The following is a 72,089-nucleotide window of genomic DNA, read 5'->3' as shown; positions in this document are numbered from 1 at the left end:
ACCTCTATTTCGGTCCCGCCTCCTTTCTGCTCCTTGTCCATTTGGTAGTACATAACTAACAGATTTTCATGTGGCGCCCGATATTTCACTATTTCGCATCAAAGTTGTGACTCAACGACTTTTGTACAGTACTGTCCACTGTTAAAGGGAGCATAAGGCCTCGTTGCTGCCATGCTTTACAAAGCACTCCCAAGGGAGCCAGCGACAAGCTATTATGCAAGGTGCATGCAGTAAGCACAGCCAACTGCTTTTCCTGAAAATGCGCTTTGTGCTGCCCATTCTTGCCAGTGGTCGGCGGCAGTGCTCTGCAAAGTGTTTAGGCCACGCGATTTTATGTTCTCTTTAACAGTGGACCGCACTGTACCTCGAGTCGATGCGGTGAAATAAGGATGTTTAACACTTTGCCGAACTCTGTGCTAGTCCCTCAATGTTAAACCTTTCAGGCGAGACCGTGATGCGAGGCCTATGTATCGTGATGATGTGTCCGAGCGACAATAAAGACTGAACGGAAAACGTGAGAGGCCGAAGATGGTGCAAGCTGCTGAAGCACCAGAGGAAGGGCCGCGAGGCTCGAGGCTGACCGTAATCGAAAGCATGTTAAACGCGTGGTTCAACCGGAACGTTGTGCCCCTTTCGCACGATCACTAGTTTAACAACGCGTAAACTTGGCTAACGTTTTACAGGACCAAATCTCTTTCCAAAGCTCCATAGAGAGAACCTTCTGCCGCGCCTGCAACACGATTGTTCTGTAAAGTGAAAAAAAAAAAAGAAAAAAAAAACAAATTGCATTGCTCATACTCCGCAGAATGTCGCCTTCGACACGCGAAGAAGTGCACGAAAAGTAAAAGTATTGACGTGTTTATTAACATAGTTGCTTCTTCGTTTTTCGGGCAGTATAAAGCAGAGAAAATGCGACGCTCATGTATCAGAAAAAAAGCCCAGGTCGTTTCTCCCCGGACAGCAAGTGGATAGAAATAAATACATGCTGTGTCTACTCTCGCAAGCAGCTGCCGCTGGGTTTTCTTTAGTGTTGACGTTTCCTATAAATGTCTTTACTCGAAAATCAGACACTGTTTATTAATCATTATTATTGAGCCAAACGCTGCTGTCGCCCCCCCCCCCCTTTTTTTTTTTCTTTTAGTGCAGCTGACGTGCTTCGTTGTTCAGTAGAGCATCCTACGTGTCATTCTATTGAGCCATGAATGGCCAAAAGGGGCACCCGCAACAGCATCCATGCATTTTGTCACAGGTCGATCGTTATCATTTGCGCGTACGAGCAGCTGTATTTGGATTTCCCTCATGCTTGTCACCGCTACGAAAGCCCCACCAATATGCGTAGGCAGCACGGCAACGATATAAACGCGCGAAGCAAAATATAAAAACCGAATGAAACCAATACAAAAACAGAAATAAATAGCGCTTCACAGTCATAGCTTGCAGAGGCCAGTCTCTTGGCAACGTTTCAAAACCGGCACAGGGCACGTACAACGCCTCGTCTCCGCTCACTTCTGCCCTCCATCTATTCGCGCTTGTGCGCGCTCCTCTTTTTCGTCCTATTCCCACTTCGGTGTTTTTATTTTGTTTTAAAACACTACCGGCAGTACCTTAACGTACCGGGAAACAGTAAAGGGCAGCTAAGGGCTGCAGGCTCGGCTGATGGCAAGTGGCACTGCTCCGAGGCGCGAATATTAAGAGGAATGAAAGGCGTCGTGTTGGACAGCATGTCGCTGCGATCACGCAATGGGCTGTGTTTGCGGCCGCTTTCGACGTATAATATGCCATAACATTTATTTATGCAATTTCAGTGTAATACGCCTCCCGTTGTTTTCAAATTTAACGCTCGAACATCGACTACATGATTAGTTTTCTCCTACACTGATAGCACGCGTGAAATGCAAGCGAGACGACATTTAACCCCAAGTTTCTCTGCTGTTGTCCACAAAAAAGAAATGGTCCGTGCCCTTGAGGGAGATTATGCAAGATCCGGCTGGTCAGTTCCTGTGGCTGAAACGTAACCTACAAGAACACTGAAACCGAAAAGGCGAATGATTAGGTTGAGCAAATAATTATTGATGATGGATACATCTGCCCGAAGCGCCTACTGTATTTCCATTCCTCAAGCAAAATCAGTTCAGTTCAGTCGTTCAGTCGTGTCCGACTCTTCGTGACCCTATGCACCATGTTACGCCACGCTTTTCGGTCTCTCACTATCTTCCTAACATCACATAACTTCATCTGCAGCGCCTCGAGGATGCCATCTAACCATCGCGTTCGGTGCCTACCTCTTCTCCGGCGACCCTCAACCTTTCCCAACATCAAATCTCTCTCCAGCGACTCCTCTCTTCTCATCAGATGACCAACGTAGCTGAGCTTTAACTTCAGAATTTGACCCTCCAATGAGCACCCAGGGTTTATGGTCAACAATATCGACTGAATTGATCTTCTGGCAGTCCAAGGAACTCTCAAGAGTCTCCGCCATCAAGCAAACTACTTTTCGGAATAGATGAAACACGACAGGCAGCAGTGGCACTGATATGCTCTACTGCTTTAAAATTTCACGGAAACAAGCAAAGGGAAATGGGAACGCAAAAATGACAAAGATTGCGGTGATCCAGATTAAGCAACGTTGCAAACGCAACAGTCTTGCGAACAGCAGCCAAAAATGGTGCCCATAAGATAAAAAAGAAAGATTGAATACGTGTCATTTACTTGGAATTCGCATCAGTCCTACTTCATTGTCAAGCTGTAGAATGGCGACAGAACGAGGCGACCATATTTATTGCTAGAAACTATAGATACTATGCAAGCACTATATATACCAAACGCAAGTTTGGCTACCCTTGCTGGAAAATAGGACGTTTGCGGCTGGCTTCTTTTTCTCATGCTTATCATAGTCAGCCATTGCAACACCTTAAGCTAAGGTGTATCAAATGGTAGCACATCAAATGATGTCGACTGGAAGCTGAGCACCCACCTCGCAAGCTGCAAGAGCAGAGTTCAATCCTCATTGTCACTGTTCTGCCAAGCGATGATTCCTTTAGTGCAAGCTCTCTCCCGGCGTGGTTCTCGGCTTGTCTCGCTGAACTCCTCAGGAAACGGGCTTTCGATTGAACACTGTGTAAATATATCAAAAGGTCACAATGGCCTAAGTCGCACAAGATGAATACGAAATTCGAGGATAGATTTTCCATCGAAGATGGATGAGGCTATCCAAAGAATACGGGTATCAGTGCTACTGCGTTGAAAGTACTGGATCACTACTAATAGTATCCGTGCATGTGTGACTGAGCGGAGTTATTCTTCGACCTTTGTGATCCCCGGCAGGACAAAAACGTTTTCATTTCCGGTGGATTTCGAGCCCACGCTGAAGCAGACAGACCAGATTCGCTTGCCACTGCTTCAGAACGCTGCGCCGTTTTGGTAGCCTGCTTCACCAAGGGGTAAATTTATCTCCTCTGAAAGTGTTACACTGAGGCCCAAAACTAATGGTAGAAATTTTCAATATGTGGCTGTATTGAAGCGAATGCTTCACTTTCCTAGCTGCGGCGCGTTTCGAAAACGCCAGAGTTTGACCTTCAGCAGCGTGCCTAAGACGCGTTGCCTGCTCGCCGCCCGCTTCTTCTTCGCCCGTGTAGTGCACGGAGCGGGCGGTCCTCCATTCTTCTTCTGCTGCTGCTGCTTCGGTTCTTCTACATCGCAGCATACTTCTTCTTTACACACCTGGCCAACTTAATTCGTACCGGTACATATAGAGCGCAGCACATGACACCCTCACCTGTCTATGCGCCTGACTGCTCGTGCGTGGTGCTCTTCGTTGCTACGCCGCAACGGAGGATATAAGCCATTGAACAGCCGCTGGGTTGCGAATTCGTTTATATACGTTGATAATCACAATGAGTCTGTATGCTACGCCATGGGTAAGGAAACACCGCTTAAAGCGAGTGCTCGTTACGCTGGCCTACATTCCGAACCTACTCATCCTGCTGACATCACTCGCCGTAAGAAGCAGCACGAAGGAAGAAAAAAGCTGAGAGAGCTAAACAAACGATGGAAACTTTCGAAGCCTGAGCGAGAAGAGAGACTTGCAAAGAGACGGCGCAAGGCGGCGGCGAAGAAGGAGTGGCAAGAACAACAACAGAGAAAGGATTCTGTCTCATCCACGAATATTACTGCTTTCGATTTGTGTACCCTTGCTTAGTTGATTTAAACCACTGCCATTGTTTTTACGCCTGGCCTCCTGGTAGCGCATGAAGAGGACGGCGGTCATACCCCATGCTCTAGTTTGCTGTACGAGTGCCGAGTTTTTCTGCCCTATTTGTAGTACTTTTGGCCAAAACTTCGGGCTTCGTCATAGCACAGCCTACACAAGTCTGAAGAGGTTGTGTCCGCTCTCTCAGGTTAGCAGAGAGGCTACCTGGAGCTCGGCCGCATTGTGTGACGCAAAGCATCGCTGTGCTCGACAACTCCACACAACGAGCGCACGAGATCGTGCGAAGCATTCCATAGTTCAAGATGTTTCGTGCTTTTATATACTTGACGGCGTTTATTCTTTTTTCACATTAAACTACCGAAGAGTCAAGGTTTAGTTTGGTTTGTGGGGTTTAACGTCCCAAAGCGACTCAGGCTATGAGAGACGCCGTAGTGGAGGACTCCGAAAATTTCGACCACCTAGGGTTAGTTTGGTTTGTGGGGTTTAACGTCCCAAAGCGACTCAGGCTATGAGAGACGCCGTAGTGGAGGACTCCGGAAATTTCAACCACCTGGGGTTCTTTAGCGTGCACTGACATCGCACAGCACACGGGCACCTTGCTTTTCACCTCCATTAAAAAGAGGCCGCCGATCCCGAGATTTGATCCCGCATCCTTGGGAACAGTAGTCGAGCGCCGTAACCACTGCGCCCCCCCGGCGGGGCAACCGAAGAGTCAAGCACCAGGACGGGGAAAATGTTCTGCCACTGTCCACACGCTCCACACGTCGACATTCAAAGAACACGCAGGAGTAAGGGAATTTACACCACTTCACAGGCTGCGTAAACTATACACAGCTGTTATCAGCCAAGCTAAGCCTACAGGAAAGATGAGTCTTCCACTGATAAAACTGATCATCTCTAGCGTCTGCCGTCATCATGTTATTGGATAGATTGCTGACAAGTTTGTCCCTTGATTCAACTCTTGGCTCTCGTAGATTGCGTCTTCAGATTAGTGTTGCGTTTTCCGCTTAGCTGTCTCATAACATATCGTTGCTTGCCAATTTTTCTTATTATTCGCCCTAACCAAGGCAATGTCTAGTGCGAAAGCCCTTCTAGCCTACCCCAGCAATTTCACCGATGTCTGCTGGGATGAAAATGAAGCCTCAGACAGAATCAGTGAGGGATGGGTGGGTGGGTGTAGTAATAGGCCATGTAAATGTTGGTTTTCGGGATGGTCCTGTAGGATATGAATGGCGATCGGTAGTATGGTACAGTAGGTCGCATTTTTAAATGCATCGCATGGTCGTCGATTTCTCAGCGCCGAGGCGAAGCAGAGCAGAAATCGGGAGAGTGAACCAGCATACGCGCCTATTATGCTGCTGGAGCCAGCGTTGTCTTCTTGGCTATTCTGCTTCCTGCCAAACAAGGTATACACTAAACATATTCGATAGCCGAGTCGTGATAACGCTTGTTTGTTATTCAATTTTCTTCAGAATTGTTACTTTCAATGGTACAGAGGCGCGAGATTCCATGTCAGACGCTAGGCTCCGGTCAGATTTGCGGGTTGCATCTGGAGGGCGTTTCTTCAACTATAAATTAATGCACCGTAGCCGAGCCTCCTCCTCGAATAGCTTTTTGCAACGATTTTAACTTGTTTCTCGTTCGTTCTAGGATGCTTATCTCAAACTCGTACCCTCAAAAAACCATACAAAACATAAGAAATGTATAAAACGTAGTTCGCTGTAGCTTCTTGGGACTCCGATGCAAGCCGACAATGGGCAAGGGTTGACTCGCACTAATCAGCACAGCCTAGCAGACGAGGTCATTTTACAGCACTTGCCCTCGCATGATTTCTCCTCTGCCTTTCCTTTCCGACACAGCAGCACCAAGGAGCCGACACTTGCGCGATAATTTTAAAAAGTGGCCGACTGCACATTGGGCATGTCTGGGACAGGCTTGCAGTCCGATATTTGCACTTCTGTCCGATATTTGGCTTTGAAGAACGTTGCTAGGATTTGGGCGTTGATAAGTCTAGTTGGATTCAGGTGAGAATTGCCTTGGCCCATGCCCATCACTTTGTCGTGGCATTCTCGATGCTGACCTGGCCAACTCCAATAATGGGCTTGGCCTATCACCAAGATTGACTTTGCCCAATTCAAAAACTAAGTAGACCCAATTATAAAATCAGACTTCATCCACGCCCTTTGCCAAAATTCATGGGGCCACACCCAGAACCTAACGTTGCCCAAGTGGAGAAATCATTTTTCTTGCATTTAAAACCGACCTGGCCACTGTCAAGATTTTGATGGCACACGCCCAAAATTGACTGACAGTTTTGAACGTTGAGTAGACCCGCGTTTAAAAGCAATTTAGCCAACATCAAAACTAAATTGGCCACCCAGAAATTTTGGTGGCCCACCCCCAAAGTTAGGACGGGAAGTCCTTAAATGGGGATGGACTGTCAAGATTTGGACGCTTCCACAGATAGTAGAGCTTTATTGTTGAGGCGCTCGGGACCTACCACGAGGTCATCGAGGGTCCCTCATGTTCGCAGAGGCAGTCACCTTGCGCCACCTATAAGCCAAGAACCATATGTCTCCGAGATGGAGATACCTCACGCAAATGGGAAATCCTGAGGACCAATTCTGCAGATTCTGTAAAGATATAGGAACTCTAAGACATAGCCTCTGGGAGTGCAGCCACTCCCCGGACTACAATTTATTCAAGGACGCAGAAGCATGGAAAACCGCGCTTCATAGCGAAGACCTGGCGACACAGGCCAACATTGTCCGTCTGGCAGTCGAAGCGGCAAACCGCTTCGTCTACTAACCCCTGCCCCTTAGGATGACATCGGGATCCCTGGACGCCTGCGATCGGTACCGGAACTACGGTGTCACCGCTTCCGGACAATAAAAGTTTCCACCACCACCATCTAACAGCCTCCTCATTCCTGCGGCATATGAAGCACATTGCCTATATTTTTCTGTTCTCGAAGATATCAGCAGAGCATACTTCGAGAATGGCATATTGAAATGTGCGTCACTTTTCTCTCTTGTTTACGCGCTACTTCCCTTTACCTGATTTGTGTATGAGCAGTTACTTAGTCTTTGGTGCATGCAATTTCTCCACTTTCATAAAACTGTTACAACCTACAGAACCTTCTAAAGCAAAGTCCCTGAGAGCAAGGAATGTTAACTTAATAAGTTTGTAAATGCAGTTTTATTGTGCAATCCATGTAAGTGATGCCGAGGACGTATTTGTTGCAATCCTGATCGAATGTGCACAACAATCGTTTGGTCAAACAATTTCAGCAAGAGGATTGCAGTTGCATATTGCTTTTATCATGTCAATAAAAATAGGTGTCTTGTTAGGTTTAAGTAAAGAATGAATCGCCAAATGCTCTGATGAAAGGTAAATACTTACAGTGTGTTGCTCCTAATTTAAGCTAGTTTAAACACAACGAAAACGCCATGCACCGCACACTGGCAATCAACGCACCGGGGAAAAGCAGAAACCACGACGAATTAGCTCGAGACAGAGCCAACAGATAAGCCTCTATGGACTTCGCCATGGTGCGAAACTAGAATTGCGGAAGCTCCCTTGAGTATTCCTTGAATAGCGTCAAATAGCAGTAGATTAGGCGGGAAAGCAATGTGAATTTATATGCCTTCTTAAAAATACGAGCAACCATACTCCCCCCCCCCCCCCCCCCTTCATCTTTATGCCGTCTTAAGTATTTGCTCCTCTGCTTGTCACCTGACCTCAAGAGAAGCTGGAAATGAACAAAAAAAATATAGTGTGCTTCGGGGCTCAGAACCCACCTGTTGTGACAGGGCACAGGGACACTGTGCCCCCGAAGCTTCCGATTCCAGTGCACAGCGCAAGCAAAATAACACATGTTCGTTTTGTTTCTGCATTTCGACCCGTAATTATACGTTCTTGTGTTCAATGTCAATGTCCGTGTTTCATGCTCGGCTCTACTTCTTACATCACAAAGAACTAGATTGCTATTCTAGCATTACCAAAAACAGTGCAGTGCTAATCGACTTATCAAAATGCTTCCCCTTAGTGAGCATTCAGTCAGATAGCACTCTAAAGGACACGCCTTACAGGCGCAACATCCTTCTCATGCATGAAGAGAGGCGTAGAACTGGATACGCCAGCACAAGTGAAAAATATCTAATGCAAGAAGGCCAGTATGGCTAAGTAAAATTTAGGAACAGATCTCTAATTCTTGACTTACTTAGTTTGCCTTCTGACTATGATAAAGCATGTCTTTATTTGACATAAAGTGCAATTTTCGTGGACGGCAGCCTTGCTGTTGTATTCTGAAGCTTGGTAAAGACCATCCTATGTGTGCAGTTTCAGGCCTTCATCTATTTTGACCTCGTTTATTTATCCCCTTAATAGAGTCAACTGCTGAGCTAGTTGGTTGTCACACATAATTACAGGGAATTCAGCGCAACACAAACACACACAAGAAAGGAGACACCACTGATTGGAGTAAGCGTTCGTGGTGTCACAGATGTGACAGCTGCAAGCTGTCCCATCTGTGAAGAATTGTTGCCCCGAACAGATCATTCGATTTCTACACCAAAGATCGTACCAAGTAACAACGTTATCGAGAAAATTAAAGATGGAGATCGAAATACCTTTGAAACACTGTTGTGGGAAAACTAAGGCCGCGACCCGTGCGTCCACTCACCGGGGGTGTTCATGCGCCAAATTCCCCTGCGGTCATCCACTAAATCCCCACTAGCGCGCGTACTCGCCCATGTGGGTAATTTTAGTGTTCCGGCGAAGGCGGCGTCAAGCGGAGTTTGTTTTGATTTACTTTTCTCCTGTTGAGCAATAGCGTTTCAAGGTATTGTCCGGAAAGCGAGCGCACAACTAAAGCGCAGACGTGCGGGAGTTTGTGTACGCGCGACGCTGAGCCATCCGCGAGTGTGTTTCCCCACCGCTGACCCGTTTGCCGACTACACGCGAGCTACGCTACGCGCGCAGCCCGCCAAGAGGCAACTTTGCCCTCTCCCGCTTCCTTCTGTCCGGTTTTGTCGACGTCACAGACGCTGTGGGCCAATCGCATGCCGCGATCCGCGATTGCCGCGATGTTCGAGAGCGGGAAGGGACCCGCGCCGGTTGCTGCGCCTCCTCCTGACAACTGCATCTCCTCGCCGTTTTAGCGTACTGCGCGACGTAAGGCTTCCTAACACGTTGCACGGCAGTGTGAAGAGCGGCACGCGTCGGTGCTGAACCACACTTCGGAACACCCCGCTGCTAGCACGCGTTAACGATGACGTGCGTGACGTCACTGACCAATCAGCGCGTTCCGCACAGTCCACAGCTGCGCCCCATTGGCTTCGCGGCCCACGACGCTCAGAAGTGTCCACGTGCGCGCGCCAAGGTGCGAATTCGACTGACGTCATTGGTGTCGCCGCGACCGACCACCTAAATGGCGTCGATCTCATTCAGGGCTCCACAGAGCTCGCTGCGCTTCCTACCGAGGCAGTCACACACGGCGCGCAACGCACCGTACAGTATCTATCGAAGTGCACGCTCGGAGTCTACGACAACCACCCACGCACTATGGCTCTTTTAGAAGACGGACTCCGGTACCTGTCGTCCCTCGCGGACCCCAGGGTTCAGGGTTGGCCCCTAGTCGACAACCCCATCACTGTGATCAGCGTCGTGGCCGTGTACGTCTCCTTCGTGACAACGGTGGGGCCTCACTGGATGCGTGACCGGAAGCCCTACAGCTTGAAACCTCTCATCATGGCCTACAACCTTGGAAACGTCCTGGCAAGCGCCTACTTCGCGTTTCAGTTCTTTCGGTACACGTACTTCGGTGGAGGCTACAGCTGGTCCTGCCAGCCCGTAGATTATTCGGACAGCCCCAACGCCCTGGCCCTGACGAGGCTTGCCTGGTGGTACCTCATGCTCAAGATCGCAGACCTGCTCGACACTGCCTTCTTCGTGCTTACTAAGAAGCAGAGCCACGTGACTGTCCTGCACGTCGCTCATCACGCCATGGTCGTCGTCACCGTGTGGTTGGTGCTCAAGTACGCTTGCGGTGGCCAGAATATCCTGACGGCAGCCGTCAACAGCTGCGTCCATGTCATCATGTACAGTTACTACTTCCTCTCGCTCATGGGTCCGTCCGTGCAGAAATACCTGTGGTGGAAGCGCTACATCACCCAGATTCAGCTGATCCAGTTTGTCGGCCTTGTTGTGCACGCTCTCATGCCGCTCTTTGTGCGATGCGGCTTTCCTCTCTTCTTCAGCTATCTCTGCATCGGCGAGTGCATCTTCTTCTTCCTAATGTTCTTCCGGTTCTACCGCAATAGCTACAAGAAACTAGTCAAGGATTACTAGGCCCAGCCAGTAACGACTCCAGTCATCCCATTGGGACCACCTCATACCAGTCAGGGCAGATGCGCTAGTTGTTCGCCCGTTGTGGAACTCCGTCATCAAGGCTGCACTCGGTATCGCCTTTTTAGCTCATGTGTTGGACGGGTGAGCTATCCTCGCAGCCTAAAGTGCTTGGTGCAAACGCCAGACCACAACAGCTTCGTGCCACACCTATAGCAAATGCAGCCAGCCATCTTTCCGAGGACAGATGACTCGCGAACGGCGGCAAATCCTCGCTCGTGCAATCGCACACGCTGCGCGTGCGTCGAGACGGGTCGTCCGTCTTTACTTCGAAGGTTGTCAGGGTGCGTATGCACATACTCCAGCACCTCTGTGTACCATTACAACTCGCAAGATAAACGGGCGGAAAAGAAAAAAAACAAAGAAGAAAAGAAGGCCGTGGCGGACGCGTGTATTGCACATTGACGAGCTGTACGCTAGCAGGGTTGACGAAGTTTTTTCCTCTTTCCGGTTTGGGCTGAGTGTTTTTTTTTTTCTTTCACTTCGGTAGCACTGAGCGTACCGCACGCTTTCCCATTTTGGTCTCGCTTCAAAGGCGGCCTCCCGTTGTTCGCTTTCATTGCCACCACGTCTTCGTTTCACCTTATCGACGCGTCGTGTGCTGCACCCCCCCACCCCCTTTTCTCCCTGGCGTTTGTCTTTTCGAGCAACTCTTTGTAGGCGTCGTCATTGGTAGAAAGGAGGACCTGTCTGTTCTTCTCGTATGTGATGCTCTTCTACGCCCCCCCTCCTACCGATTGCCGTATGGTTAGCCGAAAACAACGAGCTCCGGGAAAGACACGCTCGCTCTACAGTGGAGGACTTATTGAACGCGGTCGTGCGTATCTGTTTCCACTGGCCGACTATGCAGGATATTCGTGTCGGAGCCCAAAGAGGTCGAGAAATGTGTGAGGTCATATCGTCTGCACCACACGCATCAGTTTCTTTTCCTAAAACAATACGAGGTCGAGAAGGAATGACATGCATGTGTAGGCTCAGATTTTGAAGCCGCCTATTTGCTTTCTGCGACAAGTATTGTTCTTAAAAATTGAGCGCGCAAGTCTCAAAGAGCACAAGATAAAATCTTCTTCGGTTTTTAATCGTGCTGTGCTCAAAAAGTAGAGCAATGACAGGGAGCTCAACGTTAGCTATTCAATTCCAAGGCCAATAGAAAGGAGCTAAGGTGCTTTTGTGGCTATTTAAGCCGCATATCCCCAGCTGCTAGGAAGTAAGTGGTCCAAGCAAGAAAAACTAAAAACAACGCCACGTTTATTCCAAGTACATTACAAGCAGATCAGACCTCGTTGCTCAATTTGAAACTGGAACATAAACCTTTGCTGCGGATATACAGGGAGCTCGTGGGAACATCTTGGCATCAATACCATTTCTATCACAACTCCAGCCGAGGCTAGGTTACCCTTGTGCCGTCCATATTGTGCACACGCGTTCAGCCGTGCCTAAAGAACCGCCAACACACCATGTGATATTTTTTCCAGGGTTGTTGAGTGACACGTGTATGGACAAACCTCTGTACATATAACATATGTTTTATATTGTTATTTTTGTTATGCACTACACGATGTCCAATGAAGGTCAATTTTAAACATATGTCGCAACCTGCAAACTCGATGACTCCACTGTGCAAGCCTCTATGCTTTCATCTTTTAAAGTGCACAGACCCGCCGTTCACAAGGCGGCGGTTGAATTCAACGATTTCTGTTTCCTTGTGAAGAAAAAATTCTTTGCTGTATAAATCACTAGATTACCTTCTTAAATTTGACCTAGGATGCAAATCGTATTTTGCTTTTTTAATCATTTAGATTACTGTAATATTACAAAGACTGCATTCTGATTTTGCAATTCTGCATTTACGCCCCCCTATGCTTGTGCGGGCATAAATATTCGATGATTCTTGAGTTCTCAGTTTCCGCTGTTATTAGACGCATAAGATGTTGGTCTATGCAAAGAATTCATGCGCACGTTACAAAACTTGTGACTGGAACGTTTGCGAGATAACTTTCGTCTTCCTTCGGGTACTCGTCATTACTGAATATTTTTGTCCTCACATATTTATATTAGTCGTTGTGTTTTTACTCTGTCACCTGTACATACACACCGTCATAATTATGGAGTGCGTTGAACTATGGAAGAATGAAATCCTTGTTTGTATTCGTTCTTGTTAGTTGAATGTTTTTATGTTTCCGAATTAAAACAATGCTCAATACATAAAACTATATGTCTCGTAGTTCATTGATTTTATTGAACCCAGCTGAAAAAAAAAAGAAAACAACTACAGGACGTTTCTATAACCCACCAGATTTTCTGTCCGGTTTCTGTTGTTGTTGTTGTGGCTGTAGGAAGAAGGAAAAGAAAATGCACGGGTCTGCTACTGGTTTTGTAGCTGAGCGGTTTCTGACCGTGAACATTTTGTGGCAACGCAAATTTTTGTAGCAACATCAGAATTTTATGCAATTAAGACAGGTCATGCTACAGACTAGAGAACATTAGTACAGAAAAAAATTGCAGAACTACAAGAAATACTACAGAAAAAACTGGTGTTAAGACAGAACTACAGTATTACTTTGTCTAATACTGTCTTTGAAATTTTTCTTCGATTAAAAATTGACAAAAAGAAACATATTTACAGAGTCGTTTCATAGCCAAGCCGAGATCTGTCCTGAGATTTGACCGCTTTACCTTCCGGAGCGTTGTATGCTCGGTTGATCGGCACCTTTTGTCAGTGAGAGACTCATACTAACTTCAATTTTCAAACTGTCGTGTGCCAAAGCAAGTTATTTCAGAACTGGATTAAGAAAATGCCGCATGTACAATTTTCATGAACATTGCTTCCAACTCTATGACATTCGCTTAAATGTCTTTGTTTACGGCTACTCGCAGATGTTATCTGCAGAAAAAAAATTGTCATCAACGCGGCGTAAAAATGTTTGTGCCTTCCTGTCCGAACCGTTTCTCTCATCTCTAAAGCGTAGCCTTGGCTGGGCAAAAATGTAGGATCAGATAATAACCTTAAGCATAGCAATCATCATACAATCCTTACTTACGATTAATGAACGTCGACCTACTTTACTAAATATGTATTTCGCCCAAGAACGAGTTTAAGCGCTTACTCATGCCTTGCGGGCTAAAGGTGGGTTATATTTATTATAAGTGTTCATTGTCTCTCCAGATATGACTAGGTTAGGCCGAGCTTGTAATTATTTTTCGGAAAAAGCGGCAAACCCAACAACGTTGCTCTCGTATTCGATGGCACGATGCTTGTTTTGCGTGGTTTTCGTGTCAGTTTCTGCATGTTGCCCTGTTTTTTACACCTTACCTGATGAGTCATATTTTCATACGTACTAATTCTAGTGTATCATTTCTATTAAAAGGTCTACAATATGCAAGTATATTAAACGTAAATGTAGTTATTATCTTGGGCGCATTGTTCTTAATGTTATTATTATTACTTTAACGTGATAAAAAACGCTGCCTTTGCCGTGTCCCGGCGCCGCGAAGAAAAAAGAATTCAGATGAAATTTCCTTGCAATTTCCTTGTGTAAGGAGTAATGCATCGTTCAGGTTCCAGAAATGATTTTGTACTCACCGACTGAAATGTTTGTTATCCACCCTAAGTTCACTGAACGCTTTGGGGCCACATATGCTCATTGTCCCTGTAGACTGTCATGAGAAAGGTCCATGATTAAATCTGAAAAATATATGAAACGGCTGGAGCGCGCTTATTTTTTCAGACACCCTTTGCCGAGGTAATACAAAAAAAAAGGCGCCCATATATAGATGAAGAAGAACAAACTGCCACTTCGCTGATTAACTGTTCCGGCTGCGAGCAGTTGCACTACGCAACACAGGACAGTGGTAGGACACATTCTGACCTGAATTAAGGCTTTCTATCTTCGAATACGGAAAGAACGCTGTGCCACTAATATCTGGAATGCACTGCTGTGTTAAGACAGATATGGTGTAGCCACCTTAGAGAAACTGCAGATATGTAAAATGAAATCAGGGCAGCGGGGCAGGTGGGTAGGGGTTTTTGTTTAGACGAAAACGGCATGATTAATTGGTAGGGCACTCTTTAGAGTTGGACTTCCGGGTTAGATAAATACTTTTGTATAACACAAGAAGCTCCTGATTATTGATTAATTCGCACTACACGAACAATCGCGGATTCTTTAGCGTGTTTAGGCCAGATGCGAATTATACCCGTTAGCAGACCGGATTTGGTGAAGGCCACGCAAAATTCATCGCGAGTGACTGGCAATTAAACGCTTGGTAGATTGATTTGCAACCGCAATTATGGTTGTACTTTCTGTGAACTTTAAGCACTTTGTATTATATATACTGTGAGCCTTCTGTGGACCTTCTTTCACTTGTACATGCCATCATCATCTTCTTTCATTTGTACATACCATCATCATCGTCCCGCGGCGCCGGCTCTGGCGCGTGCCTGGGTTGGTGACCGGATTAAAACGCTGGACAAGGCTTCGCTGTCCTTGCCGCCACGATCTCGCCGTCTTGACCTAGCCTTCTTCCACAAGTGGTGGAGGTGAGAATTGATCCCCTTGCTGTTTTGTGCCCTGCCTCTCGCTGGAGCTACGTTCCGGTCGCTGTTTACCGCCTGCCACCATCGTTATGTCTACCGAGAGCACCCAAGAATCGGCAGGACCCTCTACCTCGGCTGCACCACCCCCTCCGACTATGCCCGCACGACAACGCGACCCGCCGCTGTTCGCTGGTCGTCGCGACGAAGACGTCGATGACTGGCTGGACACCTATGAACGCTGCAGTAACTACAACCGGTGGGACGACGCTCTATTTCTGAACGTTTCTTTCTACCTCATTGAGGTCGCCAGAACCTGGTTTATTAACCGCGAACCCCACACCACTAACTGGACAACATTCAAGCAGCAGTTCCGCCAATATTTCGCCGACCCAGCAGTTCGCACTGAGGTCGCGAAGAACAAGCTCGCCTCTCGCCTCCAAGGTCCCGATGAGTCGTACGCGTCTTACATAGAGGCCATACTTGCACTCTGCCGGCGTGTTAGTCCCACCATGCCGGAACCTGAACGCGTACACCACATCTTAAAAGGAATTAATTCTGTGGCTTATAATACCCTGATTGCCCAGAATCCTTCTACTGTTGACGCCATTATTGCGACCTGCCAACGCATCGACCAGCTGCAGTCCTCCCGATTGCAGCCCAGCATTGCTACAGGCCCGACCTATGCTGACCTGGATCTACGGGCACTGATTCGAGCCATCATCCGGGAGGAGCTCCAAGCCCTCAAGCCTGTCTGTCGACACGGGTGCGATCATTCTTCCGTACCTTCTAATGACGCCGGTCTACGCAACATCATTAAAGATGAGCTGGCAACAATCACGCAACCTATGCCGTCCGACCCTCCTGCACCCCGCCAAGCATCGACTTACGCGCACGTCGCAGCATCACCCCCTCCTTTTGTTCCGCCGCCCCAACTGGCATCGCCCTACAACCACATCAACGCCGTGACGACGGCTCAGCCTACGCCACACTATTACGCACCCTGGCGCCCCTCTCGCCCAGTGTGCTACTACTGTGGAATACGAGGACATATATCCCGCTTCTGCCGTCGCCGTATTCAGAACGAGCGGCGTGGTTATGACGCATTCGAAAGTGACGTACCCTCATATTATCAGCGACGACCTCCTATGTCCAGCCCACCTCGAAGATCATCTCCACCTCCAGAATCCTCGTCTGAGCCTCGTGGAACCCATGCGTCCCGACGTCGGTCCCTATCCCCATACCGCCGCTCAGTTTCCCCTCTCCGACCCGCAACAACTCTCCCTGTCCGCCATCCGGAAAACTAAGCGTTGCAGTTTCCGGAGGTCAAACTGCAGTCTGCGAACTTACCAAAAGTCCTCCAGATCGCCCGTATAATGTGATTTCTGTTTTCGCTGAAGGATTACCGGTAGAAGCATTAATTGATACAGGGGCTGCAATTTCTGTCATTCACGCTGATTTGTGCTACCGTTTGCGAAAAGTTACGACACCATATGATGGGCCTGAACTCCGTGGAGCCAATGACGTCCCTTTGCGCCCTTTAGCAAAGTGCACCGTACGAGTTGTTATTGACGGCGTCCGCCATCATGTGCAGTTTGCTGTGCTCTCTCCATGTGCGCATCTGATAATTTTTGGATGGGATTTTTTGTCAACCGCTTCGGCATTAATTTCTTGTGGCGACCGTGTTATCCATATGACAGAAAGCGATTTTTCATCTGAAGTTTCTGAACGACATCATCCCCTCGTTGCCGCCGCTGATACTGTTCTGCCTCCTCAGTGCGAAAAACTGCTTACCGTTGTTTCTGACCACATCGCTGACGGGGACGTACTCATCGCACCATCTTATCGTCATCTTGAACGCGGTATCGCCTTCCCGTCTAGTCTTGTGAGGTTCTGCAACGGCTCAGCGACAGTAGCGGCCACTAACACTTCACGTGAATCCCTCGTGCTCCGAAAAGGAACTTCTCTCCCCTGCAAGGTGGATGTTCAACCTTTGTCCTTGATGGTGCTCACCGCCCCTCAGCCTCAGCACCGTGTTTCGACAGACGTCTCTTTTTCTGTTCTCACAAAGACTATTAATCCTAACCTCACGCCGAACCAACGCCAAGAACTGCTGACATTGCTTCGACAACACCAAGCCATTTTTGATGCCACTTCCCCACCACTGGGACGGACTAGTGTTGCGCACCATCGCATCATTACTGAAGGTAACTCTATCGTTCGCCGGCGGCCTTATCGGGTTTCCCTCTCTGAACGAAAGGTAATTGAAGAAAATGTAAATGACATGCTCCATCGCAATATTATTCGTCCCTCGACAAGTCCATGGTCCTCCCCAGTAGTGTTAGTTAAAAAAAAGGACGGCTCGGTACGCTTTTGTGTTGATTACCGCGCACTGAAAAAAATTACCCGCAAAGATGTATACCCAATGCCAAGAATTGATGACGCCCTTGGCTCTCTCCAAGGCGCCCAATATTTCTCGACTTTGGACCTCCGCTCGGGTCATTGGCAAATACCTATGCACGAGGACGATAAAGAAAAAACCGCTTTCGCAACTCCCGATGGCCTTTACGAATTTAATGTTATGCCTTTCGGACTTTGTAACGCACCAGCGACATTTGAAAGGATGATCGATACTGTGCTTCGTGGCCTAAAATGGAGAACCTGTTTATGCTACTTGGATGACATTGTCATCTTTTCGTCAACTTTTAACGACCATCTCACGCGCCTGAATGAGGTCCTCACGTGTCTCGCTTCAGCGGGCCTTCAGCTCAACACCAAGAAGTGCCACTTTGCACAAAAGGAAATTAAAATATTGGGACATCTAGTCAGCCATGACGGCATTCGTCCAGACCCTGAAAAAATTATCGCGGTCTTGAAATTTGCTCGTCCACAACGGACTACAGAATTGCGCAGTTTTCTCGACCTGGCGTCTTATTTCCGGCGTTTTATAAAGCATTTTGCAAGTATTGCTGCTCCCCTCCATCAACTACTTAACGCACGCAGCCCTTTCGTGTGGACTGAACAGTGCGAAGCTGCTTTTAATAACCTGAAGCACGCCCTCACATCAGACCCTGTTCTTGGCCACTTCAGTGACAGCGCTCCAACCATCCTGCACACTGATGCCAGTGGTATCGGTCTTGGCGCTGTACTTCTGCAGCGCGATGCAACTTCGCGTGAGAAAGTGATTGCCTTCGCCAGTCGGACTATGACTCCAGCTGAGAAAAACTACACTATTACAGAACAGGAGTGCCTCGCCGTCGTCTGGGCTGTCCAAAAGTTTCGCCCTTACCTATACGGTCGGCACTTCACAGTTGTGACCGATCACCATGCTCTTTGCTGGTTGTCTTCGCTCAAAAATTTGACAGGCCGACTTGGCCGTTGGATTCTACGCCTGCAAGAATACGATTTTGACGTCATTTATAAATCGGGTCGCCAACACCAAGACGCCGACGCTCTTTCTCGCTGTCCACTTTCGGAATCGGCTTGCTGTTTTTCTTCCCAATGCATTTCCACCTATGACCACAGCCGACCATCTCTTTCCCCGACGTATATCACAACAGTTTCATTTGACGACGCAGAGAACAAACACACTCTCCGCTCACAGCAATTAGCCGATGCCTACTGCCGTCCCATCATCGATCGCCTTATTGGCGCTTCGGACCCACCCAATGCTCGGCTTCGCCGACAACTTCGCAATTTCAAGCTCGAAGATGGCATCCTACTCCGCTTCGTGTATTGCACTGATGGAACTCGCTGGATACCAGTCGTGCCGCATGTGCTTCGTCAACGAATACTGGCGGCTCTCCACGATGACGCTACTGCAGGTCACCTTGGTATTGACAAAACCTACGACCGCGTGAAAAAACGATTCTTTTGGCCTGGCCTATCTTCCAGCGTTGCCAAATACGTCGCATCCTGCCCTCTATGCCAACGTCGCAAACGGCCGACTTCTTCACCCGCTGGCCTTCTACAACCCGTTCCCTGTCCCGCCACGCCATTCGACGTAGTCGGCATCGATTTATATGGTCCCCTACCTCTCTCCGGGGGGGGTAACCATTGGATTATAACAGCTGTCGACCACCTTACACGCTATGCTGAGACAGCACCTGTACCGACCGGTTCCGCTCAAGAAGTAGCAAATTTCTTTTTGCAATCAATTGTATTGCGTCATGGCGCTCCTCGGGTGCTCCTAAGTGACCGCGGGACGGCCTTCTTATCGACAGTCGTTGCCGAAGTTCTTTACGCGTCATCCACCCTTCACAAGACAACCTCGAGCTACCATCCCCAGACTAACGGGCTGACTGAGCGATTTCACCGCACCTTATCGGATATGATCTCCATGTATATCACACCGGATCATCGAAATTGGGACACTATTCTACCATTCGTCACTTTCGCCTATAACACAGCAGTACAACGGACTACCGGTTATTCTCCATTTTTCCTCGTTTATGGCCGTCCTCCCACTACAATTCTCGACGCTTCCTTCTTCTCTACGCCCGACTACTCCACATCGGTACCTACCCAGTTCTTATCTCGTGTGGCCAGATGCCGTCATCTTGCCCGCCTCAACACAGCAGCGTGCCAGGAAGACCGCAAGAGCCGCTACGATTCTACGCATCGCGTGGTCTCTTATCGTTCCGGTGACGAAGTACTGCTTTATACTCCACTGCGCACCCCTGGCCTTAGTGACAAATTCCACCACCGCTACCTTGGTCCCTACAAGATCATCAGCCAAACTTCTCCAGTTAACTACAAAGTCGCGCCTGTTGATCCCCCAGCCGATCGACGCCACCGTGGAACTGAAATTGTCCATGTCTCTCGCTTGAAACCGTTTGTGCGCCGCGGTACATCGGTTAGTTAAGAGCGGCCAGGCTGGCCGCTTCCGACCCCCCGGGCAGATTGTGTGAGCATTCTGTGGACCTTCTTTCATTTGTACATGCCATCATCATCTTCTTTCATTTGTACATACCATCATCATCGTCCCGCGGCGCCGGCTCTGGCGCGTGCCTGGGTTGGTGACCGGATTAAAACGCTGGACAAGGCTTCGCTGTCCTTGCCGCCACGACCTCGCCGTCTTGACCTAGCCTTCTTCCACAATACATATATATGAGAAATAGCTTCATACTGTTTTCAATTTTATTTGGAGTCGACGTTATGGCAGAAAGGCAGGGCTCTTGCCAAAACATCGACTCCATATACAATTGGAAACAGTATGAAGCTACTTTTCACTTGTGTATAACCTCTAGCAACCAAGTACGTCTATATATATATATATATATATATATATATATATATATATATATATATATATATATATATATATATATGTGTATGTATGTGCGTGTGTGTGTGTGTGTGTGTGTGTGTGTGTGTGTGTGTGTGTGTGTGTGTGTGTGTGTGTGTGTGTGTGTGTGTGTGTGTGTGTGTGTGTGTGTGTGTGTGTGTGTGTGTGTGTGTGTGTGTGTGTGTGTGTGTGTGTGTGTGTGTGTGTGTGTGTGTGTGTTTCGAATGAAAGAAGCCAGACAATACAGCACTGTGTCGTCCTGCCTTTCATTCCCTATACATCTCAAGAGTGTACAGTTTTTTTTCCCAACGTAAACTACCGACTCGCCCATTCCTCCACCCTTATTTGTAATAATACGGCCCGGATGCCATTTTTAGACCTCGAAGAGTATGTTCATTTTTTTATAATATTGACAAAAAAAAAAAGACAAGTAGGAAATGCTTTCATTTTCACCTTCATATACCATGGATTCCTCGGCTTCACACAATATGAAAGCAAAAATTGAATGATAAAAAGCGTGAAGCGACGAAGGGAGCAGACTGCAAATGATTGACATTCCAGGATTTCCATCGATGACCCCGGGTGTGTGTCTTCCTCGGTAAGTTGCTACTTTACGACAAAATACGCCCTCGTGCAGTAAGCGAAAACAAAATAAGGTGTATTTTGGCGTGCATATCCGACGCGCTTTTGTTTTTTATAAAAAAAAATTATGGCAGGGAGAAAAATGACACACTGCTTGAAAAGAAAGCCAAAAAACGTATAAAAACTTTTGGATCATCACATCTGATTTCAAGGTCGTAGATTTACTAGCCGTGGGACAGCAGCAATAGTAAGCGGAAATGGACAGAAAAAAAAAAGAAAATAAAATGACATTAGGCGCTAAATGAGATGTTTGTTGTCTCGGTGCTACTTTTCCCACCATGAACAGTCGATAGCCCAATACACGGAGGTATTAAAGTTGCAACCGTGTCTACCTCAACTTCCTGATATTTTTTACTCTGTTATGTTATTTGTTAGTGGCCAACACCTTTCGGGGCAAGAATGTTGTGTTCGCCTGAGGATCGTATACCGACTTGGTGCCAACAAACTCCCAGCTCTGTGAGCTCACGCTGCAAAGCCTTGACGCGTTCATTCAATACCACATTGCTCCTGGCAGCGTACAAACGCTGAGCGATCACTGACATTGGACAATCGCGTTTCGGAATCATCGTTCCTGGGGTCTCTGTCTGCATGGGCCTCCTAGTTGCGCAGATCGCGGGGTAAAGATAACTATCGACTCAAGGCTGATTCGACGCCATCGATGGTGACGACGAACTTGACGCTCTGCCAGAGAGCAGTCGCTCTGTGTACCTGATTTCTTGCCATTTTCTATCTTTTTTGCATCCTTTCACGGTATCTTTGTGTCATTTTCGTGATTAGACGTAACGCGCTAACCTGAGCAACCATCGAGTGAGAAAGACAGGGATGGGGAGGGGGGAGGTTGCTCGTCCTCATGTGGGTGCCCGAAAAGATGCTGCGGGTGCACGTACCTTGGATTCAAGGCCGACCTCGTGCGCGCCTGTATGTGTATAATTTAGAACAGAGAAGAACGGCCTGCAAGCTGATGGAAACGCCTTTACCAGACGGCGCGTGCTGCCAAGACTCGAAGCGATGTGCGTGATATGAAGAAAAATAATCCGCAAGGATACCAGGCGTCGAAATGACGGTTACGTGTGCCTGCGTCCCGATCCGTGAGATGGGCATTGGGCCAGGCGACAGCTTACTGGCAGGAATTGACCGACCGGATATGCTGCAAGTATAGCATGCGCAGGGAGAAGTGATGGACCAATACTATGCGGAGTGCAGTGCTGCTTTTAACTAGAATGTGACTTCTTATACTCGCCTTAATGTATGCTACGCCAAAGCAGTCAACTATTGTGAACTCAGAGCCCGTGCTTGAAATACGCACTCTCGTAACTCAGCACAAACGTGTTTATAAAGGGGACGTCGGGTTCACATTTTCGTATACCCGTGAAACAGCGTTTAGACCGTAAGAAGATGCGCTCAAACAGGGGTGAAGAATTAGCGGTTTCCGTCAACTATTGTTTCTGTGACGAAGTCCCAGAACCAGGAAACCTACGTGGAAAATTTTGTATTTATGATCCCGCAGCATTTGCTTATTGGCGATAGTGCTTGGCTGTGAGTCTAATGTCGCCGGTTTGAAGGCCCATCGCAGTCGCCTCATTTTCTTCGATGCGAAGCTCAAAACCGTCTGTATGCTGCGCAATGTCAATGTAAGTTGAATAACTCTAAATGATCGAAATTATTTCTAGGTGTCCACTGCAGTGTTTTTTGCGGTCCATACGGAGAGTTGCGACGCTAAACATTACATACCATACCACAGTAAAAGATGCCAATAGCGATGATTATATTTTAAGAATAATTGGGCCTGATTCTGCCTGAAAAAAGAACGCTATCATGTATTTAATGTGATGTTCTGATTATTTTTCGAACCGCAGATAAAGCACACATTCTATACTTAGGTGTGCTCACTTCAAAATTCTTTCGTAGGTCCACCGAGCGACTGGAGACGGCAATGTGACAGGCTCCGTGGACGCTGCACAGGACTGGTAAAGCGAAAACCCTGCAAAAATGGCGTCTTTTATCTTGGAGTTTGTTGTTTGATGCTAATGTATACAAGCAGATGGAGCGCGTTCCGCACATAGCCTCGTATGAAAGGTATTCTCACTGCATTCGCCAAGGATATTTGACGAGGTGTGCTAAACACTCGAAGACTTTGGAGTAGAGGAACTAACAAATAGTGAATACTGTCTAAACGGCGTGCTGGGACCCCTATGTGACAAGTTCTCTCGGAGCAAAAGCGCTTTTGTCGAAGGCATTAAATAAAGTCGCATGAGTAAGGGCGCCCTTTTACTCACGAGGAAAGATGCAGAACAGAAAGAACGCGACTTATCTTTTCAGTTTAACAACTCCTCTTAATTTTCGAATCTCCACAACCGATGTCAAGACAGGACGTGAAACGCCATGCATAATACCATAACACCCCAATTATTTTCAATGGTGGGAAACAAGATAAAATAATTTAGAGGCAATGAATTGAATGGATACGGTGGAAACGCGATTCCATATTTCTTTACTCACCAACAAATTTTAATGCTGACCCCATTGCTGTTCTGATTTTCTCTTTATTTACCTTGTAATCGCAGTCGCGTCTTTTCTAGACATGTCAGACTACTTTCAATCGAAGCTTCCCACATACGCCAAGACAGGGTCGTTTACGGCTTCATAGAACTACTAATGCTAACACTGCACTGAACGTTGGAGCTTAGTCAAGATTTTCTTCAGCGAGAAACATTCTACCATAGGGCTTAATCAACTATACAGAAGTACTTGCGTCACTGCAGAATAGAATGACAAATCCCGAATTTTTCATTTCTTTGTGGCAGAAATACGGCGTTTTCTCTCGTTTGTATGCCACTCAGCAGAATACCACTTCATCGAATGTCATTTAAACGAAGTATTCAGTTGTACGAACGTTCCTTACATCCCCCGACAAAGCTCCATTTGAACGCTATACAAACGCCCATCATTTCACCGGAGTTCAATTATTGCTAATTTCAGTTCTACGCACATTTTCCGCGGCGTCATCATCTGTCTGCAACGTCACATAGAGCACGTCAAGAAGCACAGTCCACACTTTTTGTTACATATTTTTACGTTGTAAACCACTCTTCATTATAGCATGACGAAAAGTGGCCATCATTTAGTTTTAAACTGAATTGGATATCTAATCAACCTTGCAGCCGGCCAAATCCATAGCTGTTTTTGCCAGCTCCGTAGCCATTGCCAGAACTTCAGCCCTACTAGGCGTTTTGTTCCAAGAAAGGCGTACGTATGCACGCTAGTTAACCATGATCTGCTGAAGCAATGATCTTCATGGAGAAAGTGAGGGCCTTTGCTGCCTATGAAACTGTTGTGCCGGACAAAATTCACGAGAGCTTGGACACAGTGACTGAATTCAAGACCACTGCAATCATAAGTTCAAATGTGTTGCAGAAGTTTACTGCATTTTTTCATTTTCAAATGAGCGCAGTGACAAATAAATGGTGTGAGACATCACTTGAACACCCAGCGTTTTTTGGAGCTAATGGAAACAAACTTCCACGCACTGAATTCAGATCAGCTTTCACTTTAACCTACTTTTCCCTATGACGTTCTTTGAAGCGAAGTTTCATTGCATGCGGCAAATGCGAAATTATATTGAGAAATGGCACGTTGTAGAGTGGACCTTAGGGCTCTGCAAAACGCAAAGAACGCAGCAATGCTGGAGATGGGGAGAGAAGCCACACTCTGGGAATACATCAAGTAGGAGCAGTACGCCTGTCCTCGGCTTTGGCTACGAACAGCATTTCTCAAGAAAGAAGGGAAGCGGGGTACTGTGTGATCGCCAGCATCCATCTTTCGGGATGTAGCAGCAGTGGACATTTGAAGCACACTCGGAAGAAACCCGACTGCCAACACCTTGGCAGCCTGACGACACCTGAACTCGCTCTCTGTGACCCGTAACGCAGATTCCTCTCAGTCAGCCCGGCGTTGGCTTAGTGCTCATTTTCTTGCATCCAAAATATTTATGCATGGGCAGAAGAAAAACCACGAGTTATCGAACTCGCCTTGAATGCTTTGGGCCATATGCTGCGCTGCCAAATACGGACCGAACGGGTTCTCGGAAAAATACGATCCTTATCGATTTCTTATATGATCCTTACTCTGGCCAATCTGGCGCCCCAACCTAGGGCAGTATCTAAGCTTGCGATCTCCTCAGCGTCCCTGTACCGACGTTTGGCAACGACTATCCTGCGCAAGAGGTGATCTTGAAGGCTGCAGAGCTGAGAGTAACTGCGTAACTGTCTCGGAAATTACGTCTCAAATGCAATGTCCTCAGCTTTGGTTCCGGTAACTAGCGCTTAGGCAGAAGGGCTGAGAGGGAGAAAGTAGAAGTGTTATGCAAATTATGCAACCACCATGTAGCGGTGGTATTTCATGCCACTGAAACCCAGAGACGAGTGCTTCTTTTCACGTTCAGTTTGACGTCATAAATGCTGCGAAAACATTTGCCCTTGTTCATGCACTAATTTTGTTATTTTTTTAAGAAGGACAGAAGACAGATCCAGTTATAACAGCAATAGTTATAAAGGAGCTACTGTCATCATACTGCTCAGATATATTTTGAACGTTCTATCTATTTGCTGCTAAAGGTGAATAGAAAGAAATATTTCGCACGACCTCTGTGAATTGCAAGTGACGACTAACTAGAGAGAATATTACCTTAACGGAAACAATTGAAACAGAGCATCATAACTTAAAAGGAAAAAAAAAGAACCTTCTTGGTGAAATATGAGCGTCTGAAATGGAAAATATTTGGTAAGGATAGCTAAAACAGTATAAATATTAGGTCGGTATATACTAAATATTGTTTAAGTATTAACAACTTTAGTGAGTCAGATGGATGTACTATTTTTTTTTCAGTCTTAGCGAATCATGACATGATATTATATTTGCATTTACTAGCGAACCTCTAACTCCAAAATAATTGCTCATCCGAAGCATAGCCAAACCGTCGCAGTGCAAAAAGAAACGGGCGAAGGGTAATGGTAAGGAAGATCAATAGTGCCTTTCAAATGCCTTTTGCTACGGACTCAGCAGAAGTGCTACTGGCTATGCAGCAGCAGCTGTGGCAAATGGGAATGAATCTTAGTTTTGCCGTTTTCAGTTAGAGGCTGCGGTTTCCGACATGGAAACAAGTAGAGCTCATCGGTGATCCTTGATGATCCGGTGTCAGTACAACAGCGAGACGCCTGCTGCGGCGTATATTAGACAGTACCAGCTCCGTTCTCACCCAGAAGTAACAGTTTCAACAAAAGGCTATAATTCTAAACTATATGCTTTCCTCTGTTATAGGTTAACACAGCATTCTTTTCTTCGGTTTTTGCAAGCCTTCCGTACAGTCATAACTGCTATTGCGAGAGGTTTGGCTGAGTTTTCAGCATTGAAGGAACGAGTTATTTCTGTTTATTTCATCACCATGCATCCAAACACAAAGTTGGCGAAGAAAATAAAACAACTTGAAGCATCGATCACAGGCAGGCTAGATAAATTGGCTAAAAAGCTAGTGAAAATGTTCCGACTTAAAGCGCGGCTATCCGACGTTGATGCTGCAATAAAATATGATCTGAATAAAGTCGGTGTCTGGCAGCGGAAGATTTGGCACCACCTGTCGAAATATCTAAAAAGAAAATGGAATCGTTGCAGCAAACATGAAAACCTGGAAACTCAAATACAAACACATTCCCTAATCTTCAAATTTTAAATAAGATAAGCCCAACAAAATACACGAGTTACTGTCCTTGATGCGGTGCAAGCCCCACACTCTATCACATCTCTTGGGAATGCCAGGACAAACCTGACCCAACGTTAATAGTGCCATGCCCGACACACGAGCAGTGGGAGGCGGCCCTGACCAGCGACAACCTGGACCAGCAAGCCTGGATTATCCAGCTAGTCCGCAAGTCAGCTGCTGCCAGCGGAGCCCTGGACTAGGGGCACCGACCACCCAGCTCCTGCGAATTTTTACTGATTGTTATGCTCATTAAAAGTTTTCTCTCTCTCTCTCTCTCAAAAACAAAACTGTGAGGAAAAAGAAGTTTCTGAGCCTGAATAGTATTCGCGGAGAAATTAATCATCTCAAGGAGACCTAACAAGGGTTAAGGTTTCTTTAGCAGTCACTGTTTATCAGGAATATAGTTTCATAAAAGGAATTTCTAAAAATACTGGGATGAAATTAGCGCAATAACAGCTGCCAACTAAAAAATTAGAGACGTTCTTGGCTTTATCTATCGCCAACTACTGCCACTAATAACAAAACTTTTTTTTTTCACTTAATTTTCATGTAAACAATGGACATATCAACAAAACAACGAAAAGAAAACTGTTGCTTACATAAGGAATAACCACACCATTAGATATAAAATTATAAGCACAGTTTTACTGAAGCCTCCTATTCAAATTTTGTTTTCTTGGTTGCTGTTTCAAATTACTAATCAATGTCCCTACTAGATTAACACCTAAAGCTACGATCACAATTATAAGCCATATTCCTTCAAACTTTATTTCATCTGAGGACTCTTGTGTTCTGGGGTCTTCACTAACAGATCATTCCCAGTTCTTTTTCCTGTCAAAGAGGATAAATGTATCACGCGTATAGTTAGACTCGTCAATAATAAATCTTAAATGTGATCTGTGAGATGCTTTTCCCGTGCTTTGAAGAATCTTCAAGAAAAGCTACACACTATCCACACAACCTGGTTGCACTGCTGCTTCTCCTTTTTGACGACCCCATGCTTGTACAAGACGCTGCTTTGAGCCATCGGGCATAAACAACGAATCTTTCCGTGATTGTAGATTTGGCTCTGTAGAACAGTACAAGCGCAAAACAACTTTCGCATACATTCCCTCTCCAAACATTTGTCTATCTTATCTTGTCATGGCAAGCATGACGCTTGATGTTATATAAAAAACATGACTGTCGCTTGTTTCGCTGAATACCGTGTGGTTCGATGTCGGCGCGGCTAGGTCCTCTCTGAGGGCTTCGGAATGTGGTTTTTATTTCGAAAGCAATTCTACGACAGCCAAAGCGAGACCTCGGGAAGCCGCACCTACGCCGTGAAGAGGCGTAGCTACGGTCTCCTCATACACAAAAATCAGCCTGCCATGACATTCGAATTCACGTTACCCCTATGCCACGAGCAGGAGCTGCCAACTCGGGTCACTCCTATCATATGGGAGGGTGATATATAAGAATCAGCCTGCCAGAACCGTTTGCATTCTCGTTACCCCTACGACATGCAGGCACGTCCATACGGCTTGGTTGAAGCGTGACTTTATATGTGGGCTGGTAGCTTACGCTCTCGCGTCGTACCGTTAAATGATGAGCTTAAGTGTCCCCAACAATGTAGCACATTACACTGATAGGGCGGGGAATATTGTAGCAGGCAAAACAAGCTTCTGCCGTTGCTTTCGCAATTCAACTAGGGTTAACAACAGCTAAACCACAACTAATGTTTTGACTCTCAGAGTCGAAGCTTGACATAGGAAAATGCGGATTACCCGAACCTAGAAAATGAAGCGCGATAAGAAGCGAAAGAGCAGCCATGGACTCGGATAGGGTTTGCCATCTTTTTGTCGGCTAGGTTTGCCAGGCACCTAACATTTCTCGAGTTGGGAAAAAGCCCCGTGACTAACAGTATATTCCTAATGAGAATTTAAGTAAAGAGGGGCCATGCTGTATGTGCCGAGGCCGTATCTTCCAGCTTTACATTCACTAACAACGGAATAGCGCTTGATTCAATCTTCACCCGTTCTTAGCTTATATTAATATCAGTGGCCTGCATAACTGTATTATAACTCCGTTCGTTGTTTTATGCTGACAATACTAATGTAACGTATTGAGAAATAAATGTATCATCTTTGCAGATAGTTCTCTTCTGGATAAATAACTGTCGTGTGCAGGTGTATCCGCAATGCTTTGGAATTTACACATAATAAACAATTTTGTTTATATTTTATTCGCATCCTAAACTTCTAATACAATCCAGTTATTAGTTTAGAACGGGAGAGCAGCATATCGATCATGATATTAACAAGTTCACAATTCTTGCTGTCATTCTTGACTTAGGTTGATATGTTAACAGTGAAATGTATTTACATGGATCATACATTTCGCATTCAAATCAAAGTGCGCAGAACAAGAACACCCCTTCGAGCCCATGCTTTTACCCATAATTACACTACTCGTAAATGATAATGGTTTTTTTTTTTTGAAAGTCAATTGATCTACTGTACTGTATGAAGGGGTAATACTTACCACATTCATTATTCCGAACTGCCGCATATCCAAAACAAAGCCACGGACCATATGATCTTTATCCAGTGAGCTATTACCGTATGATTCTCTTTAACACATTCGTGAAAATCATAATCCCGATAGTTGTAGAGGTGTTCTTGTAGATGTGAGGTTAGCAGGAATCGGTAGACATACTTTTCTGCTACTATCAGCTGCGCGTCTTAATAATGCCAAGTGCACCCCTATTTTCAGTGCATGACTATAAAGCGTCTAACCTGCTTCCATATATCCTTCTTTTTGCTTTATGTCCTGGACAGGAACCCTCAATAACATGTCACAATTTTGTAGTGTCTCAAGAAAGATTTGGTGGAGCAGTGCAATTCTTAACAACAACAGCACGTGTGTTACTTGACAGACGTCATATGGGGTGAGTTTCAGAATGAGAATGCTATGGCGCCATGAAAGAAATATTTTCGAAAGCTTTGCGTAGATCTTCCGAAGCCAAGGTTTAACTGCTCTGTTTTTTTTTTTTTCGCTCTGTTAACCTTTTCGCAGGTATCTGGACGTAACCCTGTTATCACTAAAATCATGATGTTTTGAAATATTATTTCTTTCTTTATGCCAAACTTTCAAGCATTGTTCTTGGCGTTGTTGCGTAGCATTTATAAAACATATGTGCAAGTTACTTGCGCATCTACCACGAAGCCCTTGATTGCACAGAGAGTTGAACCAGGAACGAATAAGAGAAAGAATACATGAAACATGTTTCAGTTTCATTTTCATGTACCATGTACCATGGCACATGGTACATTGTTTCATGTACCATGCTGGGGTACAGCCACAGGTCTGTTTTTAACGCCATTCAAAACTTCTTAATAGAAACAAAACGTCTGCCTTGCTAATATACTTTGAATTTTTAATCTCTACATATAAATCTTAGTATTCTCCTACTGCGTGCGTTAGTATTTACTCTTTTTTATTTTGGTTTTTCATATTTACTTTTCCTTCTCTATTCCCTAGCAATTATTTCTATTTATTTCTGCGATGTAGTCATACATCTCAAAATCTAATATCTCCGCACCCCAATTCTTGGCGGATCCCCCTGTATGAGTATGTGCCATCAAATTAGAGGAGTACAACAACAACAACAACAACAACAACAACAACATAATGTGCAACCGAATGCTAATGATTTAAAAATCATAGGAAACAGTTACTTTTTAATATTAAGCTAAGTGCTGCTATTATATGAGGAATAAAATTTGGTCTAAGGTACAAACGAGTACCGTGAGTTTTATTACGAGCACTGACCATGAAAAAAAGCGTCCTGTGCCTGCCAGGGATCGAACCTGGGACCTTCCGCGTGTTAGGCGGATGTGATAACCACTACACCACAAGCACATCCGAGAACGCTCTTCCCGATGAAAACTGTTGCAGACGGTACCCCTGGTGACGACCTACTTCTGCGACCGGTTGCTATAGGTAAGGTGGGCCCGTGTAGCGAGACAGCATTCGCAAGAACCTTTTCAACAACGCTGGAGGGCTAGCGCCTTCTGAGGGCGAAAATGCACACCAGTGTGGCGCAACAAACCCTGGTAGCTGGATTATGCGGTCAAATTTAAAATGACTTCAGGAGCTGCAATCAAGTGGTATTTTTTCGGAGCATACTACAAGTCACTTAAACATTAGGTTTTGAGGAGAATGTGAGGTGGAAAGACTTAGTGTTGTCACTGTAGTAAAATAAGTGATTGGAGAAAAAGAAAATAGAACGGAAAGCTACAATCGACATAACTGACTTGAGTAGCATTACTCAAATACAAAAGGCAGACGTCGATTAATGTGTGCTTCGGTGACATGTGTATCACGTCACAACCTCTATTTAGACTTTGCGTGGACGTACAGGAGTGCTGTAGGGTTACGTTGGCCATCTTTACACAATTATAACGTGCTACGCACTTTGTTCGCCCTGGCATGAAAATTATAACCTCGAGAAAATGCCTGCCAGAAAACGGGCTTGCCCGCATTCGTGAGCGTACTACAAAGTTCAGGAAAGAATTGTTCATAGGGCCTCTCTCTTCGGCTTGAGCTTCATGATCTGAGAGTTTAATAACATTTTCGAATAACCGTCAAAGGTAGAGATTCTAGCAGCAAGGGCGCAATTACTCATTAAAGTCCACCGAGCGTAGCCATACGGCTCCATAGAAACTATTTAAGATATCACGCCAACTTCTTAGCTGAAGAAACATTCGTATGTAGGTATAAATGGCACCTAGGTTGATAAAATATGAGTAACCTAAAAGCGCTTAGAGCAGAGGGCTAGGACGTATTTTTCATGGTACGTGACTTTGGTATTTTGTAATTTTCTATTTCTTCAGCGTGAATGCCGCCTGCCTGTAGAGTGCAGTAGCGTACAAATTATACCATGTCATCATGGAAAGAACATAACTTGCAGTGTTATTGATCATCTACAGCCCAGTACGATGCGCTCTCCAGCAACAATGTACAGAAAAGTTGAAACTTTCTCTTACATCATGCTTTATTCAATCGTATACTCAGCATTTAAATCCTTTCTCTGCCCACTGAACAAACTGAAATGATGCAGTGCCCTGGTGAAGCGTTATTAAGTGTGGTGTGGTATAGCCCAACTGGTTTGAATGTCGAGTCAGGTAGCATGATCTTATGAAACCCTTGGGGATACGCATTTCTCGATTGCGAGCCGACCTATCTTCCTCACAAGTTTGAAACTCTAGTACGTAAGGCAATATTCGTTGGGCGGCTGCGTAATTCATGTATAACACTTTCGCGCAGGATTATTACAACAAGGTCCGTGTTTTACTACTTCACGACATTTGAAAATGTCCTGCAAGTAGGCTCTTATATACATTTCCCTCTCGCAATTAATCTAACATAACATTAATCTAGCACTTTGTTTATACGTTTTGCGCCATTCACTCAGGGAGGGCACCGTTATAAAGCAGTGCACTCGTTGTATCTGCTAAGGCGCTGAATGAACAGGTAACTTTGAAATATGTGACAAGAAATAACTGAATATGTTACTTTTTTAGGCTTTCGGTGTCGATGTAGCCGTGTTGTAATCGTGCCAAATGCATTGTTCACAGTTTCTTCGCTATTGTGTGTGTTGTCTTTTATTTTTTCCTTTATTTTGCAAAACGACGCTTATTGTATTTACAGAAATAATCTCGAATCTATTGCTTATGGGCTAAGAACTGCTCGAGATGCAGACCTGTTCTAGCAGTTGGAGATACCGCACTTTAAAGGCTCTGAGGTGCTTTCTTTTCTTCGACTTTCTGGTCAATCATTTTTCAACGATAAAAGGACTGCCCTGTTAGTTTTCTATTGATAAACACCAAAAACTGAAAAGAAAGTGGAGTCATTCCCGTATGCTTATTTTGGCTTCAGTTACTTTTGAATGTATTCATATGATACTTTTAGTTAGCCTTTCCATAATGCAGTGTAATAAAATATGTGTGGCAAAGAGAATGCGTCACTGATTACGCTCTTGGCCATCACACCCGGCTACACCAGCAGTTTTCAGTGGACATGTTTAATGTACAGACAATACAACATTTCTCTATATAGGCTTCTATGCAGCGCTTTACGTTTCCTTCTGTAAAGGAGTATTAATTTATTTTGGAATATTTGCATGTGTTTAAAAAGCTTGCGTATTCCGTCGGCAGGGTTCTGGACTTGCTCTTCGCTTAACTTTAACAAGAGCCTGTGACAACAGATGTACTGCGCCATGATAAATACGAATGTCTATAATAAAGTTTGTCCTTAAAATTCTATTTTGTTTTTGTTGATGTCCCAGAGCTGGCATATAAGAAACTTCTGGGGTGTGTTTTTCTTTCTAGTTTTTCTTTATTTGTGCAGTTTAGCCAACATGAGCCCTTGCCACATATTTCGCTCTGCCTCAAGGATAGTTTGATGACAAAACGCATGTCTGATATGGTGTACACAGTATCATGCAATTACAGCAGTATGTGTGCCACTTAATAAAGATTCTATATGTTAATTTTCGCACAGAAAAGTACTGGCCTGTCAAATGAAATATTTTCAAAAATTCTGCCTATGTTTCACGAAACCAAATGGAAGTGATTATCGTTTCGGGGTTAGGTCAAGGTTCAAAATTTCGAGGTGTATTTGTGGAAGTGAAATAATATTGTATTATCTACGTCGTATTTGTAACGTTTACGAAACGCTACAGGCTAATGTAAACGTTTCCAAGCTATTAACCAAGGAATAATATAAACCAAGATATGCAACAGGCATACTTCAATTTCGTTTGATTTCAAAATGAGCCATGGTTAATTTGAGACACTTGCACTGAGCGGAGTCAATATAATGCATAACATTCAGTCAGATTGCAACGTCATAACATTGCATGTCAAGAAGCAAAACGTACAGTGTGCCTGCCAGGGATCGAACCTGGGACCTTCCGCGTGTTAGGCGGATGTGATAACCACTACACCACAAGCACAGCTGCGGCGCCCTCGCTGAAGAAAGTTGTTGCAGACAGTATCTCCGGTGGTAACCTGCTTCTGCGACAGGTCGCTACCGGGAAGGCGGGTACGGGTTGCGGCACCATAAGCAAGGACCGTTTGGACAGCGCTTGGAGAGCTAGCGCCTTCTGACGGCGCAAACGCACACCAGCGAAGTGTAACATAGCCTGCAGCTGGATTATGCGGTAAAATTTAAAAGCACCTCAGGACCTGCAGTTAGGTGGTCTTTTCCCAAAGGATGCTACATGTTACTTAAAGGATTAGGTTTTCTGAGGGATATGTGAAGTGGAAAAACTTTTGTTGTCAGTGTAGTGAAACAGTGCGACTGGACAAAAAACAAAACAGAAGGCTACAATTGACCTAACTGCTGCGTGTTGCACCACTCAAATAACTAAGGCAGACGTGGGCCAGTGGATGCCTCAGGACACTCGTACCACGAAAGAACCTCAATTTTGACTACGCGAGGAAATATGGAGGGCTGTAGGGTAATTTTGACCGTCTTTACACAGTTATAACCAACTCCACACTCTGTTCGCCCCGGCTTGAAAGTTATGACCACGAGAAAATACCTGCCAGAAAACGTTCTTGTCCGTATTCGAGAACGGACTGCAAAGTTTAAGAAGTGGGTCGCTCCTCTTTATTCCACTTGAGCTTCATAATATGAGTGTTTCATAACGTTCGTAAGTAGACCTCAAAGGTGAAAGAGCTATAATTCATTAACGTCCACCGAGCGTATACCCACGCCTCTACAAAGGAAAACGTTCACACAAACTTTTTAGCTGAACAAAAATTCGTCCATAATGATGAATGTTACCTAGGTTAATATTTGTGATTTACTGGGACCCGACTGGAGCGGAGTGCCAGGACCTATGTTTCGTGGCGACGTTGATATCTTGTAGTCCTCTATTTCTTCAGCAATGTAAATACTACATTGGCGCATAAATCATGTCATGTCATGAGAAGAGCATGGCTTACAGCGTTACTGACCATCTACTACATAGTATGGAGCGCTGTGTAGTAGCAGTGTACCGAAAAGTTGATAATTTCTCTGAAATTTGCTGTATTAAATTATATTTTTCATTTTTAACCCTGTCGCTGATTATTGAATTTAGAGAGATGGTGCAGTACACTGGTACATCTTTGTTAAAAGTGTTATAACCCTCAGGGTTCAATACCGAGCCAGATAGCGTGGCCTTATGGAACCCTATGATGTACCGTCTTTGCCAAAAGTAACCAGGCTGAAAGGTTTGTTTCTCAGCCGTGTTTGGAATCCTTGATCTACCGCAAAAGTAAAAAAGTGGCCTTCACAGATAAAGGCGAGTGGCTTTCTTTTCGTACAAGTGATTAAAATTTTAAGATGTCCCATAAACGCTGCACTACAGTGCGAAGGAGTACACTGCGCAGCCTGGTTACTTTTGGCAAAGACGGTACATATCCCAGCACTGAGAGCAGATCTTTATTTCTTACTACATTGCACCTCTGGTTCGTAAGATAGTCTATCAATGTGCACATTTGTGATTCGTCAATCTACCTCCGTGCAGGGTAATTATAACGAGGGTCGTGTTTCGCTGCATCATGATATTTGAAAGTTTGCTGCAAGAGTCATTTTTATACATTTCTCTCTCGCAATTCATCTAGCATAATCAGCATTTTGTTTTACTTTTTACACTATGCAGTTAGGAAGGGCACATCCATAGCGCAGTGTACTTGTACTTTGTGTCAAGCCAATACCGAACTGCTAACTTTCAAATCTGTGCCAAGAATTGATTAATAGGTTACTTTTCTAGGCTTCATTGTCAATGCGTGTTAGCGCCACTAACGCATTTATCACAGTGTGTGTGTTATTGTATATGTGGTCTTTTATTTTGCAGTTTAGAAAAACGAATTTTATTTCATTTCAGGAAATAATCTCAGATGTTTTGCTTACAGGTTATGAATTGCTGAAGGTGCGAACCGGTCCTTCCACCGAACTTTAGACGCTGTGAGTTTGTATCGGATTAGCAATAGATAATTGTTCCTCTTCTACATTCTAGTCAATCATGTTTCAGCCATAAAATGACTACGCTGTTAATTTCATATTGACAACACCATAAATTAAAAACAAAATGAAAACATTCCCATATGCTTATTTTGGTTTCAATGACTTTTGGCTGCATTCATATCGAAGTTTGAAGTTTTTGAACTAGCGTTTCCTTAAACTGTTTTAATAAAATCTGTATGGTCCAAAGAATACAGCACTCACGACGCCCTTGCCCGTCACACCTGGCAACATCAACAGTTTCTAGCTAAAACCGTTGGTATAAAGACAGTGCAGCAGCATATTTCTATATAGGCTTGGATATGGCGATTCACGTTTCGTTCTGATGAAGAAGTTTTACTTTATTTTGGAATGTTTGGATGTACTGCAAAAGCTTGCGTATTTTGTCGGCGGGATTCTAGACGAGCTCCGCTCAACTTTAAGAAGAGCCTGTGACAACTGAGGTGTCGGCGCCATGATAAGTACCCATATCTATAATAAATTTCGCTCTTAAATTTCTGTATTTTGGTTTCCCAAGTGTGGAATGTTTTTTTTAGTATTTCTTTTTGTTTGTTTTTTGCTATGTATAGCCAGCCTGAGACGTTTTCAGCATGCCATACTTTTTTTCTGCCTAAAAGGTAGTTAGTTGGATGGCGAGCATGTCTGCGAATGTACACATTTCGGTGCAATTGTGCAATTACAACAGTACGTGTGCTGCTCAACGAAACTTCTGTGTTAATTTTCACACAGAAATGTATATGCCTGATTAATGAAATATCCTCAAAGCTCTGCTTATGTTTCACAAAATTAAAATGGAAGTGATTATATTTTCGAGGTTCGATTAAGGTTAAACATATCGAGACTTATTTGTTTGAGGGAAATGTTAATGCATCATTGTCTACATCGTATTTTTGTCGTATACGCAACGTTACAGGTTAATGTAAGCGTTTTCAAGCCATTAACGAAGGAATAATAAAAGCCATGCTATGCGTAAGGCATCCTTCAGTTTCATTTGATTGCACCACACGCCATGATTAATTTGAGAAACGCACAGTGCGCGAGGTCAGCATAACGCTTAAAATGCAGCCAGCGATTGCTAATTCATGCCACAGTTGTAAACGGTGAAAAGGAAGTTTATCGATGTAGGTTACTGCATCATGTCCAATGAACCTCGAGAAAAGAAACAGACTATCCATTAGCCGTTACAATTTGATCAAAACATTTTTATTCCTGAGTACTTTATGAATAAAGCCGCGTAGTCGGCGTGAACAGGGGCACAAAAAGAACCATGTGCCTGCCAGGGATTGAACCTGGGACCTTCCGCGTGTTAGGCGGATGTGATAGCCACTACACCACAAGCACAGCTGTGAGCCACTATTTTAAAGGAAAGTATTGTGGACGGTATCAGCGGCAGTGACCTACTTCTGCGACCGGTTGCAGTCGCGAAGTCGGGCGCGCGTTGCGACTCGACAAGGACTGCCGGCGGGGCGGGGGTTGAACTGCGCCGGACAGCCTGCAGACGGAATACGCGGCAAGCAAATTTGCTGCCAGTATTATTAGTACAGGAACGCTCCGCGCATTTAGAGGTCGCCTAACTGCGGTTTAAAGAAAGATGTCTTCACAGCAAGGGATCCGCATACAGCATAGAACAGATTTCTACGAAAGTTTTTTTTTTTTTTTTTTTTTTTTTTACATATGCTATGCGTGTTTTCCGCAAAGACCAGTTATACAGAGCATTTATACGCAGCAAGGCTCTAGAAGCCCACAAAATGTGCAAGATATGCCCAAATTTTATCACTAAACTCATTCGTGCTGTAAAAACCCTGCCTTGTATTAACCTATTCAACTAACCGGACCGCGCACTAGAATTGTTTGGAAGGCACTCGACACCGGAATTAGAACTCAGTCAGACACAATAACTAAAATTATAAAGGCCGGGACAGAATTATAAGGGGTTGAACTAGCTAATGCCTTCAACAGCTGTCTTATGTCGCTTGGTGATTTTAACTGTCATGAATGTTCATAATGACAAAACATTTTTTTTTAGATCTGGTATCACGAAGTGAGCCCGTTTTATTATTTTTTGTGATTAATAACGGCGAAGCACCCGATGCAGGAGGCATTCAGATAGCATCTGTAAAATACGTAACTAAATTTACGTAACGTAAATACGTAACGTAACGTAAGGCACTTTGCCTTAGCCATATTTTCGACCTGGCCTTCTCAGCCGACATTTTCCCGAGTAGTATAAAATGGTGAACGTACAGTTGGATTCGAAAACGATGATAGCAATGAAATGTCGCATTATCGACCTATATAGCCTGCATTTTTTAATATTTTTTTTTATTTCATAAGGTGAGGAGAAAATAGTTCTAAAGTGTCTGTCTTCATTTACTTACCGTCATAACCTCCTATGGTCAGCCCGATATGGCTTTGTCAAGAATGGGTCGACAGGACTGTCGTCTTCACACAAAAATAATTCATTATTGAGAATTTTGAACGGAAAAATATGCTTGTCGGACCTTTTTCGGACTACTCAAAAGTATTTTGATCTTACTACCCACACGATACTAATAAATAGAGTTATTAAGAAAACATCAATGGGATGACAAAAACTATTGGGATTATATTTGCGACGTATATCTCAGGGTGTATTGATTGGAGCAGTAACTTCTGCAGTGACGTCAGTAAAAACAGGTCGGCCACATGGTAGCCTTCTGTATCCGTTTTTATTATGCTATACCTAAATGAGAAAATCTGTCTTCATGAAACGTTTTTTGCAACGACTCATCTGAAGATTTAGCTAATAAGGCCAACATCACATTGTAAAAATAAATGCATGTAACTGTCTAAAACTTCACCCACATAAAACCGAAGCTGTCCTATTTAACCCCCGTCACATAAATTTACGTTACCGCAAATTGTGTTAAATAACACCAACGCTGAAACAGTAAATTAAATCCTTGGACAAATATTTTATTTGCAGTATGGCGTGGTATGAACACGGGAAGTACGTGGTTCATAAGTTGTCCAGGACTACTGGCATCACACGCAGCCACTGTTATCTCTCAAGGTACCCCATGAGGTACATTCACGGTAAAAGAGAGAAGTGTTTTTGGCAGTTTTACGTTTCAGGTCAGTTTATTTAAGAATAAAAATTATAAAAAATTAAAAAGAATTAGTTTATTTTAGCAAATTTGAAGGAGTACACAACTTCAACAGCTTTCTATTATTTGTTGGGGTGTCGAACAGTCGTATAACTGCGATGAGAAAGCCAACAGCAACGTTCCACTCTCTAATAGAAGAATTATTACTGGATGACATATTTACTACTTAGAAATTCTTTTCATCAGAAGAAAGTCTGTCAGACATTTTACTCCTAAAGCACGCGAAGAATCAGAAAAATGGGCCTAACAGGTAGTTATGATTTCAAACCGAGGAAATGAGATAATCACAAGTTTTAACACAACATCTGGATACTACTTCCAGCATGAGCTCTGGAGCCAAAAGCAGCTCGTGTGCCTATCAGAGATCGAACATGGACCTTCCGCGTGTTAGGCGGATGTGAAAGCCATTATACCGCAAGAGCAGCTTTCTTTTTTGCATTATGGTATTTATTACACGCGTTTAAACCCAGGAAAATATTCATTATTTACAAAGCAATCGGATTGTTGCCGAACAAGTTCAATTGAAATATACAACACAACATCACACAACTAAAATACGCCTTAGCACAACTCCACTAAAATGGTGGCAAGAAAAAAGACAACACATTAATATTGGGAGCCAGTCCGGTTGATATTCACTGTCTTAAGTGGCTCGCAGCTTGTGCACCATATAGCCGAAATGAATACTGGAGGAAACGAGAGGCTCAGCATTTTAGTCCAACATGCGCGTTTTCCACAGGCTGTGCAGTCCAAGAAGGAAAATCGTGACAATGACCCAACGTGACCATGAACCCTTTGACACCACAAGCACAGCTGAGAACAGTTAATTAACAAACCGGAGGCCGTTTGCAGAGCTCGCAGCTGTGTCCAGTTTATGTAACCGGCTATGCATCTCAGTTATGCATTACGTCCTACCGGCTCCAACTGCCCTGATACCTTCCTTTTTCACACAACTCAAATTGTTTAGAGAGCGAGCCTGGCGTAACAGCTCCGCATCATGGAGTGAATGAAAACGGACAGAAGCATCCAAAGCGCCATACTTACCGCACTATACTTTTGTAAAAAAAAGACGCCTGCAAACGAAAAAGTGAGGAAAAGCAGGAGTGATCGGAATGGCAATTATAAAGATACCCGGTAAAGAAATTTGAAGAGTAAATAAAAGTTTCGGGTTTGTATCTTTCTCTCATTTCATATGTAGCAAGCAGTGAACGTCTTATTTTACTTTTTAGCGGTATAGGAAGCATACTTGTAGCGTATAGCTGCATGCCTAGTTTCGCGTGGGAAACATTTATTGAACTGGGGTCGCTCCTGGCATTTATGTATCATGAACTCATTGAACATTTAATGAGTAGCCAACTTGAAAACCATAACGTATGTCAGGGGAGTTAAGATGTAACCTGAGGTGGCCGATAAATAGACGGGAAGATGCACTGAAAATTTTGCTGAAATATCCATGCCGTGGGTGGTACGGGAGAGGGCTGATTAGAGGTTATTGGGAGAGCCTTTGCACTTCATCAAACCATATTTCTTTCGAACGCCGCTTCTGCAGGGCCAATGAAGCCTGTGATAACAAGGTATGGGATGTAATATATTTATTTTAGGCACTCGCTGATTGATAACTCAGGTGTGCAAAGCTGATCTCAAGTTAAGCATTGAGCCCGCCGCAGTGGTGCAGTGATTAAGCCGCTCGGCTGCTTTGCCAAAGGATGCGGGATCGAATCTGTCCGCGGCGGCCGCTTTTCGATAAAGGGGGACGGCACTCGTATCCTGTAAGCTGTCAGTGCCCGTGAAATAACTTTGTGGACGAAATTTCCGAAGCCCTCCACCACGGCGTCTTTCATAGCTTGAGTCGCTTTAGGAAATTAAACATAAAATAAACCGAACCGAGTTAAGTCTTGCATTGCATATATCGCGGCTAAACTAGATATGACAATGTGTGGGGCCGATGTATTTTGCACCTTCAGGAATTGCCTACCGCAGGGTTCCGAAAACAAAGCTAAGTTAACGTGAATGAAAAGATGTAATGCATTTATTTAACACTGTAGCCCTTCTAATAAGAGGTGTAAATTTAGGTCAAGCAGGGCAAATTCGCCTAAACTTGGCATGTGAAAATTGTATCGCTTTGCGGTAGGAATTTCTCAGCTTGAAGTTGCCTGCATCATTCATTGTTCTTATCACTCACTTAATATCCAAGCAGTACCTTAGTAACTTCCAACTAGTTCCAACATGCCTTACTTTCTCAGACGTAAACCAAAGATACTCGTTAGTAATGTATGCATGTGATGTTTCGCGGTTAGTATTGAATTCGCATCTGGTCGGTTCCAAAAAACATTTGACATAAGGGCACATAACACTCAGACTTTCATTCACGGTAAATAAGCGAGCGCGAAAAAGGCGAACACGGCAGGAAAAACAACACGACATAAGTCGACTTTTCTGCCCTGTTCGTCTTTTTCGCGCTCGTTTGCAATGAATGCCTACAGACTATACCTAACTTTCCACGTTGACACTGAATGTTTACTGGTTCATTGCATGAAGTGCGGAGGGATTGGTAGCGCATACTAAACGTCTAGAGTCGTTATTTTTTTTTAATTATGTTTAGTAACCACCGTGAACGTAAAATTGTCAAACGTACTCATAATATTTTAAAGTTTTGATCATTGGGATGGTTATGATAAGAGAAAACAACAGTTCATCGAACCTAGATAACCAGCAGTGTGCCCCGCCATGGTGGTGCAGTGAAGGGCTCTGACTGTTGTGCCCAAGGAGGCGGGATCGAATCCCGGCCGCGGCGGCCGTAGTTCAATGGAGGCTGAAGTCAAGACGCCCGTGTGCTGTGTAATGTTTGTGCATGTTAAAAGAACCCCAGGCGATCAAAATTGCCGTAGCCCACTCTTTTTCACAGCCAGAGTAGCTTTGGGAAGGTAATCCCCATAAGCCAAACCATACCAACATCCTATTATACTTCTATAGGTTTTCTTTATTCCCGGTAGACTTACACTTTTCTGGTGCGCTATTTATTTATACGGGAAAACAGCATTGCAAGGTTCCTAGCCTCGCAAGTTTCGTTCAGTCTTGCTGGAAAATGCTGTCGTCGCCAATTACTCATTCCGATAACTGATTAATTTGTCCATCTTTTGTGACTATCACATAATTTCGCCGTTGATAACGATTTACTTGCCAAATCCTCGGTATGCAATATTCACCTTCGCCCCGAATTGCTATTAATTTTTCTGTCTTTGATGTTTCTCCTAAACATTTAGTCGATTGTACAGTCATTCTTTAAAAATTATCTGTGATTTGCAGCCTGTGCATGCTTGTTCCAAAAGGTATTTCTTCCTTCTGTCATTGGTCCACTTAAGACATGAAGGCGCTATACAGAGATAAACAAATCAGGGGTAAAGTGGCCACATTGGTTTCCACGTAAAAATAAATGGCATGTGTATATTTTTTTTATTTCACTGAATTCTTGTTATAATATTTTACGTGTTTCGTTTTATTCATGCCTTTGTGTGCTGCCCATGGGGTGATGTAGCGTGCACACCGAATCGTAATGAGTGCTAAGCGTAATTCTTTGCATCTAAGTTCTCACGCTTTTAAAGGCTTCTCAAGAAATTTCGACGATGTTCTTGCAATGAGTTACATGTAACTCCAGTGGGGATGTATCTGGATAGTGCGCTTCTTCTTTGTGTAGCCCGAATGCACGGCAAGCATTCTGGGATTTTCCGCCGAATGGACTTAAACATGTTGCGTACCGTTTGCATCAAGATGTTTATTGCGCGCCTCTAACATTGTGCGTAATTAGTCAATTTCTTAAGAAGCCACGACAAACGTGTGCTTCGTACTTTCCCAACGCGTTCCGAGAATTAATATTATTTAGTGAAAGAACGTATTTAGCAGCGCCCAGAACCCATTTGTGCGGTCGTGTGAGTTACTTAGAGCTAATGCAAGAGACTCACGGACTCATCCCTGAAATTGATCCCTGCTCGATTGATTCCTGCCTGTTCCACCCCTCCCCTTGATACCATCAGAATGGGAACAATTAAGGGGAACAATTAGCACACATACACACGCGCGGTTTACGTATACTTGCCGCCCCATGTAGGATTTAAAATCAACCTGTAAATGTATATTTTAAACGCAGTCCTGGTCTTTCCCTTGGTGACTAACCTTAAGGAACGGTGTCAGCAAATGGCAAAATTAAAGGGATACTTGAGGACAAGTCCGCATACTTTTTTGTTGCGAAGAAAAATCGTTTCCCTTTCTGGGTACATTGACGCCTGTGCGACGAAAACAAATATATACATTTATTGCTGGGAAATATTTACTTCGTCATATCCCCATATCTGGATCATAGCTTGTGACATGCACAATCTTAAGGACTCCGCGATTACCATACACAAGTGAATGGTGGTGTAGCCTAGCCTTGGAGATGAGCGTTCCTCTCGAAAAAGAGTGCCAATGAAGCGCAGCGCACTTCCGTGATCAGCCGATGCCACCGACACTTGCACTTTATTTTTAGGCTCATCTTGTTTTAAAACCAGCTTTTAAAGGGAAGGAGAGCCTTCTTCTCGTTCCTGACAAAAGCTGATATTGCCACACTGGTGTCACCCTTCTGCCTCTACCATGTGGCCGAATTATATCTTGGCGCGGGAAGAACATCGTTTTCGTATCTAGTAGAGCTCTGCTTGTAGCCAGATTTGTCGGTGACGTTAGATGGATGTGCGGGGTAAAGAGGTACGCTGATCACAACGACATCACTGACGCTGCTCACCGACGCGCGGACGACACACCTGTCCATAAAGCAAGCCGTCGCCTCTGAGGCCTGCAACTAGAGTTTCAGCCACTGACGATATCGGTTCGAGCCATGACGTCCACTACCTGCAGCCAGACAAGTCAGAAGTACGGCAATCACCCCCCCCCCCCCCCCCCCCCCCCCCCCCCCCCCCCCCCCCCCCCCGTTCGTTCTTCTCGCCCTTCGATCACCGTCATCATTTCACGGTGACTGATTCAAGTATGTGGAAGACTGGCTGGTCAATTTTGACCGTGTGGCCGCGTTCAATCAATGGAACTACGAACGGGATCTAATAAACATGTATTTCGCGCTGTAAAACTCGGCGGAGATGTAGTTTGAGAACCAGGAGGCTTCCTTTGCAAACTAGGAAGCTTTTCGCCATGAGTTGCTCGCCGCAATCAGCTCGTGCGCGCGAAAAAAAAACTCACAAATCTTAATACGGTCCAAATCACGGCAGTAAAACGACAGAGTGGCTATGTTTGTGAAGAACATGACACTAATTTTCAGTTGGCCCGACATTGCTATGATTGAGGCAATGAAGATACGGCACTTCATGCGGCACTTAATGAGGCCAGCTGTATGCTGGCCTCATTAGTGACTTTCCAGGAACCCTCGCCGATTTCGCCTAAGAAGCCACGAGCATGGAATGTTCAGTGCAGGAGCGATGCGCGCAATACAGCCGTCAGGCATGTGTAACGGCCGCACACCACTGCGGGTCCATGCCAGACGCCGGGGACGAGGCGCTGCGAGAGCTTGTGCGGAGCATTGTCTATCAAGATGTCACTATTTGGCACCACCATTTAGACGAACCCTATCTTGGCGCGTGGCCAAACACCGCCTTGGTCTCTCGAGCTTTGCCTCATTAAAAGATCAGCTGTACTGTTCTACGTCCAGCCGCGTTTGTCAGTGACAATAGTGACTTCTGCCGAAAACTTGTGGCTTTCGAAATGAACATCTGAACAGTAAAAACAAAGGGGGGACCTAAGTCCTGCTGTCAACGACCTCGTTAATTACCTTGCTTCCTGGGCCATTTTTACATCTGAAGAGTTAAAAAGGAGGGGGGGGGGGGGGGGGGTTCAAATCCTGGTGCCAATAACCTCTGTAATTACCTTCCTTCCCGGCCCATTATGTTTTTAGATTTTTCTGCTGTCTCCTGACGATTCACAGAGTAATTGAGTGGCTACAAAATGTGACATAGCAGCCGGTCCGTGCTAAAAATTGAACACTATATTTCTGCTATCATTTCTCATTATCCTTATTAGCTCCTTCTTTGAGAGAAGCGAGAGCTCTTTTGTTCTGTGAAACCCTTGTCTTGACCGGGAATAAGCGTGGCTGCCAGCCCTCTTAGGGCGGAGGTGAGAATGTTTACGCTGAACCCACTCAGTTACAGCAAGCACCTTCGCACTCACGATAATTCCACCAGACCGAGCGAGCGCAGAGCTTATTGTTCTTTCCCTAGCCAAGAATGAAGCATGCACAAGCGGAGAAAATGCCAAGCTGTATTTCACGAACACGCGTACGCACGCACACATACCTACACACAATCAAGCTCATGCACACGAACCTCCCAAACGGCGGTACGCTCTCGGAAAAGCCGTTATGTATCCCTCAATTTTTTCTCCGTAGCCAGTGTTATTGCACGCTGCATTCTCAGAACTACTATTACCCCCGTTTAGTGGAGCGACTTATTATTTTATTTTTGTCATCATCAGGCGCGAAGTTTCTAGCCTTGGATCTTCACAAAAGCGATTTTCATTTCCGCACTCACTTGCCAGAAATGCATTGAACAATGGGAGATTTGTTTTTTAGTAGCTGCCTTCCCAGTATGAAACGTAGAGGAGTAAAGCATTTTGTATTTTGTCTGTGCACGAAGAACAGCGCAAGATGTTAAAGGTACATCGAGAGAATAAGTTAAAAACCCATAAGAGCATTTCCTTTTAAGCCAACCGCATACATCTCGTTCAGTCGAAAAGCCATCGCCATGGAGAAAAACGGTGTCGGAGAAAACACGCAATTGATTTCGTATAAAAAATGTGACGCAGCCGTAGTTTCTGCAGCGTTTTAGGTGGTGCCATGCGATTTCGCTTCCAATTTAGCACCCATCTTCAAATCTGGTTGGAGGCTAGATTGCGATAGGCTTTCGATGGCATATACACCTCTGACAAGTGTAGGTGTCCATTGAGAAGTGAGATATTGCGTCTACCTTTCTGCCATAATGAAGTTAGAAAAATATATTTGTGGTTGGACACTTGCGCGCGAGTGACACGAATTCGTTCATCTTTTGTATTGTGAAAGTAATGTACAAAGCTCCTCCGGTACTTCCTTGAGCACGGCACATATCACCGGCCCAATATTGGTGCTATATTGGCAATGCACTGGTCCTATGATGGGCAGGTTATTGTGAAGACAGTACCAATATAGGGCCAACAATTTGTGCTGCATAGGTATCGCTCTCCTGTGTACTAATTCTCCTTGCTATCTTCGTTTGCCTCTTAAGGCGGAAGCCTCCCTTGACTCATGAGTGCTGCAAACGGGAACTGTCAAAGATGTGTCCCTGTAAAATGTGTCCGCGGGAACTTTGTGATCGGATGTGTGCAGATTAAATGATTGAACGAATTATTAAATAGTTGATTAGGTAATTATAATTAATAAACATCATAGTATCTAATGATACTAGTGATTGTACATATACTAAATATGCTAGTGATGATGATAGCTACTGATATAGTTACTGCTAGAGATTGACGGTGATAGTGCCGGTATTGATGGTAGTGATAATAGTGAAGTTATGATAGTGATGCCGGGGATAGAGATAGTGGTAGTTAAAGTAATAATGATAATAATAGTGCTAATGATTAGGATAATTAGTGATGATATTTTCAACAAAATAGAGAGCGAAAACAAGAAAAATAACAAGGAAGAACGAAAGAAAGAGGAAACAAGTGAGAGAAAGGAGACAGGTTACTTCAGCTGGTAATTTAGCGCAGTCCTGTAACTTTTTTTCCCCGCCGTCCGCAGCTCGGGGGCTTAAATTGTTAGATAGCAACTGCCGCGGCCGACAACATTATTTTCCTTCCTTTTGGATTATTAGTTTTTATAAAACCATTATCATAAAAAAAATATAGATGCATTCGCGGAATGGAAAGGGGGTGTTAAAGACGCTTCGCGTGTATATTTGAGGCGAAGCATGACCGTCCCTTTACTTTCTTAAGACTGACATGTTACACGCAGTCCTGCTCATAGGATTCACAGCGTATACCCAGTAGTGGCTCACGTGACCAGACATGGCTGATCACATGACTCGCTGATTTTGAGTCACGCAACCAGCTGCGTGACGGCTTTATCACGCGAAGATCGCCGTCCACGTGTGAGGCACCTGCCCCTGCGGTCGCTGTAGTAGGTCACGTTGTCGCAAGAAGTGTAGCCCTAAGACCTCAGTGTGTACAGCCCATCCTCGTTCTGCCCTGTCAATGCCTAATGCAATCGCATTAGAACACCCGTTATCGCAAAACGACTGGCACCCCGAGGGCACGGAAGGTGTATCTCCCAACTACGGCATCACGAACCACCAACACATATCAACCACCGCTCTCTAATGGCATCCTCCCATCTCCAATCTGTGCCCCAGTGTGACGGTACTATAGTTTTAAAACTGTTCAAAGCGTAGTGCAGAGAGCTTATCCTGTTTCTTTCTGCGTGCACCAATTAATCTCACGAACCGCACTTTCTACTAGCTTTTGGAAGGAGGGGGAATGGCACTGGCGCAGACGCAAGCTGAGGTATACAATACCAGCACGCTCGGAGGCCCAGGTCTGAAAAAAAAAAAAAAAAACTCGTCGCCTGCTCAGAAAAGAGCCATGAAGTTGCAATGCTTGAGCAAGAAAAGGCATGCAAAAATAATTGGAGATAAGCTAGTAGTGTACGTAAATGAATAGCGTTAAATGTCCCACTACAAATAAGAACCGCCGCCGCCGTTAGTGTTGTGAGAGACGAATCACGGGCATCGCTCTAGCTCATGTTGGCTAGCATGTGATATTGCCGGACAGTGATTCTTCGTGCAACGTAATGCGACCACGAGACAAGAGTGATTTCATAGGAACTGTCAACCTGGGCTTCTCAGTTCAGATGGAGGGTGACGGGAATGAACCCTCCAACATCCTTGCATTCCGTGTTGGATATGCCCCACCAGCAGGCCACGTACACGTTCGCACGGTTTGGTTGGGCGGGTTTTATATCTATGTGGAGTAGTGGCGTAAGCATATATCTTACGATCGTACACGCTAAATGGTATATGTGAGGTATGAGAGGCGGGGGTTGAAAGATTGTTGAATAAGCAAGTGGAAAAATGCATGTATACAAATAAGGATCCCCAAATGTATCCTTAAGGATATACATGTATACATTTTGTACACATGTAAATGCTGTACCGTCATACCCCCAAAACCGTAGCTTAAGCATTCTAGTAGAATTTTATCAAAAAATGTCTAATAATTGAGGATGTCCGCCTCGAAGAGTAATGGCAGACATATTTCGAGTTGTACAGCGAACTCTGAAAATAATGAAAATAAAATATTTATGGCACTCAACATTGACTAAAATTTCTTTTGCTTGCGTATCTCTTTCAGATCCATTCAGAACCGCTGCTTGCAACTTTCCACTTGCATGGTTTGGCCGGTTGCTTAGTGACATCTATGAGGCCGCGATGACAACAGGCACCAGTAGAGAATTGAATAGTGCTGACGCGGCAAACCAGCATCTCTGATTACTTTCAGTAGTAATTCAAAATATGCCCAATAAAGGTAACACGTTCCTGCAACGAATTTTTTTGCCTAAGTCTTATTTCTTGGTGTGTTCGGTTAATTCGAAAACCCGCTTAATTCGAAGATTTCTCGCGGTCCCGATGACTTCGAATTAACGAGTGGTTCATTACAAATCAGGCATTTGCAGCAACGCTTCCATTCTCGGAAGCCACTCAAACACTTCGTCCTGTGTCTTGAAAACTTCCATCACGCAGCCCAAATCGCCTGGTTTTAACCCTGCCAGGAATGCATAGCCTCACTTTCTTAACAACTGATCAGCTTAAATTTAGAATACCCGCCCTCTATGCCGATGTTACCTCGACGAAAAGAATCGAAACGCAAAAAATAACCACTCGAAAGCGCTAAAATAGTGGACGCTGGGGTGACATGTCAAAAATCAGCGGAGGCTGCGGCTGCCCTTTTCTAAGCAGCTGAAAAAATAAAATCTCTCGACGAAATTTCTTCGTCTTAAGTAATTGGCAAATACTTTCATTCACAAAAAAAAAGTTGTATTATGTGAAAATATATTTGTGCTCATATTTGCTTCATTTCCTCATGTCTGCCGCTTGATTGCTCGTGTTTTCAGTGTCACTGAAACATCGGCCTGCCTATCGAGTATATAAACATCGGCCTGCATCGCCAATATCGCCTCCGTCCTTTCTTAATCACCGAGTGATCGAACGGCGTGCTTTATCCGCACGCGCCGAGATAGCTACGTTCTCAACAAAATTGTCCAGGCCCTCCGCTACGCAGCACGCTACGCCCAGTAAATATTGTCACTGCGTTGTTGTCGGTCTTGTACTAAGTACTACAGCAGTCCCTAAAGAACAGAAAAGCCACTGGAATCATAACACATGCTCTCACTAGATTTAAGTGTCTATCCCACTGGCTTCACCTACTTGAACTGTTTGTGTCGTTGTGTCGCTTTGTTAGCCCGCAAGCCCTTCAGGATTCATCACTGCAGCTGTGCGAAAGTCGCTTTCTCGAAACTGAATTGCGCAGATATAGGTTAGCATTTCTACTAAATATATGAGCAGTGCAGTCAAAAACCGAATTCAACAAGAATCTAATGACCATAAAAGTCAATCGAAAACGGCCCCGCCGGGGTGGCGCTGTGATTAAGGCGCTCGACTACTGTTCCCAAGGAAGCGGGCTCTAATCGCGGCCTCGGCGGCTGCGTTTCGATGGAGGCGAAACGGAGTGGCGTCCGTGTGCTGTGCGATGTTATTGCACGTTAAAGAATCCAGGGTGGTCGAAGTTTCCGGAGTCCTCCACTACGGCGTCTCTCATAGCCTGAGTCGCTTTGGGACGTTAAACCCCACAAACCAAACCAAATCAAACCTAATCGAAAACGAGTAGATTACTTTTCTATGAGTGTTCTCTAATTATGATAAAATCCTGGTGAAGTGAGCGCTCAGATACGTAAAGTGAAGCGGAAGCGCCGGCGATAGAAATCATGGAATTGCAGCTCCAACTGCAGAAAATGCAGAACTGATATTCGCTAGGTGGCGCGCAATAGGAAGCTGGTGTATTCAGCTTGGTAACGTTATGCCATACACGCAAGAAAATTACCTTCATCGACTAATGATGACTGCGAACGAACGAGTAAACGAGTGCCAAATATCAGCTGCCGAGAGGAGAGGGGGCGACTTTAGAAAGCTAGGGCTTGCTGAACGTAGCTGAACGCGGTCGTGTTGTCGTGTACTGAAGGCGATACTTCCTCCATGAGGCGATATGATGAGCATTATAAAAACTACCATGTCAATACATCGCATCGCTGTGCTGAACCCTCCTCCCCATACATACAGATCGCAGTAGTATGCTTGGCGGTGTGGGAGCGAATCCGGTTTTAGAAACAGCCGTTTAAAAGAAGAAAAAAAATACGGTAAGGAAAAATGGAGAGAGTTCAACATTGCAAGTGAGCCCACGTTCAGAACAGTAGTTTGCGTTAACAGCCATATGTATCAAACCCCAATACTCGGCTGTAAACACTGCTGCATCAAAGGTGACGCCATCTCGTGTACTTAAGGCATACTCCATCGGAGAGCCATTTCGAGAACAATTACCAGTGGGCCTTCAGATCCCTTTAGCAACGCTTCGCCGTTCCTGCTGACTTCAGTGATTCTTTCTTTGAAACGTCGGTGGCGGCATCTAGGCTTCCAATGAGGAAGCAGCTTGGCAACATTTTCCCTACCATAAACAGGTTCTCTTTCTCCGCCACATTCTCCTCGACATCTTGGCCGGAGCGGTTGATGGCAGTTTCGCTTTGCTAATGACACACGCTGAGCCCACGAGAATTCCGGTTTCTCTTTTGCGGTTTCCTCCGGGATTCCGTTACTGCTGCTAGCATCTACACAGCTCCAACGCATGCCTGCTAAACTATGACAATAGCAAGTATAACCTGGTAGTTAATTATTAAGCGACAATAGTTAGTGCAACTAATTAACATTCAAATATTGCACATAGTGCTGCAGGTCGTTGGACAGCTTCTGAGAAGCGTTTTATGCTTACGCCATTGCTTAGTAAATGGCAAAACATGCAAAGCATTGCTTAGGCTTGATAAGCTAGCTTTTACTGTATTGAATACCTGTTTTTTATCAAGGCACATTACGTTACTTTGCACAATGAAACTTTGAATAAATGAAGAAACAATAACGTTCCCTAGTCGTTATAATTGAAGGAGAGCAATTTTTTTTTTTTGCTCATTAGTATTTTATCAATACATCCGCGTCACTGTTGGCATGAGCCACGGCGCTGACAATGATCATGTGGCTGCAGTGAAACCGAAACTTGGCCCCGCCGCTTGTAAGGCGGACGTGATAACTACGCCGCAAGCGAAGATGATGAAGCGTTTTTGCAGAGTAACGGTCATTTTATGACTTCGCAATGATGCCAGCTACCTGCAAGTGATTTGGTTATCTGATACCATGTTGTACTGTAGCTGCATTCGAGAGTAAATGTTCTGCCCGATACAGGATGTTAAATTTCAGAACGAGGCGATCAATCCTCAGAGCAGCAGTTTTTAAAACAGTTGCTGACTGCACGTAGCACGATTAACAAATAGATAACATAGCAAAAAAAAGCACACACACACACAAGCAGAACTAGCTGTTTTGTTATCATGAGCGCTCTATCATTTGCACGAGAGAAGTGGTGAAAATGATGAAACAAAAATGAACTTGTTCTTACTAAAGATCTAATCTGAGACCATTCGTTTGTTAGGGCGATGTGATAAATGTTGCGCCACAATAACTTTTGTTCTTTCTTTGTCTTACTTGGCATAATTACAGCGGGCTCTTACAATAACCCCTTGTGGTTGCCGTGTGTCTTGACAGAAAATAATCTCTAATTGACCAAAATTTGAACCTAATGGACCAAAATTTGAACCATTTGTAAAACACACTCAGAACATCTCTACTGTTCTCTGCTGTCGTACTCTCTACTAAGCCCGTTTTATTTCATCAGACCAAGGCACCCACTCCAGCGTTAGTAGCATAAAATTATCTCTCGACATCAAGCCTCTGGTACACAGGCCCGTTTGTTTCTTTTCTATAAACGTTACTACTATTTTTCTTCACTTCAGGACGCCCTGCTGCTTCCACCCCTCCGAACCTCTCGCCGTTTTTTCAACTCCTTGAGCATTCTCCGTTTGCCTGGCTCCACTACCGCATTCAACAAGTTATTTCTACCTGTCGCCATTGAAGAATGGAATTCATTACCAGAATGCATTGTTACAGAACATGATTCATGCAAGTTTCGGTAGTTGGGGACAGCCTACCTAAAAACCTGAAGTGAATTACTTTTATGTTCGCGCATTACCCTTTTTCTGTCATTTTGTGAATTTCTGCGCCCATCTGAAGAGTTCCTGCACATTTTTTTCTCTTGTATCCTCATTCCGATGCCCCCCACCCCACCGCTTATGTAATGCCCCCATTCAGAGGTTTTAAGGGTCAATAAATGAAATGATAATAAAAGAAGCGCAGCTGCAGTAGGCTTCACAGCACGACAGGGAAGAAAGGAGTTCTGGGGTGTGCGCTATAAGTGGGACCACCAATTAGCTGGCTTAACAGCGTGTACACCGAAGCGAAGAATTGAATGGCACACTTCTGCATCCACTGGGCACAAATTATCTTCTAAATAAGAGGTGGTTAACTAAGCAGCCCTTTAGAAAAAATAAAATTTCTGTCTTTCGGTTTACAATAAAATAGATCAAATAGCGAAGAAAGGTGCGCGGTGCATATTATTAGTGATTAGCATTTATCCGTGCTAATCCCGTTACGAAGTTATAGCGGTCTTTACCGTATTTTTACATCTTGCGTTAGACTGTTACGCCATGCAATGTCAAATTTTAAGGCTCTCACGCTCAAACCGAGCACACTCTCAAGTGCTCAATTTGAATAGTTTCAATTAACTATGCAGTCCTAAAAATACAAACGGTAAAAATATGTAAATATCGATTCAGTAATGTAATGAACAAGTTCGCGCGAATACTAAGATGAGGGACGAAAAACGCAAACACATAAATCACGACTTGCCAGTGCTATATGTCTCTGTTCTTCATCTCTGACCTCAGCATTCGCCGTTCTTCATAACATGCAGCCTCAAATAGCTCGGTAATACCCCCTCCCGAAATAAAAGCGCACAAGGAGGACTGTACTCAAACGAATATAAATTCACGTTAAAGGGCACCAGATGTTAAACAGTAATCCAACTTCTCCGCCATGGTGGTCCTTATAGCCCTCCGGCTGGTTCACATATCTTTCGATATTCCTGGGCGCATACCACAATAAATTTAGAATGAGGTTAAGAAGATGGTTATCTCACGTGAAAGGAAACACAGCACGGTTGATCGGAGCCTCAGTCTTCTAACCAACGTTTCGACCAATGGACCACGACACTGCATGTTGAAGCCATATTTCAGGATGCACGGCACTTAAAAGCGTACCATTCCGATGCTGCTCGCTAAGAAAGGCAGTGTCGTAATCTGAGAAATCCTCCTGCTAGTATTGGTAAAAGCTAACACACCTTACTTTTTTTTTACAACTTGAGCTTGTTTCTTCCATTTGTCTCCCTGTCATAACAACATGATCCCTAAATTAGAACACATCCAAAATTGGGCACCAAGATTCATTTTTTAAGCCATAACTACCGTTCAAGCAACACCACATACATACATTAAAGATCTTCCGTGATAATCATTATGCACACACCGTGATGTCGAGTTCCCACCTCATAAGTGTGTAGAATAAAAAATACCAGCTTTATTTCGTCCCGATATTCCATCCAGCATATCCAAAAGATTGTCACTTCAATATTGCAAAAATTCAAGCTGATACATGAGGTTTCAATACCTAGTCACTGCAGAAAAACATTCAGAAAAATCAAGATGCAGTTTGATACTTTAACAGAGTCGAACTTTGGGCTGGTTGGTGCATGATATGCGGCTAAACAGTGCTAACACGAGATGAAGCAGAAAGAGGGGACACGACGCTGTCCCCGCTCTCTTCATCGTCTCGTGGTAGCGCTGTTTTTAGCCACAGATCATGCAGTCTGACACCAGCTCACCAAGTTCTGAATCCGTCGTTCAGCATCACTTTTGTTCGCAGACACACACACAAACACACACACAGGCACACAGACACACACACACACACACAGAACACGCAGACACACAGACACACACACGTACGCACGTACTCACTTACGCCCCGTAGGGGTGGCGCAGTGGTTATGGCACTCGACTACTGTTGCCAAGAATGCGGGATCGACTCCCGACCTTGGGGGCCGTTTTTCAATGGAGGCGAAAAGCAAGGCGCCCGTGTGGTGTGCGATGTCAGTGCACGTTAAAGAACCCCAGGTGGTTGAAATTTCCGGAGTCCTCCACTACGGCGTCTCTCATAGCCTGAGTCGATTTGGGACGTTAACCCCGCAAACCACTAAACAACGCATGCATGCACGCACGCACGCACGCACGCACAAACACAGCTGTTGCATGCCACTTCACTGTTTTTGTTCTCACTCTGTATTTTAATATCTTCCTTTTTGCGTTCAGCTGCTTGTGTATTCCGTATCACGCACAGATTACACGTGCCACGTCCACTTTATTTTTATGCTTGTGCATAATTCCATGTGGCGTGTTTCTTTTTGCTTTTATTACTATTGCTGTGCTGTTTCATTTGCTCTTCTGTACTTTGGTCATGTGTTCGTAAATCTTTACCATGCCTAAGATTTTTGAGTTTTATTTACTTCTTTTGATTACCAACGCACTGATAAGTTCTTACGCCATGTTTACACGATGGGCATGTAAGGCTTTTAAGATAATAAGGAAAATATTAAAATAAAAGTATATAACGAAACCTCGACCTTAGAGCACGAAATATGACTGGGCTTCATAACTCGACGGTAAACTCGAAGACCGAAAATTAATCGGATTACTGTAGTTTTTTAAAAAGAAATTATGTGCCTGCCAGGGACCGAACCTGGGACCTTCCGCGTGTTAGGCGGATGTGATAACCACTACACCACAAGCACAGATGCCGGAGCGGCGGAGCGGCGGAGCCCATTCTTGACACCTTGAGACTGCTCCAAGGACCTCCTTATAACCGGTTGCGGCGACGTCGTCGACAGCATCAATTGCGACACAATACACAATAAAACGCCCTGCTGGCTGGACTGCTGGAGCCGACTGTCGGATAACGGCCACAACAGCGCTAGAGACCAGACCACACCTTCTCCATATTTTGTCTCTTTAGGCAACGCTTATGCAAGGATGAAAGAAGCGGCACTTGGAAACCGTTATTTCTAAGCCCTGATTAAGAAGGTAAGGAAAGATCAGAAAGCGAAGTGATGCAACGAAAAGCCTTTTTGTCTTGGCGGGTCGACCAAGGGTCAACTTGCCATTCGAACTTTTTAGAGGCTGAAATTTGATACTATTTGGGGTTTCTACAACGAAGTGTTGCCTTTCAGGATATCACTTTTAAATACTTTCGTGAGACATTGAAGGTGCTACATGCAACATCGAAGGCATATATCACCTGAATGACGGATGAGGAACACCTGCTACTTTAGAAGCAGTATTGAAGCGATTGACTTCAAGATAGGATCAGACTGGAAAATAGGACAATTTATTTTAATTATTGAATTATTTTTACATACTGCAGCTCTTCCCGGAGTTATAGCAGGAGTGGGAGGCGAACATGATAAAATAAAATAAATTATACAATACAGTCAGTAGAGCAGTAACAAGAAATGATTTAAACAGAGCAACAACACTAATAACGGCTAGAGGTTACTTAACTGTGTGAAATAGCCAGTGTGCGATGGCGTCAGTAAAATCTTGTAAAGGAAGGGAGCGAAGTGAGCCAGGAAGCTTACTCCAAGCTGCGATGGTACGAGGAAAAAGCCATTTTTAAATGGATTATATCGAGCAAAGTAGGGGACAATATTAAGCTCATGGTAGTATCTAGAGGTAGTAGGCCAGGCTGGAGTTATGTAACCTATAGATTAAAGTAAATAATGAGCATGAATGATACAATACAAGAATATTAACGACTCTAGATGTCGGCGACTTGATAGTGTAGTAAGCTGTAACGAAAGGAGGGCAGAAGTAGGCGAAAAATCACGGTGGTACTGGTGACAAATGAAACGAATGGCTTTCTTTTGAACTGTTTCGATCTTGGTAATATCAGTTAGTTTGTGAGGGTTCCATACAACGCATGCATAGTCTAGTATGGGATGGATTAATGATTTATACATTAGTAACTTAACATCACTTGCAGCTTGAGCTAGAGTACGTCTTAAATATCCTATCCTAATTTCATAAGGGCTTTGCTACAAATGTAATCAATATGCTTGGACCAAGATAAATTGGCACTGAAAATAACTCCCAAATATTTATAATCAAAGACCCTTTCTAATGACATGCTATTAGATGAGTAGACGGCAAAAGAAGGGGAGGAACTGTTAGAAAATGTCATGACTACAGATTTACGAAAATTAATACTCATTTGCAGTTATTGCACCATTCAGAAAATGCAGTTAATGAACTGTTAAGTTGATAATGAGCCTCAGGGCAATTAATGCTTTCATAAATAACACAATCACCGGCATACATGCGAAAATTAGACGTGATATTACTCGGGATGTCGTTAATATAGAGTAAAAAAAGTACTGGTCCTAATACGGAGTCTTGCGGCACACCACAAGAAACCGGGGCCACATAGGGTTCACCTGAATTGTGTGTTACGGACTGGAAGCGGGCTGAAAGAAAATTAGATATCCAATTAACCAAACACGGATTCTTCAAAGTAAGGTTATACTTGAACAGGAGTTTAGAATGAATAACGGCGTCAAAAGGCTTAGAGATGTCATTAAATATTGCATCAATTTGATTACCACAATCAAAGGTAGAAGAAATATCATGTACAAATTCGAACAGTTGTGTTATTGTGCTAAAGCCCCATCTAAAACCATGTTAAACATTACACAAGATATTATTAGTTTCTAAATCCTCTTAAATATGTTTGTGAATGATATGTTCTAACGTTTTACATGATGTAGATGTGAGCGAAATGGGCCTATAATTGCATAGAAGCTGTTTATCACCAGGTTTGAAAAGAGGAAGAACTTGCGCTAGCTTCCAAGAAGTAGGAACAGTGCTCGAGGTGAGTGATTTTTTGAATATTATGGGAAGATAGCGAGCTGCCAATAATGAATACCGCACTAAAAGTGCTTTAGTAATTCCGTCAGGGCCTCCACAATTCTTAGTGTGTAGGGCAAGTATTAGGTTCAGAATACCCTCTTGGGAAACTACAATGTTGGAAGCAAACAAGATAATGTTTGGTTTGGTTTGGTTTTTTGGTTTATGGGGTCTAACGTTCCACAGCAACTCAGGCAGACTGAAGAAGGAAAAGTGCGAATTTATCAAACACAGATTTCATAACTTGGGAGATGTCATTAGCGCGCAAGGATTTGAACTGCAGGCTAATGACAAAATAGAAGCTATTGCACCGCTCCCTACGGAGAAGTAGCAGTTGCATTCACTGCTGCAGACTTAATACACTGCTATGAGAAGCCAGTTCCTAGCGTGTCAAGCGTTTTTCCGCCCCTCAACAGGTTGTTAGAGCTCAATGGTTCCCGGCCCTGCCGTTATGAGTGCGGAACAGCTTTTTCGAACACCAAACAGCTACTGTTACAGCCAGCGAATCTTGATCATTATGACCCCAGTGCGCCACTGCAGATGTCAGATAAAGTTAGTGTCATCCGTTGGCCTACGTATCTCGTACCTCATCTAAGAGGAAGTCAATCATAGTCGGCTAGATAAAGAGAAACTGGATTTATTTTTTTTTTCATTAAACGTTTTTAGCATGCTGCCTTTTGGGCGTCCTTTCGTTCTATATAGTTACGACCAGAAGCCCTTGAACACAATTTTTTGTCCCCAGACACGGACACCAACTATATAGTTCTGTCTGCTGAAAACTTAACATTGACGCTTAAGGCTTCATGCTTAGATTGCTCATGTCCATTGTACCTGCCGAGCGAAAGCGAGCAATTCTCCTTTGATCAATTTTCTATTCTACGCATATAGTCCTTGCCAGTAAACTATCACGAAGTCAAACGCTGAAGTTTCCCCAGACCCGATTGGACGTTTCACCCATCACGTAATGGACCGCTGGCCTGAGCGGGTCGACAGTGAATCAGCGAAGACTCTTCTTTTTTTTTCACGGATGTTGCGAACTTTTTTTGTTTAATTATCTGCAGCAATAAACTTCAAGTTTCTGCATCGCTAGGATGTCGCATTCCTGGAAGGCGTGTAGTTAATTCTGAATTCATCAGGTATACGTGTTATGTGATAACGAAACAGGACCGTGAAGACACCTGCCGCAGTTGCTCGATGAACTGCATAAGGAATACCCTGGAATTGTAAACATGAAAGAGGTAACACGCAATTGCATCTGACGGCCATGAATCGATAGTGAAATTGAGAAGATGTCCATTTGTTCAATGCTTGTTTAAAGCAATGCACAGTGCCTTGCCCTCCTCCTTGGCACCGGTGGTCATATCCATGCAACTAGACGATGGCAACACCTGTACATCGATTTTGCAGGAAAGTTCAAGAGGACTGCGTTCTTGGTTGTCGACGCTCACTCCAAGTGGCTTGAGGTGTGCCAGACGCGTGACATATCCTCGGAAAACACAGTAAACCGACTTCATGAACTCTTCTGCAGTCATTTTAGTGCGAACGTGCTCTGCTTTGCACAGACTTGGAATTAAAAATGGTCTAACTTTGGTACCTTCTTCTAGCCACGACACAACTTTAGTATCATAAATGGCAGCAGTGCTTTCTAGATTGTTATGTGTCATAAACTAGCTTGTTTTGATTGCCTTCATGCAGCCGATTCAAATAAGATGGAAGGAATGCGGTAGCTGTGCGCCCGCTTGTCTTACGCTCTGCTGACCTCCCCATTTCAAGAACATAACGTCTAACGGCTGTATGTGCTGCAGCACCAGGGCCTGCTGGGGCACCTCACCGTGGTTTACCTGGACGGCTACATGCTGTGCTGACTCTCGCCAGTAACTTTACACGGGCGAACAAATCGCTCCGCGGGATTCGCTGCTGCTGCTGCTAAAAACACACACACACACACACACACACACACACACACACACACACACACACACACACACACACACACACACACACACACACACACACACACACACACACACACACACACACACACACACACACACACACACACACACACACACACACACACACACACACACACACACACACACACACACACACACACACACACACGCACGCACACACACACACACACGCACGCACGCACACACACACACACACACACACACACACACGCACACGCACACGCACACACACACACACACACGCACGCACGCACGCACGCATGCACAAAGTTAAGTGCCACTTTGCAGTTTTTGTTGGGTTCCTGTATCTTTATTCCTTTTCTTTTTCATCTCAGTTGCTTGCTTTAACACCGCTGTATCATCCACTGATAACATATGTCACGTCCATTATATATTTATGGTTGTGCATTATTCTATGTCCCGCATTTCTTTGTTGTTATTACTATGTCTGTGTCGCTGCATTTGCTCTTCTCTACTTTGGTCTTAAGTTCGCATATCGTTTACCATGCATAAGAGATTTTATTTGCTTTATTTAGTTACTAACGCACTGATAAATTTCTTCACCCCGCTTAATTGACGGGCATGTGTAGTATTTAAACAAACAAAAACAATAATTGAAACAAAAGCATTAAACGGAACGTCCACCTTACTGCGCAAAATATGACTGCGCTTCATATATCCACCCTTGGGTGAACTCTAATTCCACAAACTGTTTTAGGATGCTTTCTGAAAAATAAAAACATGTGCCTGCCAGGGATCGAACCTGGGACCTTCCGCGTGTTAGGCGGATGTGATAACCACTACACCACAAGCACATATAAATTGCCGGCTGAGCAGCCCCTTCCTGACAACTTGGAACAGCTCCAATGACCTCCTTTTGACCGGTTGCGCCGAGGTGGCCGACAGGATTGATTGCGGCAAGCTACACAATACAGCGCTCCGCTGGCCGGACTGCTGGCGCAACCTGTGGGACAGCGGCCACTAAGAGTCCAGGCTATACCTTCTGCATATTTGGTATCTTGAGGCGCAGTTTATGCTAGGGTCAAAGAAGCGGCGCATGGAAATTGTTATTTCTAAACCCTGATTAAGAAGGCAAGGAAAGGTGAACCGCTGTCCTGAGCGCACCGACAGTGAATAATAGAAGCCTTTTTGGATTGTTCTTTTTTTCACGGATGCTGCGTACATCTCTGTATAATTATATATAGCAATAAACTTCAACGTTTTGCATCGTTAGGATGTCGCATTCCTGGAAGGCGTATAGTTAACCCTTAATTCATCGGGTATACGAGTTATGTGATAACGAAACGGCACCGCGATGTTCTTGCCCAGTCGGCTCGCAACACCAGTCGCAGTTGCTTGATGAATTGCATCAGGGATACCCTGCCAGAAGATCAAATCAGTCGATGTTGTCGACCATAAACCCTGACTGCTCATTGGAGGGTCAAATTCTAAAGTTAAAGCTCAGCTACTTTGGTCATCTCATGAGCAGAGAGGAGTCGCTGGAGAAAAATATGATTTTGGGAAAGGTTGAGGGTCGCCGGAGAAGGGGTAGGCAGCGAACGCGATGGTTAGATGGCATCCTCGAGGCACTGCAGATGAAGTTATGTGATGTTAGGAAGATAGTGAGAGACCGGAAAGCGTGGCGTGACATGGTCCATAGGGTCACGAAGAGTCGGACACGACTGAACGACTGAACTGAATTGAACCCTGGATTTGTAAACATAAAAGGGTTAACTCAAAATTGCATTTAATGGCCGCGAATCAAACATGGCATAGAGACTGATGTTCATTTCTTCAGTGCTTGTTTAAAGCAACGCACAGTGCCTTGCCATCTTCCTTTTCACCGGTGAGCATATCCATGAAACTAGGCGACGGCAACACCAGCACATCGATTTCGCAGGAAATATCAAAAGGACCACGCTCTTGGTTGCCGACGCTGACTCCAAGTAGCTGGAGGTGTGCCAGACGCGTAACACATCCGTGGAAAGCACAGTAAACCGACTCCATGAACTCTTCTGTAGTCATTTTAACACAGACGTGACTTGCTTCGCACAGATTTGGAATGAAAATCGGTCGAGATTTCGTCCCTTCTTCCAGCCACGGCACAACCTTGGTACCATAAAAGGCAGCGATGCCTTTATGATTGTTATGTGCCATAAACTAGCATGTTTTACCTATCTTCATGCACCCAATTCAAAGATGGAATGAATGCAGTAGATGCGCGCCGGCTTGCCTTATATGCTAAATAATACCCTCTCCCCGCCCCCATTTCACGGCGATAAAGGCTAATGGCTATATATGCAGCAGCACCAGAGCGTGCTGGTGCACTTCACCGCGGCTTACCAGGACAGCTACAAGCTGTACTGACCCTCGCTGGTAACTTTACTCAGGCGAATAAATCGCACGGCGGGATTCGCTGCTGCTGCTGCTACTGCTGAGCGCACGCACACACACACACACACACACACACACACACACACACACACACACACACACACACACACACACACACACACACACACACACACACACACACACACACACACACACACACACACACACACACACACACACACACACACACACACACACACACACGCGCGCGCGCGCGCGCGCGCGCGGGCGCGCGCGCGACCCACTCAGTTAAATGACACTGCAGATTTTTTTCGGTTTCTGTTTATTTAATACTTTTGTTGTTATCTGCGCGCGTTAACAGTACTGTATCACCCACTGATACCATATGTCACGTCCTTTATATATTTATAGTTGTACATTATTCTTTTCTTTTTGTTGTTGTTACTATGTCTGAGTCGCTGCATTTGCTCTTCTGTACTTTGGTCGTATGTTCGCATATCGTTTACCATGCTTTAGACTTTTGAGTTTTTATTTACTTGTTCTTGTTGCTAACGCCCTGAAAAGTATATGCACCAAGGACATGTGAAGCATTTAAACTAATAAAAACAAAGAATGAAACAAACGTATTAAACGGACTCTCGGATGAGCTCTTGTTCCACAAACTGTTTTAGGATGGCTTGGGTGAATAAAAAAACATGTGCTTGCCAGGGATCGAACCTGGGACCTTCCGCGAGTTAGGCGGATGCGATAACCACTACACCACAAGCACTTTTTTTTTTCTTTATTGCATGAATTGGTACAAATACATCAGTAAAAGATCGTGGTTGCCATGCCCCTTGGCTGACAACCGTGTCTAATGGACTTTGGTTACCATAAGTTCGCCCATCAGACTCAAGACCTCCTCCGCAGCGCCTTGCTGCTTCAAAATTTCTTTTAGTTTATACACTTGTTCAACAAAATAATCACATACAGATCGTGCATCGACATCACAGTGTCTATAAGCCATCCTACCCCTCCAAATACTGTGAAGGCCCAATAGCATGATGAGGTCATACTGAAAATCATCATTAACAGTTGTCAAGTACCGAATTCCACGTGGCGTCAATGGCAGGTCTTTTTTAATTGTCCTTTGTAACACATCCCAGTAAAACTACACCACAAGCACATATGAAGCGGCGGCTGACGAGCCCATTACTCACATCTTGAGACTCCGCCAATGACCTACTTCTGACCGGTTGCGGCGACGGGGGCGACAGCATTGATTGCGACACACTACACAATAGAACGCTCTGCTGGCTGGACTGCTGCGCCGCCTGTAGGATAACGGCCACAACAGCGCAAGAGACCAGGCTACGCCTCCTACATGTTCGGTCTCTGTAGGCGAAGTTATGCAACAATGAATTTGGCGTTGGAAACCTTTGTTTCTTGCTTAAGAAGGCAAGAAAAGATAATTAAAATCGGTTTCCGTGCTTGACGGGTCGACCCAAGGGTCAGCTTTCCATTCGGAGTTTTTAGAGACAGAATTTTAACAGTATTTGAGGTTTCTGCAGGAAGATATTGTCTTTCAGGACAGCACTTTTGAATAGTTTCAAGAGACACTTATTGAAGCAGTATTGACGCGAACGAGTCTAAAAGAGGCATAAGACTGAGGTTTGTTTTGGTTTCGATTTGTTTACGAGATTTAACGTGCCAGGGCGACTCAGGCTGACTCAAGAAAGAAAAGTGCGAATTTGTCAAATATAAGTTTCAGTACTTGAGACATGTCATTATCGCGCGTGAAATTGAACCGCGGGCTACTAGGAAAGTAGAAGCTATTGCACAGCCACCGCTCCCTACGGACAAGTAGCAGTTGCGTTCACTGCCTACTGAAAAAACTGTAAGGGGCAATAACCTCACATTTTCTCACACAATCTCACTCAATTCACATAAGAAATCACGTACAAGTCGCATATAATTGCATAAGTTCTCATAGTTTCTTGTACATTATCATAAATTATGTACGATATTTTATGATAAGGATGTGCACTGTACGAGACTCTATGCGATTAAATGAGATTTTATGAGGTTATTGCCCCGTAGAACTTTTGGTTTTTCAGTAGGGATATATATATGGGCTTGATAAAGTACCAGTTGCGTTCACTGCTGGGCTTGATAAAGTACCATGGGAAGCCTGTTCCTACATTCAAGCGTTTTTTCGCTTCTCAACAGGTTGCTAAAGCTCAGGGTTTCCAGGGCCTGCAATTACGAGTGCGAAACAGCTTTCTCGAACATCAAGCAGCTACTGTCACAGCCTCCGGACCTCAATCACTAGACCCGAGTGAGCCACTGCAGCTGTCAGCCAAACGGTCACTGCCAACTAGTGGCGTACGCATCTTGTACTTCATCTAGAGCGGAAGGCAATTATAGCCGGGTGATAAAAATAAGCCAGTCTTATATTCTTTTTTCGTATAACGCTTTCATCATACTGCTGTTCTAGTTATCGCCGCAGGGTGTTGCGCACAATTTTCTGTCTCGAGAGGCAGGTAATATCACTCAGCTCAGCTGAAACGTTGTATTTTAGTTCTGTCTCCTTGCAACTTGACATTGACGCTTGAGGCGTCATGCTTTGATTGCTTATCTCCATTTCATCTGCCAAGCTAAAGCGAACAATTATATGATCAATTTGTTTCATACGCATGCAGTCCTTGACAGTCAACTACCACGATGTCACACACGAAACTTCCCAAGATCCTACTAGACGTGTCATGCATCACTAATGAATCGCTGGCCTGAGACCGCCGACAGTGAAAAAAATGAAGCCCTCTTATGTTTTCGTGGATGCTGCGAACTTCCCTGTAACGATCTATGACAATAAACGTGAAGTTTCTGCACCCCTAGAATGTCTCATTTTTCGAAGGGTTGTAGTTATTTCTAAGAACACCCGCCGCAGTTGCTTTATGAATTGCATCGGGGATACCCTGGAATTGTAAAAATGAAAGAGGTAATACGCAATTGCATATGATGGCCACGAATCAATCGCGACTTTGATACTGATGATTATTTTTTGAATTCCTGTTTTAAGCAACATTGCCGTGCTCCCTTTCGCCGGTGGGCATATCCATGCAACTAGGCGATGGCAACACCTGTACATCGATTTTGCAGCACCTTTCAAGCAGACCACATTTTTGGTAGTTGTCGACGCTCACTCGAAGTGGCCGGAGGTGTGCTAGACTCGTGACACGTCCTCAGAAAGCACAGTAAACTCACTCAAACTCAAAAATGAGTAGAGTAGCTGGTCGACTACCTGCCCGATGCGCTACATAAACCCTCTCCCCCTCCCTCAAAGTTTTTTCCAGACGATAAGGCCTATATATGACGCGGCGCCAGGAGCTTCTGGTGAACGTTACCGTGGACTCTGACGCTCGCCAGTGATTTCTCGAGTGGAAAAATTCCCAACGGGGATTCGCTGCTGCTGCCTTGATTTCCTACCTGCACAGAAGGGCACCACATTGTGCCACATGACAAGTCTTGGGATAAGTCTAGGAGTTGATTGACCCTGAGTCCAAGGGTCCCGGTGGGGTCAATTCTCATCTCACCCTCCCACCTCAAAGAATACTCCATCGCGGTGATCTAATGCGGTCTGGCGACGTAACTCAACCAACTAAACAACTAGTTTCTGGCCATGTTTACAGTCCACTACCGGCCATCAGAGGCATAATCGTGAGTTTCGCTCAAATACCAGTGCCGGAATTTCAGGAGAAGAAAACACTCAACGATATCACGTTAGAAGTACTCGTCTTGAAATAAGACACAGGCATGCTTCGAAGGTTCGTATTTGCTAGAATTGTTCACATTAGATGACGACGTGAGGTAAAGTACTTGTAACCAAAAAGAAAATATCAAGAAGACGAATTAACTAGGAGCTGACGCAGAAAAAATGTCAGATTGAATGAGCCCTATTCCTGCCAAAATCCAATAGTGCAATCTTGCCCCATGGTAATGTTCGTCCAGCAACCTATATCAGACTTTCTTCAGCAAAGATGCTTGTTAGGTATAGCGTTCCCATGATCTTAGTGCATTCAGTCAAGGTTTTACGGCTATAAAAAAAAATTCCGCTTGCTTTGAAGCAACCAGTCCCTTGAAAACGATGCATCCCCTCCTCTGCGTCCCTGCGAAAGCGCATCAAGAGATACACAGACGCGTGTGCTATTTGAAAATCTATGAAGAAGTGTTTATTCCACAAATTTAGGACACTTGGCGTCCCATTGTCAACTGAACAAACTGCAGGGAGCGCTGCGGCGTTTGGCAGCATTGGCCATGATCGCGCGGATATTAAGGTCAGCTCGAACCTCGCCGTTTCAGAATAGATATATAGATGGATTTATTGAAAGGAAAAGCAGAGAGGTTGGCCGGAATAATTCAAATCTGGCCTGCTACTCTGCACTGGGGAAGGGGAGGGGGAGAAGAAAGAAGATCATGATGGGTGACGATGTGGGAGAAGGCATATGAAATATATATGCAGGCACAGTAGTTTGCCTGTCGTTTGAGAATGTATTGCTGTTAAATACTTGTGGTGACATTCGTAGCATTTTGTAAATAGTGAGCGCGTTTTCGACAAAGAGCAGTTAATTCTGACGTATTCGAAGTGCTCCAGAAAGCGTCAAGAAAAGGTGGGCAAGTGACAAAATGGTTGATGTGGTTTAATCAGGAATTTTATTAGAGCCAATACCAATAGGAATTGGTTCACAGCAAAGAAAAAGTGCAATGTTTGTCGCATCTGTTCTGTGAACACCTTAACCGCGCCATAAATGAAGGGAGAGCGAAGTTCTCGCTCCAGCGCCATGAAGATCATTGGGAAATCATGGCCTAACTGACGATTGTGTTTACAAAATCTGCCGAATCTACCGTGAATAAAAGGGACGTGTTCTTCTGTCGCCGATGTTTCTATGAAACGAAAGCATGTGAGCAACCTATTTACTATAGGTAAGGATCTCGGCGATATTGTCGTTATTCAACGTTAAAGACGCCGCGCTCATTATAAGGGCCCCGGCAGTCACGTTTTTTCCACCGCCTAGTTAGTAGCAATCAGCAGTAGCACCTTTACTTTTTTCTTTTTTTTTTTCAAGCCTATGGCAGCTTTCCGTTACCGACGAGAATATAAAGAAGAATATAAAGATAGAATATAAAGATACCGACGAGCATAGTGCTCACTTTAACAGAAATTTGAAATCGATGAAATGTTGCCTTGGGAATGATAGTGGATTTTAATAAACTGTGCATTTTTGTAAAATATTACCACATTTCTTTCATTGCTGATCGCGCAGCTGGCATTTCTCAGTAGTAATTTCAGCTCGCGGGTGCCATGAGTTTGCTCGTTATAGCGCTAACGTCGCCTGGATTCAAAGTCTAAAACGTGTACGTGTGCGCGTACTTACCTCCATATCGTGAACGTAATACGTGATGCGCTCGAAGAATCTGCGTGCTATGTCACCTTTGTCATGTATATTTTGATCTCGCCAATCGGATACCGTAGGACCGTAAGCTCGTTCTCTAGCGAAGCTCTCGGAAATGTTTCGCTTCCGTGAGCGGCGTGCGAGAAGCTAGCAGTAAATAGTAAATACGGTGCATTCGCACACTGCTAGGCGTATCTGGCCTGTCTTTACAATGGTACTACATGCTTTAATAGGTAGAGAGGAAAGGGAACCATATATATATATTGTGAGCCTTCCACGGATCTTCTTTCATTTGTACATACGATCGTCATCGTCCCGCGGCGCCGGCTCCAGCACGCGCCTGGGTTCTCCATCAGATTAAAACGCTGACACGGCGTACCTTGCCTTGCCGTCACGACTTTGGCGTCTCGACCTGGCCTTCTTTCACAATATATATATATATATATATATATATATATATATATATATATATATATATATATATATATATATATATATATATATATATATATATATATATATATATTGTGAGCCTTCTGTGGACCTTCTTTCATTTGTACATGCCATGATCTTCTTTCATTTGTACATACCATCATCATCGTCCCGCGGCGCCGGCTCCGGCGCGCGCCTGGGTTCGTGATCGGATTAAAACGCTAGACAAGGCTTCGCTGCCCTTGCCGTCACGACCTCCCCGTCTCGACCTAGCCTTCTTTTACAATATATATATATATATATATATATATATATATATATATATATATATATATATATATATATATATATATATATATATATATATATATATATATATATATATATGTTTGTGAAGGAAAGAAGCCAACAGTCGGCGAGGCCAAGGAAAGCGTTGGGGATGATACTTTCTCTTTCTTTTTCATGTTTACTTGAATAATCACAGAGATTAGTAATGTAATCTGTTTCCCCTAAACAGATTACATTACTAATCTCTGTGATTATTCAAGTAAACATTAAAAAAAAGAAAAAGAAAAAGTACCATCCCAACGCTTTCCTTGGCCTCGCCGACTGTTGGCTTCTTTCCTTTATGTATTATAACGAGCACCCTCATTTTCCCTTAATTGATCTGCTTATATATATATATATATATATATATATATATATATATATATATATATATATATATATACATACCCTCCGTACCGCTGTCTGATTCACCGCCATCAATTTCGCCTTTTCCTTTGAAGCTTTCACCAGCAAAGTGATTCGACAGCTCCAGTAGAAGTGAATTTTTCCGGCACATTACGTCCCATACTATGCGCTCTAGACAGCAGTTAACGGTCGTGACAAGGCAAATGCCCCAAAATGCGAACAATTTGGACCTTAAAAGGGGCTACAATGCACCTCATAAGACAATCTACAATGTTCACTGAATTGGTCTAAAGCTAATGGAATGCATACTTTTATTATTGTAAGGATGACACGAGAAAGTATTCTTTGTATATACCTTCTGAGCTTTAAACTTTCCTAGTTTAGTTATATATGATATGTTATAAGGTGTTCTCTATATGCTTCAAAGTTCCGCTTAGAAGATATCTCGGGGGAAAATGCATTTAGGAAAAAACCCCTTGCTCAGATGTTATGGGATAAAACTCAAGCATAGTATACTGGGCTGAATCTATATAGCACGGCACCGTCCAATATTCCATAGTCAATAAACAATTGAATTGAAGAGGTACGTACCTGCCCTTTTTTAAGGGCTACAGGCATGCTTACTAGAGTTCAGAATAGCGTATGATTGTATCTTTAATCTGTTGTTTCAAAAACGTTTGTGAACAGTCAGATATTTTCAGTAAAGAAATTAAATATTTTTTTCTCCAATACCATTCGCTGACTCCCTTGTGAAGTAGTTTTATTGGTATGCTATTCGCTGACACTTGCTTCATAATTTTATATTTATGCAGTTTTTACCAAGCACGGTGCTCTTTTATTTCCTGCTAGCAGTTTGCATTGTTCTGATCATGTTTTTCAACAATACCGCTGTAACGGCCTGCGGTCCTATTGTTATACTTTGCTGGATCTTTGAAGGTATCAAGCTAAAAGGCCGAATGGAAAGCTCCAAGAAGACGTCCGAACTCGTGTATGTGGAACACGTGGTACGAAGGGTGAAAGAAAAAAATTATCCGGACGTAAGTTCTGGTAAGCTTGGCTACGCAATCTTCTTGAAATTTTGAAACATGGCACATACCCACATAGGGCGAATGGGCAAGGTGTAATGGCATATACATAGAAATTCTTTCTCGTCGTCGGTGTCCGCCTCGAGCCGGTAACGCTTTCTCTTCGATGCTGCTTTTCGGCTGTATGACCAGAGCCTGACGCCGGCGCGGAAGTGTTGGCGCACTCTGACCGGCACCCACGTCACTCATGGCGAGACTGCAAGGCCCATTGGAGACTGCATGAGCAATCAAGCACCGGCGAAGCCCCGCTATAGTCACTTCGTCACAGTTGAGATCATCCGTGTCCACAATTCGGACGATTGCTTGGTGTCCTCAGGCGTGCTACGGACAAGGATGACGAAGAAGCGGGAAGTCTCGTGCTAGGCCCTTTCCGGCGAGTCAAGATCAAACACGAAAGTGAAAAACATTGGGAGTTGCAGTAGGAAGAGTAAAGCAGCGCTCAAAACAGCTGAGTCTGTGATGCGCTACGTTTTTTGGACAGGCTCAGACATCAAAATGATCGCCTCACTGCAAGTATTGCACATATTGTATTTACCAGACAACTAGGCATTCAAGTTTGCTTTTCAGCTGCATAGTAGGTGATTAATGACACCCATTATAATCTCAACATCTTGAGATGCGAGAAAACAGGTGCTCTTTACCTTAGGCAAAGCTATAACTTGGGGTACCACAGTGCTGTGTTACGTGACTAAGAAACAAACTTTTGCTCGGTTGCTTTCTGTGCCTCTGGCGTATATGCAAATGCATTTCGTGCAAACTTCACGTGGGACATTCATCAATGTTCCACTCGAATCCTGAAAAATATACCAGTCTGTATCCAGCCCATGGCTGCTTCAGCCCCAAAGGAAAATTGGGGATGATATTTATAAAAATGGTAAGAGAGTTGAGATGCGCAATGTAGGCTACACTGAACCAGTTCCCTATCATTGGATGCTCGGATTATCGTATCAATTCGTTTCTCAATAAAAGTGTGTTCTGAGGGGCAAATTATGTTTTGATTTATGATTATTACATATTAAGGTGAAAGCCTTCCTTGGCCCATGGCGAGAATCTTGCGTATGAGAGATCTGGCCGCAAGATGTTCCACGAAATTCCGCGGGATATCGGAGGGGTTTGGTCTAACCTTTAAAAAAAATTCATCCTCCATTTAGAATCGAACTCTTACACCTCTGATTACTTGACAAACGCGTTAACCGACTGCTCCACGCCGGGCACACGAGGAACATATCTCAGTTCTTGTCTAGTATTCCTGCCGTCTCCATAAACCCGTAGACGCGCGACGACGACGCCTTCACCCCGGCATCCAGGAGGGAACGCGGCGCATGCAATCTGTCGTCAGCTATGAAGACCAAGCGACGCAACGAGCGCGTACCATCGCCGCCGAGTGGAGCTACTCAGCTCGATTCTGGCATGGAAGAAGCTGCTGTCCTGCACTGTGTGATAGGGGGGGGGGGGGGGGGGTGTTGTTACATAAACACTAAAGTAGAGCCAGCCCCAAAGGCTCGCGCCTTTTAAGGGGTCTTAAGTACTTGAATTTTTGTGTCAGTCTGTGCATGATGGGTCTGCATTCTCAGTGTTTCATTTGATTTTCCTTAAGTTTGGAGGTTCAGCAGCGTTGTATGGCTACTACTACTGGTGGAATTGTATGCACTTCTAGCACTGGGCTTTGATGAGTGCAGTGACGTTTTGTAAGTGGAATGTGTATCTGGACTGTTGTGCAGTAGGGTTTTAAATGTTGAAATAAGCGAGTGTGATAAGATGAGGTAATTTTTCAGCAATGAATTTCACTTGACACGGTGGTGCGGATGCTGTGTCATTTATTTGTGTAGTTGTGTAATTGATGTATTCTGTTAGTTGATCTCAATTACATCATTTACAGTGAATAGCAGCGTGCTCTTTCCTGAAAGCGAGTGCAGGGCCACCTGATGTGTTTAGCATACCTGCTGAAAGTTAGCGACGCGAAATAATAGTGCAGAACTGTCATGCGTAGAACTAACGTGTCGTTCGTGGTTGTAGTGAAAATAATTCATGCACGGTGTCCTGCGAGTGGCGGTAGTCATGAAGAAACAGCACAGCTCCTGCTCACTGCAAGGTCATCATAGCAATGCTTAGTTTGTAGCGAAGAACAGAGTACTGCCAACTTAAACATTCAAATATAATACTCATGAGTTAACTCCAAGTGAAAGTATAAAGTAGGAGTTGTGGCGCCAGCGATTGCGGGAACAGGAACTCTGTGCAAGTAATAGTAAGTGGAAATTGTATTTTAAAATAATAAAAATGAAGTAAAAAGATGTTTGCTCGCCCTGGCATCTCATTTCTAATCACGAGAAGCACGTGAACGGGGCCGGCTGAAAGAGAGAAATTGTTTGGAACAGAAAAAGGAAATCAAAGAGATGTGCAAGTTATCAAAACGAAATTGTGACATCTTTATTAGTTAACTCGTTGCTGAGCCTGTCCGATCATTCGCCTTTAACCTCGTATTTAACGATGTGAAAATAGAGCTCAATGATAAATATTATCGCTGGGCATCGAGTGAATGTTTCCTGCACATTACAACACTATTGTGCATTAGACACGCAAAAAAGCTTAAAGAAAGCATGAACTGGCCCCGCCGGGGTGGTGCAGCGGTAAGACGCCCGACTACTGTGCCGGAGTTCCCGGGATCGAATCCCGGCCTCGGCGGCTGCGTTTCGATGGAGGCGAAACGAAGTGGCGTCCGTGTGCTGTGCGATGTCAGCGCACGTTAAAGATCCCCAGGTGGTCGAAATTACTCCGTAGCCCT

The 72,089-nt window shown here is 44.5% G+C and overlaps 6 non-coding genes and 1 pseudogene across 6 annotated transcripts; 1 reads left to right on the top strand and 6 right to left on the bottom strand.

The window, feature by feature from the left end:
• Positions 1-9,672: 9,672 nt before the first annotated feature.
• Positions 9,673-12,819, top strand: LOC146190505 (very long chain fatty acid elongase 4 pseudogene; annotated as a pseudogene).
• A 17,847-nt stretch (positions 12,820-30,666) lies between these two features.
• Positions 30,667-30,739, bottom strand: TRNAV-AAC (transfer RNA valine (anticodon AAC)). Its single transcript has one exon. It is a non-coding gene; the product is annotated as a tRNA-Val (tRNA).
• A 3,024-nt stretch (positions 30,740-33,763) lies between these two features.
• TRNAV-AAC (transfer RNA valine (anticodon AAC)) lies at positions 33,764-33,836 on the bottom strand. Its single transcript has one exon. It is a non-coding gene; the product is annotated as a tRNA-Val (tRNA).
• A 3,328-nt stretch (positions 33,837-37,164) lies between these two features.
• Positions 37,165-37,237, bottom strand: TRNAV-AAC (transfer RNA valine (anticodon AAC)). Its single transcript has one exon. It is a non-coding gene; the product is annotated as a tRNA-Val (tRNA).
• A 17,857-nt stretch (positions 37,238-55,094) lies between these two features.
• On the bottom strand, positions 55,095-55,167 carry TRNAV-AAC (transfer RNA valine (anticodon AAC)). Its single transcript has one exon. It is a non-coding gene; the product is annotated as a tRNA-Val (tRNA).
• A 4,885-nt stretch (positions 55,168-60,052) lies between these two features.
• On the bottom strand, positions 60,053-60,125 carry TRNAV-AAC (transfer RNA valine (anticodon AAC)). The gene has a single exon. It is a non-coding gene; the product is annotated as a tRNA-Val (tRNA).
• Positions 60,126-62,361: 2,236 nt separating this feature from the next.
• Positions 62,362-62,434, bottom strand: TRNAV-AAC (transfer RNA valine (anticodon AAC)). The gene has a single exon. It is a non-coding gene; the product is annotated as a tRNA-Val (tRNA).
• Between the last annotated feature and the right edge of the window lie 9,655 nt (positions 62,435-72,089).

Source organism: Amblyomma maculatum, chromosome 4, assembly GCF_055883805.1.
Source record: "Amblyomma maculatum isolate TAMU_Amacu chromosome 4, ASM5588380v1, whole genome shotgun sequence".
NCBI classification, from domain to species: domain Eukaryota; kingdom Metazoa; phylum Arthropoda; class Arachnida; order Ixodida; family Ixodidae; genus Amblyomma; species Amblyomma maculatum.
Note: the sequence above shows the minus strand (reverse complement) of the source record. Positions and strands in the feature narration are given on the sequence as shown.